Source organism: Rana temporaria, chromosome 11 (genome assembly GCF_905171775.1).
Source record: "Rana temporaria chromosome 11, aRanTem1.1, whole genome shotgun sequence".
In the NCBI taxonomy this organism is placed as follows: domain Eukaryota; kingdom Metazoa; phylum Chordata; class Amphibia; order Anura; family Ranidae; genus Rana; species Rana temporaria.
In genome coordinates, this window is record NC_053499.1 from 66,372,364 (window position 1) to 66,444,452 (window position 72,089).

Consider the following 72,089-nt stretch of genomic DNA (forward strand, 5'->3'; position numbering starts at 1 on the left):
CTACGCGCCTGGCGGTCTAGAAGTCGCAAAAATAGTTCCCTCAGATCAGTCAACTCCCGCAGAGCCTCCGGGCCACCGGTATGCTTATGCCGAAGTTCAGCCGTTTAAAGAGCCTGCAGCACCCTGTTGAAGTCTGCCTGACGGGCTTTCTTCAGTCTAGATCCCTGGGAGATCAGTTCACCCCTCACTACCGCCTTGTGGCCCTCCCACACAATGCCCTTACTCATACCCTCCGTGGTGTTTTCCCGAAAATAATGGGTCAAAACTTCCTTCACTCCCGAGACAGCTACCTCGTCGTCCAGTAGGGATTCGTTTAGCCGCCACGACCAGGCCCGACGGGCATCTGGCCGTAGGGCCAACGTGGCTGACACAGGAGCATGGTCTGATATAGTAAGGTTCCCGATAGACGCAGCCTGCAATACCTCCAGAGCTAGGTGGTCTACACAGATGAGGTCTATACGGGTGTAGACGTCGTGGACCTTCGAGTAGTAACTGTAGTCTCTGTCAGCCGGGTGCAGAACACGCCAGCTATCAACCAGTCGGTGAGACTGAAGGGACCGACGGAAGTGTCTAAGGAAAGCGTGCGAATGGGAGGGCCGGTTGCGGGAGGTGTCCAGCTGTGGATCGGGGCTAACGTTAAAGTCACCACCCAGGACCAAGGCCCCTTCTCTAAAGTCCGCCAGGGCGTCCAGTGTGCTGTCGAGGAATGAGAGTTGACCCGAATTAGGGGCATAGATCGTGGCGACGGTGAGTGTCTGGCCCAAAACCGATCCCTTTAAAAAAACATATCTTCCCAGGGTGTCTAACTTGCTGTCAGTAACTTGGAAGGGGCAAGATTTGTGTATGGCAATGGCCGTGCCCTTAGACTTGGCATCCGGGGAGTTACTCAGGAACCATTGGCTGTACAAGTGAGTCGGGAGCTTGGGCAGTGACTGGGGCGTAAAATGTGTTTCCTGCAGAAGGACCACCTGCGCCCCAGACCTCTTCAGTTCCCACCACAATTTACTACGTTTACACGGGGAGCAAAGACCTCGGACATTATATGAAATTACCTTAAGTGACGCCATCAGAAGATCTGGTCGCGGAGAGGTGTTTTATCACTGGGGCGGGCGCAGCGCGGAGGACGGAGCCAGAGGCCGTTCCTGTGAGAAAAGAGCAAGCAAAAGAGAAAGAATAGAAAGATAAAAAAGAGAGACAGCAGTTATCAGAGAAACAAATACACAGAACATACGCTTGCAGGGGGGTAAAAAACCCCTGCCAAAACAACAAGGGGATGAGTCCCGGGTTCAACCCTCCAAGGGAGGGGTCTCCGGGGGGCCCATTCCCATTTCCAAATAGGAAAATATACCTAATAAGGTATGGCCTACGGGGGGAACGTGGACCTACACGAGAGGGCAGGGTGCAAGGGTCAGTCCCCGCACACCACCGCTTTGCTAACATAGAACATTCAATTAGGAGAGGCAATCCGCTCAGTAAAATGCGATTATAAAAAGAAAAAACCATATAAAGAAAAACAATGAGTCAGGGTTAAGCTAACACCGTGAGAACACACGGACTCGGATGCCAGGGGAATCATCTGACGGGACAGGGCCCGATCAGGACCAGTCTCCAGGGTCGGGGATAGGGAGTCCAGGACCGACACTCGGCATCAACAGTGGCCCCATACCCTACTGCAGGCCTTACCAAGGCGCACTGCGCCGCTATGACTGAGGCTTCCCACCCACAACCAGACATCCCCGCAAAGTCCAGACATAAAAGGGGGGGCTCACAGGTAGCAGTTAGTGAGGGCAAGGGGGGAGTGCAAATAGCCACTAAAGAGTAGCAGAAAGGGGCATATAGTGTCAGACCCATCAATGCCCCGGGGAGTCCGGACCCCCAAGTGGGTTAGCAGAGGGGCGTCTACGGTCGCGCCTGCGGCTCCTGCGGTTGACCGACATCCAGGGCTGAGGAGGCTGCAAATGGGGGTGCTCAGACACTTCCCTCCAGTCAGGAAAGTCCACCGGGTCCAATCCCAGCATATCCAAAAAATGCAGGAGATCATCCTTGTTGCGCAGTGTGGCCTGCCGGCCATCTTTGGATGCTTGGAGATAGAAGGGGAACCCCCAGCGATAGGTCAGGCCTGCTTTTTGCATAGCTTCTAGCAGCGGGCGGAGGGCTCTACGCTGCATAAGTGTGCGCCGCGAAATATCCTGATAAAAGGAAAGTTTAGCCCCGTCAAAGTCAAAGTATTGCTTCCCTCGCATCTTCTGCATAATTCTGTCCTTCAGGGTATACTTGTGGAGCTTGCAAATTACGTCTCTGGGATTATCCACATCCTGAGAAGGGGGTCTAAGGGCCCTGTGGGCGCGGTCGATCTCAATGGGAGCTGTGGCAGGTAGGCCCAGTATCTCCCTGAATACATCTTCCAGCGTGGGGACAATGTCTTTGGGGGCAGTCGCCTCTGGCAGGCCGCGTATGCGAATATTAGCCCTCCTGCTGCGATTTTCAAAATCATCAAGCTGGCAGAGTAATGCTTCAATTTTTTGGTCCTGGGCACTGCATCTGTCCTGTAACATGGAGATTACTGGCAAGGCCTCCTCCAGCCTCTGTTCCACTGACTCCATTCTGGCCCCCAAATGATTAGTATCTGCCTTTAGCTGTGCTATGTCTGCAGTAAAGGCCTTCTCCACCCTGGCAGTAAATTTTTCTAAATCAGCATGTGTGGGGAGAGACCAAATATGGCGCTTCAGATCCCCATCATTCAGGACGTCTGCCATGTCAGGGCCCTGTCCATGGGAGGTGGAGGATCCCGGGGAGGGAGGGGGAGCAGTGTCACTCACCAGCTCCGGAGAGGAGATCTGGGTGTCTGCCAACTCCTGCTGCTGCTGCTGCTGGAACGCAGCCTTCTGTGCCGCTTTGGATGTCTTTGCTGCTTTAGGCGTCGGCGCCATCTTGGAGGCTTCTGGGCCCGGTCCCCGGGCTCCGCCGAAGAAAGCGTCCAGCTGCTCCTGTCGGGTCCCCTCCGGTCTCGCCTGCTGTGAGAGTGCCCGCCGTCCCTGGGACATCGTGTGAGCTGATTGGGGAGCGGATCACCCCTCTGTGCTGCGATTAAGGCTGCGGTGTGCGAGGAGCTGAGGCAATGCACGTCCTCACTCCTCCATAGCCAAGCCACGCCCCCCCTTTTGGTGGTATTTGATCATCTCTGCGGTTTTTATTTTTTGCGCTATAAACAAAAAAAAAAAACAATATTTTTTACTTTTTGTTATGATAATATCCCAATTTTTGAAAATAAAACTATTTTTTCCTCATTTTAGGCCAATACGTAGTCTTTTACAGATTTTTGTAAAAAAAAAATCGCAATAAGTGTATATTGATTGGTTTGCGCAAAAGTTATAGCGCCTACAAAATAGGGGATAGATTTATGATTTTTTTTTTTTTTACTAGTAATGGCGGCGATCTGCATTTTTTTTGTCAGGCCTGCGATATTGCGGCGGACATATCGGACACTTTTGACACTATTTTGGGACCATTCACATTTATACAGCGATTAGTGCTATAAAAATGCACTGATTACTGTATACATGTGACTGGCAGGGAAGGGGTTAACACTAGGGGGTGAGGAAGGGGTTAAATGTATTCCCTGGGTGTGATTATTACTGTGGGGGGGGGGGGGGGCTGACTGGGGGAGGTGATCGATGCTGTGTCTCTATGTACAAGGGACACAGCATCGGTCTGATCTCTCCCTGACAGGACGTGGAGCTCTGTGTTTACACACAGAGCTCCACGTCCCTGCTGTCACTGCTGATCGATACCACCAGGCACGCGTATCGGCATCTCAGTGATGCGCCGGGCACAGTTTTCCCCCGCTGTGCACCCCCAGCGGCGCGTGTGGGGAATGCACATAAAAGGACATCCAGGGACATCCACCCGGCAGTTGATAGCCGCGCTGTGGACGTCATTCATCTACAGCGTGGGTCTCAAGTGGTTTAAAGGACTTTTGTGGACCTTTAGATAGCTATTTAAAATAATACAGCCTGTCCCTGCTCCAAACACAGCACCCTTTCCCTACACTGACAAACAGCAGAATGTAAGATGGCCGCCAGATCAGGTCTATTTATAAGGTAGGGGGTATGTCCATTTGCTAAAATGTCTCAATTGACTGTCCTGCACCCCCTGATGGATGTGTCATAGGTCAAAGTTCTTACCCATGTAACATTGCGGACCGCCGCGAACATCACCAGATGTCCGACGGTTTGGTGAACCGGCAGGCCATCTCTACTCTCACGTTCCATCAAAATAACTTACCCCAGGATCCCGAATAAGTATACACAGCCACAGTTTGTCCTATTGTTGTTGTTGTAACGGTTTTCAGCCAAATGACCAGACCAGTGGTGATTTGCAATTTCTACTTTACTTAACAATTCAACACAAATTGTGCAGGAGATCATGTGAACACGGGTATACAGTACAAAACATTAATATGAACTGTAAAGGGAAAGTATATAACAACTATACTGCAGCTCTACTAATGTCCACCAGGTGGCAGCAGCGTGTTCTGAGTTCAATCTACAGATAGAATAGAGGGCTAAAGGATCTCACATGTCCAAGATAGTAATCATTCATTCAGCGGACTGTGAGCTGAGTGGACCTCCTGCTGGCACAGATTTCCCACTGGCACTGCTTGCTACTTGCTTCAGTCAGGGGGTTCTGGTGGCTGGAAATAGGGCCAACCCACTTCATGGACAGCTTCCCCAAATGGACTGTAACATAGTCCTCTCCAGTGACTGGGTCTTGGAAAGATGCTGCGTGCTCTTGTGCTCACTGCTGGTGGCCTGCACACCAGGCTTAAAGGGGTTGTATAGGAAAAAAAAAAAATCATAATAAGCATCCTTTACCTGCAGACATTCCTCTTTTCACTTCCTCATTGTTCATTTTTGCTCAGAAGTTGCTCTTTTTCTTCTCTGTTCTGTTCACTTCCTGCTTGTCTGATTTTACTGACCACCATGATGGGAGGGTTTACTGCGGTGGTCAGTAAGGTGCTCACCCCCTCCTGGGAACTACATCTGTGTGGCAGGACGCTCTCTATGTGTTAGAGACGTCAAGGAGGTGTGAATTACTGGGCGTGCCACAATTCATACTGGGAAATTTAGTTCTTACGTGAACGAGTGATGCAAACCAGGAAGTGAATGAGAGAACAGAAACTAGAATGTTGGAGGTGATATAGATGAAGGAATTGAATAGGTATTTTCTCGTTTTTTAACAGAATCATTACACTATTCTGTCTGTCTACCTTGCAGACATTAATTTTAAGCAAAAAAATGTTTTCCTTTAGTGACCCTTTAACAGGGGAGGACCCAGCACCTGGGAACAGCTCACTTGCCCAGTCACTGCTGTCCCATCAGGCCGGATCTCTCTGAGCCCCGGAAGCTGGGTGGAGCTGACATTTATATCCCCTGGGCATGTCCAGGAGCTCAGAGGATTGTGGGGAGTTGAGTTAAAGGGACTTACACCAGAATCTGGACAAAGAGGCATCCCACTACACCCCACCCCACTTGAACTTGCGATTCCAGGCAAATTGTGCCTCTGAGAGCAACTTAAGGGTTGAGGTTCAGGCTCTTCTTCAGGAGAAGGCAAAGGTACATCTTCACTTTCAGGCATCTCGGTGGACAGTGGGTCAGAGGGCTGCACAATAGGGGCAGGAGTCTGGGCTGGGCAATCATTGGGCTGCATGGAATTGTCTGTATCTGTAACCTTTCCTGGGACATTTGGAGGTAGCAGTGAGGGACCGGGAAATAGCCACCACTGATTCTCTGCTGGGGCTGCCACTGGTGGCTCCGAAACCTGTTCTTTCGGCTCTCTAGATAAGCTCTCAGGAACCTCTACGTAATTTCTAATAGGTTTAAGGAGCCTGCAGTATATGCGGTGTCGGCCTGTCTTGTGTACTTTCCTTCAGGACGTCATAGACTGACACTCCTGGAATGGGTTGCTGTAGCACAACTCCGGGCACTTCCTCCCATGGAGTTTGTAGCTTGCCTTGCTGATGTGCACCTTTGCACCTGATCAAGACCCTGTCTCCAGGTTTCAGGTCATAGACCTCCATTCCTGACTCTTCTTGTTCCACCCAAGTTTGATCCTTTACAAACTGTTGGAATTCAGGCAGGCGTCACCTCCACTCTCAAATCCAGGTGGCTGTAGTATGGACCAAACATCACATGGTAAGGAGAGCTACCTGTCGCTGAGTGCACAGTACGATTATACTTCCAAACCACTTCAGCCAAGTAATGGGTCCATCTGATTCGTTTCTCACGGGCCAGTCCTCTCAACAGTTGTATCAGGGTACGATTAAACCTCTCGCAGGCTCCGTTATATTGTGGGTGATATGGGGTCGTATGCGTATTCTTGACACCTACGGAGCGGCACCACTCCTGCAAGAACTCACTTTCAAAGCAGGGCCCTAGATCTGAATGTATCCTCTGAGGGCAACCATAAGAGAGACAGAAGTGTTTCCACACTGCCTGAGCTGCAGTTTTTGCAGTCTGGTCACGAGTTGGTACCGCTACTGCAAACTTGGTAAAGTGGTCCACCATAACAAGGACATGGCAATGTCCATCTTCATGTCGAGGGTGAGGAAAACAACTGTCAATACTTCCAATAGGGCCGAAGTGTTCCAAGTCATGGGAGGCACCTGGACCTCAGTCCCATTTGCCATGGAGCATACCACACAGTGCCGACATACCTGATAAACCAACTGGAACAGCCCCACACACATGGCTTGCCTTTTGAAACAGGGCGAATGTCTTGTGGACACCCCGATGTCCTCCTTCCACATGGATCCTTTCTGCCACTGGTTGAGCTCTGGCCCGTGACAGTACGACCTGCCAGGTTACCGAAGAGTCATGGGGGAACATTATTCTGTGATAAAATATGCCATTTCTCAAGAGGAGGCGTGACCATTAGTTCAACAGTTTTTGTGTTTCTGGTAGCCGTTGTGATCTTTCCTTTCCACTGAGCCATCACCGTAACTGCATTGCCTCTATTACTGGGGCAATCACAGGGTCATCCTTCTGTGTTTCTGCCCAGTTATAATCTTCCAATACCTGGATTAGGTCCAACCGCGGTCTACTCTTAGGTCTAGTCCCCATTAAGGGTGGAATTTCTTCTTCTTTGGTCTCTTCATCCACATCTCGCTGTAGTTGTGCTGAAGGGTACCGTGATAGGGCATCGGCCACATGGTTACCCTTTCCCGGTGGTAATGCAGGGAAAAGTCAAACTTTGCCAGACGTGCTGCCCATCTTTGTTCCAGAGCACCAAGTTTGGATGTCTGGAGAATGATGTACTAAGGGGTTGTTGTCCACAGGGCCGGCGCAACCACCAGGCGGACCAAGCGGCCGCTTGGGGCGGGCAGGTCCGCAGCCTGGGATGGGGCGGAAAGATGACCTTTTTTTTTTTTTTTTTTCATTTTTTTTTTTTTTTGTCCGGAGTTGCCGCCGGCGCCCGGTGTCCCGCTCCAGGGCTCAAGTCCTGCGGGAACGGCGTCTGTAGAGGAGAAGGGAGGGAGAAAAAGTTTCACTGGCCCCGCCCCCTCCCCCGGCGAGCTGTTGCAGAAGAACAATAACATCCAGGGCCGATCCTGGACGGGGTGCACTGGGACCCGCAGCAGCTTCCCCTGGTTGTTATCAGGGCTAGGTGCACGCTGGTCAGCTAGAGCGCATAACAACAAGGGCTCCGTGATCTCGTTATTGCCCGCCACTGACCCGCCCTCCGGCACGCCCGCTGCAGTTTCCAGATCCCCGCCCGGCGCCTGCTGTATCCAGTACGAGGGAAGAGAAAGTAAGTTATGTCCACCCCACCTCCTCCACATGTCCCCCCCTGTGCCCACCCACAACACCTTCGTGCAGCCAATCCTGTGCCTGGAAGGGAGTGTGGGCGGGAGATTTCAAAGCAGCCAGACCAGTGACACTGTCCTAATGTCGCTGCTGCTGCTGCCTGTGCTTCCAAATAGAATGCAGCCTGGGTGAGCGATCTCTCCCCTCTCTCTCTTCCCTAAATGCTCCATAATCCTCCAGCCTCCCACATGCCATAATCCTCCAGCCATAATCCTCCAGCCTTCCACATGCCATAATCCTCCAGCCTTCCACATGCCATAATCTTCCAGCCTTCCACATGCCATAATCTTCCAGCCTTCCACACACCATAATCCTCCAGCCTCCCACATGCCATAATCCCCCAGCCATAATCCTCCAGCCTTCCACATGCCATAATCCTCCAGCCTTCCACATGCCATAATCTTCCAGCCTTCCACACACCATAATCCTCCAGCCTTCCACATGCCATAATCCTCCAGCCATAATCTTCCAGCCTTCCACACGCCATATCCTTCCAGCCTGCCACGCGCCAAAATCTTCTAGCCTTCCACGCGCCAAAATCTTCCAGACTTCCACGCGCCATAATCTTCCAGTCTTCCACACGCCATATCCTTCCAGCCTTCCACGCGCCATATCCTTCCAGCCTTCCACGCGCCATATCCTTCCAGCCTTCCATGTGCCATATCCTTCCAGCCTTCCACACGCCATATCCTTCCAGCCTTCCACACGCCATATCCTTCCACACACCATATCCTTCCACGCGCTATAATCCTCCAGCCTTCCACGCTCCATAATCCTCCAGCCTTCCACGCACCATACTCTTCCATGCGGCATAGTTTTCCTGCCTTCCATGCACCATAGTCTTCCTGCCTTTCACACGCCATAGTCTCCCTGCCTTTCATGTACCATAGTGATCCTATATTCCTGCCATGTCCAATAGTGACAAAATAAGGTTTTGCCTAGGGTGTCAAAAATACTTGCACCAGCCCTGTTTGCCCCTCCTTGGGGTGAAGGCATCTCCACATGGTGAGTGGGCAGCCCCGCAGAATGAGGCTGCGTCCACGTGGAAGGTGAACACTGAGGGCAGCTGGGAGCCCAGGAGAGAGAAGAGCTTCACAGCCTCCTTGACCCCCAAGGTGGTGCACAGAAGCATCCCCGGAGTCTCAAAGCCTGGACTCTGTCTCCTCCAACATCCTCTCTGCATCAGCAGTGTGTCCAGGAAGACAAGATCGAGCAAGCTGCCAGGGAGCTGCTGGAAGAAGCAGCAGAACACCTCCCGGATCAAGAAGGTACAGGGCATCATGCACAGACAGAGACTTTCTTACAGATAAAGACTGGGATGGGGACAGGGCTAGTGGTCTCTCTGTCAGTCCCCCCTCTCTCAGCCGCCCTCTCTGTCCACTACTCTCTCTCAGCCCCTCCCTTTCTCTTAGCTCCACCTCACTTTCTCAGGCCCCTCTATGTCCACCACCCTCTTTCTGAGCCCCTCTCCCTCAGCCCCGCATTTCTCTCTCAGCCCCACCTCTCTCACTCAGCCCTCCTTTCTGTACTCTACCCTCTCTCTCATCCCCTCTGTCGCTCAACCCCACATCTCTCTCAGCCCCACCTCTTTCACTCAGCCCCACCTCTTTCACTCAGCCCCACCTCTTTCACTCAGCCCCCCTCTCTGTCCACTACCCTCTCGCTGAGCCCCTCTCTTTCTCTCTTTCAGCCGGTCTCTGTCCAATACCCTCTCTCAGCCCCACATCTCTCTCAGCCCCACATCTCTGTCCACTACTCTCTCTGAGCCCCTCTCTCTCTCTGTCCACTACCCTCTTTCCGAGCCCCTCTTTCTCAGCCCCTCCATCTCTCTCAGCCCCTCCATCTCACTCAGCCCCACATCTCTCACTCAGCCCCCACATCTCTCTCACTCAGCCCCCACATCTCTCTCACTCAGCCCCCACATCTCTCTCAGCCCCCTCTCTGTCCACTACCCACTCTGAGCCCCTCTCTCTCTGTCTCTCTCTTTCTCTCAGCCCCACTCTGTCCACTACCCTCTCTCTGAGCCCTCTCTCAGCCCCCTCTGTTTGGTGGGCACTAGTAGGCTGCATTTGGTGGGCACTAATAAGGCTGCATTTGGTGGGCACTGGTAGGCTACATTTGGTGGGCACTGGTAGGCTACATTTGATTGGCACTGGTAGGCTACATTTGATTGGCACTGGTAGGCTACATTTGATGGGCACTGGTAGGCTGCATTTGATGGGCACTGGTAGGCTGCATTTGATGGGCACTGGTAGGCTGCATTTGATGGGCACTGGTAGGCTGCATTTGATGGGCACTGGTAGGCTGCATTTGATGGGCACTGGTAGGCTGCATTTGATGGGCACTAAGTAAGGCTGCATTTGGTGGGCACCACCTCTCACTCAGCCCCACATCTCTCTCACTCAGCCCCACATCTCTCTCAGCCCCCTCTCTGAGCCCCTCTCTCTCAGCTCCCCTCTCTCTCAGCTCTCCTCTCTGTCCGCTTCCCTCTCTCTAAACCCTCTCTCTCAGCCCCCCTCTCTGTTTGGTGGGCACTGGTCGGCTGCATTTGGTGGGCACTGATAAGGATGCATTTGGTGGGCACTGATAAGGATGCATTTGGTGGGCACTGGTAGGCTGCATTAATCTCTTGTATCATTTCCGCAGTCTCTGACCATCTCCTATACTATGTCTGGGGTTTCTTTTTTTAAACAGACTTTCTAACAGAGGCCCTCTTTGTGTCCATTAGAGAGACTCCCCTCCAGGTCCAATTAGAGTACTCTGCTTCTCTTCCTGTATTTTGTTTATTGTTAAGAGATTGTGGGAGGATCCCAGGGTATAGCTGACTCCTTAGCGGAGCATCTTTGTGTTTGAGTTGTTGCCATAGAAACATTTGTAAAGGGGGAGGAGTTAGTAAGGTGACCACACCCTTGTAGGGGCTCTAGAAATTTTTCTGCACCCAGGCGCATGTGACCCTAGAATCGGCCCTGATAACATCATTAGCATGTGACAAGCCCGTGTCTCTGCTGCCTGACTAGTAACTCGACCCAGCAGGAGATCGTGGCCAGCACTAGCTAAGCTTCTCTTCCTTCCCTGCTGAAGGGAGCATGCTGGCTGCTTGTAATTTTTTTTTGTGATGGACGCTGATGAGCTGACCAGCCAATCTGCATGCACCTAGCCCTATCATGTGCATGCAGATTGGCTGGTCAGCTCATCAGCGTCCATCACAAAAAAAAATTACAAGCAGCCAGCATGCTCCCTTCAGCAGGGAAGGAAGAGAAGCTTAGCTAGTGCTGGCCACGATCTCCTGCTGGGTCGAGTTACTAGTCAGGCAGCAGAGACTCGGGCTTGTCACATGCTAATGATGTTATTGTATAAATACCAGGAAGCAGCATGGATGGAGGGTAACAGAAATTGTGTGTGTTACTGTGCCCCCCCCCCTGCAGACTTTATTTAAACTCCTGTTTAAAGGGAAACCTGTCTGAGGTTGACAGGCTGACATTGAGAAAATGGATGAGGATGACTCTGGGTGGATATGAGAGTTACATTGTGGAGATCCTCTTCACAATGTAACTCTCATCCCCACAGAGTCATCCTCATCCATCTTCACAATGCAACACAATCATCTTCATCCCCACCCAGCACCATCCATCCCTCTCTAACGCATCCCCTGCACCATCCATCCCTTTCCACAACACATCCCCACCCACACCCAGCACCATCCATCCCTCTCCACAACGCATCACCACAACGCATCACCACCCACGTCAAGCACCATCCATCCCACTCCACAATGCATCCCCACCCACCCCTCTCCACAACGCATCCCCACCCACGCCTAGCACCATCCACCCTCTCCACAACACATGGCTGTGGAGGAGGCGGGTACAGAGAGAGGTGGCTGTGGAGGAGGCGGGTACCACCCACCCCTCTCCACAACGCATCACCACCCACGCCAAGCACCATCCATCCCACTCCACAATGCATCCCCACCCACCCCTCTCCACAACGCATCCCCACCCACGCCTAGCACCATCCACCCTCTCCACAACACATGGCTGTGGAGGAGGCGGGTACAGAGAGAGGTGGCTGTGGAGGAGGGGGGTACAGAGAGGTGGCTGTGGAGGAGGGGGGTACAGAGAGGTGGCTGTGGAGGAGGGGGGGTACAGAGAGGTGGCTGTAGAGGAGGGGGGTACAGAGAGGTGGCTGTAGAGGAGGGGGTACAGAGAGGTGGCTGTAGAGGAGGGGGGTACAGAGAGGTGGCTGTAGAGGAGGGGGGTACAGAGAGGTGGCGGTAGAGGAGGGGGCACAGAGAAGTAGCTTTACAGCCCTCTCTGTACCCCCCCTCCTCCACAACCACCTCTCTGTACCCCCCTCCTCCACAACCACCTCTCTGTACCCCCCTCCTTAAAATGACTAAGATTGTATTTTTTTTCTTTTTTAATAATTATGAGGTGGCACTGGTGGGCAGTAATGAGGTGGCACTGATGGACACTAATGGGCTGAACTGGTAGGCAGTGATGAGGTTGCACTGACAGGCTGAACTGGTGGACACTAATGAGGTGGCACTGTTGGACACTGATAGGCTGCACTTTACCTCTCCACCCTAAACAATAACCTCCTCCCCAACCTAGATTTTCTGAGATAATGAAAAAAAATAAAAAATATCGGCCGCAAAAATCGGCCTAAAATATCGGCCATCGGCCGCCCCAATTTTGAAATATCGGCATCGGTATCGGCCAGAGAAAAACCCATATCGGTCTACCTCTAGTCTGCACTGTAGGGGTGTCTGCATTGTAGGGGTGGGAGTCTGCACTATAGGGGTGTCTGCACTGTGGGGGTCTGCACTGTAGGGGTGTCTGTACTGTGGGAGTCTGCACTATAGGGGGGTCTGTACTGTAGGGGTGTCTGTACTGTGGGGGTCTGCACTATAGGGGTGGGGGTCTGCACTGTAGGGGTGTCTGTACTGTGTCGGGTTGGGGTCTGCACTGTAAGGGTTTCTGTACTGTGGGGGGCTGCACTATAGGGGTGTCTGTACTGTGGGGTATGGGGGTCTGCACTGTAGGGGTGTCTGTACTGTGGGGGTCTGCACTGTAGGGGTGTCTGTACTGTGTCAGGTGGGGGTCTGCACTGTAAGGGTGTCTGTACTGTGGGGGTCTGCACTATAGGGGTGTCTGTACTGTGGGGGTCTGCACTGTTGGGGGGTCTGAACTGTTGGGGGGTGTCTGTGTAATGGGGTCCAGAGGTGCAGGGTGCTATGTAATGTAAAGGGGTCCAGTGGTGTATGGTGCTGTGTAATATAAAGGGGTCCAGTATGTTTTACATTTAGTAGTATGGTGTATATTATACTAAGAATTTCTGGTGTGGCGTGGTTACAAAAGCACAAATTAGTGTGTTTTTTTATATAAAAAAATTATTGAAAGAAACATTTTTGCAAGGGAGGTGGGTGGTCGTTGGGGGGGCGCCAAAATGGAGCTTCGCTTGTGTAGGCAGAAATCCTTGCACCGGCCCTGGTTGTCCATCCAGACTTTGAACTTAGACCCTGTGAGGTACTCTGCGAAAAGTTCTGTGACAGCCCACACCAGCGCTAACAGTTCCAGTTTTAAGGAGCTGTAGTTTGCAGGGTTTCTATCAGGTACTATCAGGTAGTAACAAAAGTACACTTACCAAGGCCAAGATGCTGAGGGTGGCTCCCTTTGCGACCCGGCGTGGTCCGCCCCCTGAATTGGGGACAGGGGAGCAGACGCACCAGGAGGCACCGGTACCGATGGGAAGGTGGAGGTTCGGTGCGTGAAACAGGAACAACCAGGCAGTAGTCCACTTGGAAATGGCTGAAGATATGGCAGGGAATTCCAGGAGGTCCGGGAAGCAGGATTGATAGGAAACAGGGAAATCCAGAAAACAGGCTGTGGTCAAGGAAGTTCAGATAAACAGGGTAGTCCAAAGTTCAAGCCAAAAGGTCAAGGGCAGGTGAGATCAGAATAGTCCAATAGGCAAGCCGAGGTCAAGGTAGGAGAAGGCAGCAATCCGGTAGAGTATAGCCAAGGTCAGGTAAACAGGAACAAGATCAGATAAGGTTTTTCCAGGATCCAGGAAACACTCCAAACAAGCGCTGTGACAAACCAGCAACTAGCCACAGGAAAGGGAGAGGTTTAAATAGCCCGCTCAGGGCTCTGATTGGCTGGACGGAGCTACAGATCTTGCGCGCCCGTGCGCGCGCACCTGCACGCGCCCGCGCGCGCCAACACCACGCACGCGCGCGCCAACACCACGCACGCGCGCGCGCGGCGCAAACAGCCGTGATTGCACCGTTCTGGAAGGCAGGTAAGAGTTAGTGCCCTGACAGTGCCCCCTCCCTAGGGGCGGACTCCGGACGCCTAAACTGTCCATCAGTTCTGGATGGTCCCGGTGAAAAATTCGGATCAGGCGAGGAGCATGTAAATTTCTAGAAGGTTCCCATGAGGTGTCTTCAGGCGGGTAACCCTTCCACTTGACAAGGTACTGGAGTTGTCTCCCTCTCTTCCGGCAACCTAAAATAGATTCGACCTCAAATTCTTTTTCACCTTCAATCTCCACTGGAGGAGGTGGAAGTTCCTCCCTTCCTGGAAAAGAGTCTGGAATAACGGGTTTGAGCAGAGATGCGTGGAATACGGGGTGGATCTTGTATGACCCCGGTAATGTTAGTTCAAAAGCCACAGGATTGATCACTCTTTTAATTTCGAATGGGCCTATGAATCTGGGACCTAATTTCCGAGAAGGAATGGGTAACCTAAGGTTCGTGGCTGATAGCCATACCTTCTCCCCGACTTTAAAAACTGGACACTCCTTCTTTCCCTTATCATAGGATCTTTTGTAATTTTCCTGGGCCTGTTGCATGTTTTTTTGAAGTCTTTGAAAATTTTGTTGTAAAGCAACTATATGTTCTTGGACAGCAGGTACAGGAATCTCGGGAATTGAATTTGGAAGAAAAGTTGGATGGTAACCATAGTTAGCCCAAAATGGAGTTTGGTTAGTGGATGAATGTAGAGAATTGTTATACGCAAATTCTGCGGATGGTAGCAAAGACGACCAGTCATCTTGCGACGAGGAGCAGAAGCAACGGAGATACTGTTCCAACGTCTGGTTGGTCCTCTCTGTCTGACCATTGGACTGCGGGTGGTAAGCTGATGAAAGGCAGATTTTAATCTCCAGAGATTTACAAAGTTCCTTCCAAAACTTAGATGTAAACTGCACACCTCTATCCGAAACAATGCTTTTGGGTGTTCCGTGGAGCTTCACGATCTCCTTGAAGAAAACTTTAGCGGTTTCTGCTGCAGAGGGTGTGCCAATCATAGGTAGAAAATGTGCAAATTTGGACAGCCGGTCGACCACTACTAGGATTGTAGTAAAGCCTCCAGAAGGTGGTAAGTCTACAATAAAATCCATAGAGATGTCCGCCCAGGGGCGTTCAGGAACAGGAAGAGGTCTGAGTAAACCCCAGGATTTGGCGTTTGGGCCCTTGTAACGCTGACACCGAGAGCACGAAGTTACATAGTCTTTACAGTCCGACCTCCACTTTGGCCACCAGAAGGAGCGGCTAACTAGTTCTGCGGTTTTCCGAGCTCCAAAATGGCCTGCTAGTTTATGGTCATGGAATATGCTCAGTACTAGTTGTCTCGTTTGTTCGGGTACAAAAATTTTGCCTCGAGACCATAGTAAACCGTCCCGTCTTTCAAGAGAGAGTGAGGGTATGTTGGTAATTTGAGTGGAAGCCGTCTTTAAAGAGGAAAGTAGATCCAACTGAGAAATCAGAAAGAAATTTTGGGACGTCAAGATGGTACTGGGTTCTGACTGATCAGGGGTTTCAGTGAACATCCTGGATAGGGCGTCAGCTTTTCCATTCTTAGATCCTGGTCTGAAGGTTATGTGAAAGTTGAAGCGGGCAAAGAACAAGGCCCAACGGGCTTGCCTAGGTCTCAGACGTTTGGCAGATCGCAGGTATTCCAAATTCTTATGGTCTGTGAAGATCAAGATGGGGTGAAGAGCACCCTCCAAGAGGTACCTCCACTCTTCTAGAGCGAACTTAATGGCCAATAGTTCCCGGTCCCCAACATCGTAATTTCTTTCCGAGAGATTTAGTTTTCGTGAGGCGTAAGCTACGGGGTGCAGTAAGGATTTGGGTCCTTGCCTTTGTGACAGGATAGCACCGATGGCTGTCTCCGAAGCGTCGACTTCCAGGATAAAGGGCAAGCTTGGATCTGGATGCCTAAGGATAGGGGCTGAAGAAAACAAGATTTTTAACTTTTTGAATGCTTCTTGAGCTTCCCGGGACCAATGAAAGCGAAAACCTTGGTGAGTTAGACGAGTGATAGGGGCCACAATGGATGAAAAACCAACAATGAATCTTCGGTAAAAGTTGGCAAAGCCAATAAAACGCTGTACCCCTTTTTTGTCAACTGGCGCTGGCCAATCCTGAACTGCTTTGACCTTTTGCGGATCCATGGATATACCATCGGTTGAAATGATGAACCCCAAAAACTGTATTGTAGTCTTCTCAAATTCGCATTTTTCCGCTTTAAGATAAAGCTTGTGTTCTCTGAGGATTGTCAGGACCTTCTTAACGTGGGTGCGATGTAGTTCGAGTGATACCGAAAAAATGAGGATGTCGTCCAAGTAGACGACTAGAAAATCATCCAGATATTGACGAAAAATGTCATTTACCAGATGTTGAAAAGTGGCAGGAGCGTTGCAGAGGCCGAATGGCATTACCAGGTATTCAAAGTGCCCGAACCTTGATCTAAAAGCGGTCTTCCATTCGTCCCCATGCCTGATCCGGATAAGGTTGTAGGCCCCACGGAGATCGAGCTTAGAGAAAATCCGGGCTGATCGGAAGCGTTGAAAAAGTTCCGGAATGAGGGGCAAAGGATACCTATTTTTGACGTGATTTTATTTAGCTCCCTGTAATCGATACAGGGCCTGAGGGAACCATCTTTTTTTTCAACAAAAAAGATTCCAGCCCCAGCTGGGGAAGATGAAGGGCGGATGAATTTCTTTCCTAAATTTTCATCGATATAGGCCTTTAGAGCCACCAATTCAGTCTCTGAGAGTGGGAAGATTCGACCAAAAGGGATTTTAGAACCGGGGAGTAAATCAACGGGACAATCGTATGGTCGATGTGGGGGAAGGCGGTCAGCCTGTTGTTTATTGAACACATCCTTAAAGTCCGAGTATGCAGCAGGAACGTGTTGAAGATCCGATGGTGCAGACATCAAGGCGGAGCAGGAGGCTTTAACGGGAGGAAGACAATGCTGAGAACAGAAAGCAGAAGGGAATGTGATGTCTTTTTTGAGCCAGTCTATAGAAGGTTGATGCACTTGTAGCCAGGGTAAGCCCAAAATAATAGGGAATAAAGGGGAAGGAATGAGATCAAGGCACAGATACTCTTGATGGCCGGTGTCGGAGATGGCGTGGATGGGCAGAGTTTCCGTGGTAACTAATCCAGAGCGGGGTAGAGAGCCGTCTGCCAGATGGATCTGTAACTGAAAGTTTTTTGGCCGGTATGGGACATGCAGTTTCTGGGCTAGGGCAGAATCAAGGAAGCAGCTGCAAGCCCCGGAGTCAACGATGGCTGGCAGCCGGACCGCCCCCTGCGGGAGCTGTAGGGAAAGAAAAAGTACAACGTAAGTCTGTGGTAAGTTGGAAATATGGCAATTGAAAAAAGACGGTAGTCTTGACTTACTGGGTCTTATGGGACAGGTGCGAAGAAAATGTCCTGCAGCGCCACAATACAGGCAGAGGTTGGACTGCCGTCTACGTTGTCTCTCTTCAGGGGTGAGAGGTGCCTGGAGTAGACCGAGCTGCATTGGTTCTGGATCTGAAGACGAAGCAACAGGTGGAACTGGAGCAGGTGGAGGAGCCGGTGAGAATCTAGGCGGAACCCAATTAGGACGGGATGTCTGGAAGCGTTCCTGCCGGTGTTCTCGAAGACGTCGATCAAGCTGAGTGGCTGATTGGATTAAGGCTTCCAGAGTGGCAGGTGGGTCACCTCTGGCTAGCTCGTCCTTGAGGGATTCCGACAATCCTTGGCGAAACTGGTATTTTAGGGCAGTTTCATTCCACCCTGTATCAGCAGACCATTTACGGAAGTCAGCGACGTAGTCCTCTACGGGTCTCCTCCCCTGGGTTAGTTGATGGAGAGTAAGTTCTGCGGTAGCTGAACGGAGAGGATCATCGTATAACTTGGATAAGTGTTCAAAGAAAGTGTCCATGGTGTCTAATATCGGGCTCCCTTGTTCCAACAAACTATGGGCCAAAGCTTGTGGTTCATCTGCAAGGAGGGAGATCACGAAACCAACCTTTACAGCTTCTGAACAAAAAGTCCTAGGTTGAAGAGTCAGATATAGGGAGCAAGCGTTCTTAAATGCCCGAAACTTCTTTCGGTCGCCAGCGAATCGCTCCGGGGTAGGCACACGTGGTTCAGGATGAGTTACCAGCACTGGAGAAGCAGAAGAGGGTTGAGAAGAAGTAGGGCCTGTAGCTAATGTTGCGGAGGTAGTCGAGGATCCGGGGGTGACATTCATCTGTTGTAAGCGACCGTCTATATGCAGATAACCTTCTTGAAGTTTCTGTACCGCTTCGGTGAGGGCTGAGACTTGTTGGCATAGCGTCTCAAAAGGCGAGCGCACCCTGTCGGCCTCGGACATCTGGCTGGTTTGTACTATCAGGTACTATCAGGTAGTAACAAAAGTACACTTACCAAGGCCAAGATGCTGAGGGTGGCTCCCTTTGCGACCCGGCGCGGTCCGCCCCCTGAATTGGGGACAGGGGAGCAGACGCACCAGGAGGCACTGGTACCGATGGGAAGGTGGAGGTTCGGTGCGTGAAACAGGAACAACCAGGCAGTAGTCCACTTGGAAATGGCTGAAGATATGGCAGGGAATTCCAGGAGGTCCGGGAAGCAGGATTGATAGGAAACAGGGAAATCCAGAAAACAGGCTGTGGTCAAGGAAGTTCAGATAAACAGGGTAGTCCAAAGTTCAAGCCAAAAGGTCAAGGGCAGGTGAGATCAGAATAGTCCAATAGGCAAGCCGAGGTCAAGGTAGGAAAAGGCAGCAATCCGGTAGAGTATAGCCAAGGTCAGGTAAACAGGAACAAGATCAGATAAGGTTTTTCCAGGATCCAGGAAACACTCCAAACAAGCGCTGTGACAAACCAGCAACTAGCCACAGGAAAGGGAGAGGTTTAAATAGCCCGCTCAGGGCTCTGATTGGCTGGACGGAGCTACAGATCTTGCGCGCCAACACCACGCACGCGCGCGCGCGGCGCAAACAGCCGCGATTGCACCGTTCTGGAAGGCAGGTAAGAGTTAGTGCCCTGACAGTTTCTCTCGGTTGAATGAAGGCTGTGACTGGCATAAGCAATAACCCGTTCCTTACCATTTCGCATTTGTGAGAGCACGGCCCCCAGCCCCTGGTTACTGGCATCAGTTTTTAACCGAAAGGGAAGGGGGTAATCAGCAAAGGCCAATACAGGGGCTGACACTAACCGTTTCTTTAAGAAATCAAATGCTTCTTGTTGTTCCAGTCCCCATTCCACCCTCGTGTGACCTCCTTTCTGGTCTACTCCATGTAGTAATTTCTGGATTGGAGTAGCATGATGAAACGTCGATAGTGCCAAGCTTGATGAAACGTCGATAGTGCCAAGCTAACCCTAGGAAGGCTCTAACAACAGTCAAGGTCGATGGTGCCTTCCATTCTTGTATTACCTTGATTTTCTCTGGGTTGGGGAGCACACCTTGTTTTGAAATGACATGTCCCAAATATTCAATGTCACTTTTGAACAGGTGACATTTTTTGGGCTTAAGCTTCAGCCCATACTGATGTAGCTGGGCTAGAACAGCATGGAGGTGGGCAAGGTGTTCCTCAAAGGTGGCATAGAACACCACTATATCATCAAGATAAATCAGGATGCTATCCAAGTTTATATCACCAAGACAATGCTCCATTGTCCTTTGGAAGGTAGCAGGTGCATTGTTCAGCCCAAAAGGCATTCACTTAAACTGCCATAGTCCCATAGAGGTGATGAAAGCAGTTTTTGGTCGATCTGCTTTGGCCACAGGGATCTGCCAATACTCACTGGCGAGATCAAGTGTGGAAAAGAACCTGGCTTTCCCTAGAGCAGTTAGGGACTCTTCAATTCACTGCAGGGGATAGGAGTCTCTTGTAGTGACAGCATTCAACCGTCTATAATCTCCACAGAAGCGGAGGGTGCCGTCCTTTTTCCGCACTAATACAATGGGAGCTGCCCATGGGCTCTTGCTGTCTTCAATTACACCTTGCTGCATCATCTGTTCCAACATCTGCTTGACTTCCTGATAAAGGTGAGGGGGTATGCTTCTGTAGCGATCCCGGATGGATGGATTTCCTTCTGTTGAGATCTCATGTTCAATTCTGTTGCTACAGCCCAGGTCAAAATCCCCCCTTAAAAACACCTCTGACCACTTGGAATACGTTTTGTGGACAAGTATCAGTAGTCACAGGCACCTCACCCCAATGATAAGAAAAAATGAGAAGAGGGGGGAAAAAAAATCAGGTAACAAAGGAAATCAGTAGAACAAACTGGTCCCATATGCCCCACTCGAATTTATCGGAGACACAAAAATCTGCTCTCAGCTCCTTACAGACCAATGACACAATTGTCATAAAGCCTTCTGACAAAGGCGGCAATATTGTCATTCAAGATAAATCAAGCTATAAATTGATGGTATATAAAATCTTAAATAACAAAGATTGGTATAAAAAAGTAAGTGAGACACATCTTAGAAATACCATATTGCGATACCAAAACCTAATCAATTCAGCTTATCATCAGGGCCTCATTGTGAAATCTACATGGGAATTTTTGAATGTGATGCATCCTAGGACACCGACGCTGTATGCGTTGCCCAAAATTCACAAAAATTCGACTAATCCACCGGGCAGACCGATTGTTTCGGGTAACGGATCCTTAACTGAAAAAGCCAGTCAACTCATCGACGAGTATCTTCGTCCTTGGGTTGAAAATCTGGCTTCGCATTTACAGGATACTACCGATCTTCTGAAAACATTGGATGGGATTAATATCCCCAAGGATTCGTGGCTGGTAGCCTTGGATGTGGAGGCCCTCTACAACTCCATCCCCCATTCATTGGGGTTGAGGGTTGTAGAGGGCTTCATCTTGGAAAATTCCGAAGCTTCCCCGGCATACAATAAATTCATTTTGGATTTGTTGGACTTTATCTTATCCAATAATATTTTTCTTTTTGATGGCTCCCACTACCTCCAAGTACAAGGCGTAGCTATGGGGACTACGTGCGCCCCTTCCTACGCGAACTTGTACTTGGGGGGGGTGGGAGCAAAATTTGCTACGCACGGATGATGTGCATTCATTTTTTGAGCACATCCCCCTGTGGCGTCGTTTTATAGACGATGTTTTTTTCATTTGGACGGGCCCCAAGGTTGATCTTTTATCCTTCTTGAAAAGTTTGGAGAGCAATGAATATAATCTTAAGTTTACCTCTGAGATGAGCCAACTGTCTATAACGTTTTTAGACATTCAGATTTCAATAGACAATGTAGGAATGATTGAGACATCCTTATTCCGTAAACCATCGGCAGGCAATGCACTTTTGCATGCCTCTAGCTCACATCCGAGATCTCTTATCTCTAATATTCCTTATGGACAATATTTGCGACTACGTCGCAATTGTAGTACTGAATCTAACTTTGAGCATGAGGCAAAGTTATTGCAAACCAGATTCCAAGAGAGAGGATATAGCAAAAAGGGCCTCAAAAAGGCATACCTCAGGGCAAAGCAAAACCAAAGAAGTTCCTTGCTCCATGACCAAAAAACTTCCAAACCCGATCCGGGCATACGATTGATCACACGCTTTTCTGGCCACCACCAGAAGGTGCGTTCCATCCTTCAGAAATATTGGTGTCTTTTACTCAGCGATGAAGCTGTGTCTAGACATTTACAGGACTATCCACAGATTACCTTTAGGAAATCTAGATCGCTGCGGGACCGGCTGGTCCGCAGCCATTTTTCCTTAGGTAACACACGCGTGTGTGGACCCAGGGGCTCTAGACCATGCCACAAATGCCCATTTTGTTGCTACATTCACGCTTCCACCATCGTGAATCTTCCAAATGGACAAATATTGAAACCCACTTTCTCCGTAACATGCCAATCTATTGGCATAGTATATTTGATGCAATGCGAATGTGGGGCTTTTTACGTGGGAAAAAACAAGCGTCCATTTTTTCATATGATCAGGGACCATGTTACCTTGATTGCTAAGAAAAAGATGGAAACCCCGATAAGCCGCCACTCAGGCATTCACCACCAATTCAACAGTCATAAAATGAAATTCTCTGCCTTGGAATACATCACCCCCGGTGAGAGAGGGTGCGACTATGATAAAATACTGCTCCAAAGGGAGGTAAAGTGGATTTACTCTTTGTCCGCTTTTATTGCTCCAGGGTTAAATGAAGCTTTGAGCTTCAAGCCTTTCTTATAGGGCTGTCTTTCATTTTCACTTCTATTATATCATTATTGTTAAAATTCACAATTCATATATCACATATATATATATGTTTCTGATTTCATAGCAATATTTATCAACATCATTGTATATTGATACTCATATGTATCTTCTATAAAATTTCATTTTCTTTTTATATTTATTTTTATTTATTTCTCATCTACTTATTAATTACAATTAATTTCTTTTTCTTCATTTTATTTTTATTTTTATTTTTATTATTTATATTTAATTTTATTTTTATTTTATTTTATTTTATTTTCATTTTATTTATTTTGTTTTTTGTTTTCTGTTTTTCTTCTTCTTTTTCTTTTTATTGAAATCCAAAAATCACTTAGGATATTTCCAGATGTAATAATCACTGTATGTTTATCATACTGTAACTTCTTATGCAATTATGTATGGATCGTCTCTCCAAATAAAACTTTGTGTTTAATGATTGTTGGATCTGCTTGCTCATGGATCTCATAAAACAGAGTGCTATTTACAAATATTAATTAAGAACACTATATGTCAAAACAACTTGCTTTTTCTACTTTCAAGTAGTAACAATATATCATACTGTTTTATTATTTATATTTATTTTTATTTTCATTGTATTACTTCTATTCATAATGACGGCACACCAAGGAATGTTTTTCCCTCATGCCTCTGGGCGCAGGATGGATTCAGGAGAGCCATACGGACACGTAGGGAGCTGCAGGGGTTAAGAGGGTTTATCACTCCCCTTTCATTATTGTTTCCCCTCAGATCCCTTTCTTTTAGACCAATTACGCCAGCACATCCATTCCCAGCTTGAGTTTTGTGTGTTTTTTCAGCGCTTCCGCACTGTCTATTCCATCTGCCTTCCAGCTATCTTGTACTGGAAACCTTTCCAGCCTCCAAAATGGCGCCGATCGTTTTTGGACCGCCCACAGAGACCTTTTCCTTGGTCTCATGTGTGCTGTCATTACTTTTGGCTACATTGGGATCAGCTGAGTTTGTCAGCTGGGTGGATTGTTTTCCTTCTGCTGACACCCAGGTCACGTGTCTGCACCGCGGCGCTTTGATTGGTCAATCATCGCCGTGGTGGCAGATTTAAAGCCCAAGCGCTGTGTTAGGCGCTCCAGCTGAGACCAGACCTAATTAATGCAAGGAAAGACTGCTGCATGCACAGCTATCTAGGTGGCTCTGCCTTTTCATCTTTGGACTTTGTCCTAATCAGGTATTTACCTTACAAGCTTTTTGGCTTTGTGCTTACACACTGTGAGCATTAGGGATTTGTTTGTTCTGTGCATTTTTTGGCACTGAACTATCCCTATTTACTTATAATATACTTTTTTATTTCTCCCCTTTTTTCTTAACAGAGCGGATGCCGCTTTTTGATCAGGTTATTTGAGGGGCTGTGAGAGTGTCTTCCTTCCCCTTTATCCTCTTTCAATCCATATCTATGGCAAACATTAGACTGTCTCTACTGACAATAGGCATTTTTGCTTACTATTGACAGGTATATATATTATATATATTGTCCATTATAACAAGTTTTTGGAGTGTATATTCTCTTTACCCATTGTTGCATAATACAACTGAGAGTAGTTTGCATATGTGTTTCCACATGTGCTTTCCTGATTTTTCAGATTAATTATATCAATGGCTTAAAATCCTGCTGTGGTTCTCCTGAACTATTCTGTTTTTCCCTGAGGACTCTGGTTCCTTCCTGTATGGTCTGCTGTCTTTTGTTGTTTTACCTCTTTGGTAAGTAAATATTATTGTTTTTACTTTTGGCCCCTGTTTATATGTAGTTGAGATCCTTGAGCATGCATTATCTACAATAACTGATGTATTCATGATCAATATTTTTCTTTTCCCTTTTTTGACATTATTTACCAAAATGTATTGATATACAAATGATTGTTTTCAACAGTCATTTAATTATATGTCTTGTTGGTTTTTTCTTCTGATATTTAGCATTGTATGTCTGAAAGCTCCTGAAGAAACTCGTCGGAGTGAAACATGTAGAGCTGACTTAAACAATGCTTCGTCTTGATATCACGTATTTAATCGAGATGTATTTCAAATTTATCGTATTTATGGCATACTAATTATTTGTGTAATAAATTATATTTTCTAATTTTATAATCAAATTTTGTCTGATTATCTATTTGCACCGTTCAAAAGCCCCGGGGTCCTTTTGGTTACCCCCTTTTTTTCCCCCCTCTTCTCATTTTTTCACCTCTGACCACTTATCCAGCAGCTGCCTTACTGCTTCTACCTGAGTGGGTGTGAGTTCCTCAGTGGACAGCTGAAGAAGTAGAAGTATCTGTTCTCCTACCCATGCTGGGTCTGCTCCTGCTGACCATTTGGCAACATTCACTTTAGCTACATAGCGTCATCCATGGAATTTCTGGAGCTCTATGTGGTATCCACATAGGAGAAATAACACATATAATCAGGGCCAGTTCCACCACTGGTGTCCCCGGGGCAGGTGAATAGGAATCGTCTTGCTGTTCCGCATCCTAACACTGTGCCTTGACGAACTACTGTGAGAGTTCTAGCAACAAATGGGGACATATCTGAGGGTAAGGGTTCCACTAGCACTGGGACACCCTGCAGTCTATGGCATGATCCAACATTCATGGGAAGTACAAGATCTTTGCAGGGAGGTATTACAATCTCTGTCCCAAAGGGAACCCTCACAACACCAGCCTTTTCACTAATGTTTGCTATACTTGCGTCAGAGTCCTTTAGTGCTGCCAAGGTAAGGAGCATCTTTCTAACTTCCTTAGGTGGTCCCAGGTGTGCAGGACATTGTTTTAACAGCTCAGGCCTCAGCCCCTGGATGATATTCATGCCCAATATCACCTGCGGCTGTCCTTTTCCGGAAGCTTGTGTAACTACAACACCTTTTTGGCCGACCTCTTGGCCATTGAAATACCTGTGTACCACAGGGCAATCAACCACCATGTCCTCCGTGTGTGACGGGGGAGTCGTTTTGCTGGACTGCCCCACTGCTTGATCTAGCGGGGCGCTCTAAACTTAAGTGCTCCCTCGGTATTTGATCAGGATAGTCCCTCAAGCAATGTCCCTTTTGTCAGCAGCCCCAACATGGAGAGGGTGACCTCTCCCATTTTGATCGTCTGTGGGACGGTTTCTCCATGAAGGGGTGTGCTCCCTTGGCCCACTTGAATTGTCTCGCTCACGTCTCAGCATGGCAAGTTCTGTCTGGATCTGGGCCATGCCCTCTGTCAGCTTGTGGATGGCCACCTCCCACGGAGCTGTGTGTTCTGTTTGTGGTGATTTACATGACTTATCACCTGTGTTGGCCATGAGGGCGTCTGTACTGGCACACCTGGGCTTCCGAATATAGGATAGCTGCTTCTAGAATTATGTGGAATTTTAAGTTTGGGTTACTTCTGTCATTTTCTTGTAACTTTTCCCTGACTTTGTCAGACAGAAGCCCATCCACAAACTGATCCTTCAGCCACCCATCTGTATCACTCCAGCCAGCACTTCCTGCTCGCCTCATCTCCTTGCGGCGGATCTTGGCTGCTATATCCTGCAGTTCCAGGGCATACTGCGGAATGTACCAGGCTGGATTTTTGGGATGGTTGCTGAAACACTGTGCAGGTTCTTTTTTCCAGCAATATTTAGCCTATTCACAACAGGTGCTGTTGGATTGCATTGCACTCTGGTCAGCACAAGGCAACTACGTGCAGGACTCCAGTATCCATGCTCAAAAAGAAACAAAACTTTTCTCCTGCTCTTACAACTCTGCCCCTATCTATGTTGCCTTCTGATGGTGTGCAGTCCTCCTCCATGCTGATGACTGCTGCCGATGCAATCCAGTCCCCCTCCATGCTGATGACTGTTACCTATGCGATACAGTCCTCCTCCATGCTGATGACTGCTGCCAATGCAATCCAGTCCCCCTCCATGCTGATGACTGCTGCTGATGCAATCCAGTCCCCCTCCATGCTGATGACTGCTGCTGATGTGATCCAATCCCCCTCCATGCTGATGACTGCTACTGATGCGATCCACTCCCCCTCTATGTTGATGACAGCTGCCGATGTGATCCATTCCTCCTCCATGTTAATGCCGATTACCAATGTCCATTCCTCCTCTATGTTGCTGCCTGCCAATGTCCATGCCTTCTCCATGCTGCCGCCTGCTGATGGTGTCCATACCCCTCCATGCTGCCACCTGCTGATGGTGTCCATGCCCCCTCCATGCTGCTGCCTGCTGATGGTGTCCATGCCCCCTCCATGCTGCCGCCTACTGATGTTGTAAATGCCCCCTCCATGCTGCCACCTGCCGATGGTTTCCATGCCCCTTCATGTTGCCACCTGCTGATGGTGTCTATGCCCCCTCCATGCTGCCACCTGCAGATGGTGTCCATTCCTCAACCATGCTGCTGCCTGCTGCGGGTGACTTGCCAAGCTTGCTGCTGCCCCGCTGGACTATGCTGGTTCCCGGCCTGCCGCTGCCCCACTGGATTATGCTGGTTCCTGGGCTGCTACTCAGTCTGAAATCTTGCTATCACACTACATCCAAGCACTAGACAGAAAACACTCTGGGCCAGATTCACAAAGAGTTACGCCGGTGTATCAGTAGATACACCAACGTAACTCGCAATCTAAGCCCGTCACATGTTTAAGTGTATGCTAAAACTGAGATACACTTAAACCTACCTAAGATACGACGGCCTGCGCCGTCGTATCTTAGGGTGCAATTTTTCCGCTGGCCGCTAGGTGGCGCTTCCATTGAGTTTGGCGTAAAATATGCAAATTAGTAGATACGCCAATTCACGAACGTACGCTTGCCCGTCGCAGTAAAGATACGCTGTTTCCGTAAGAGCTATGCCGGCGTAAAGATAAAGCTGCCACCTAGGTGGCGTATCCTATGTTAAGTATGGCCGTCATTCCTGCATCAAAATTTCAAAATTTTACGTCGTTTGCGTAATTCGTCCGTGAATGGAGCTGGACGCCATTTACGTCCACGTTAAAACCAATGACGTCCTTGCGATGTCATTTAGAGCAATGCACGCCGGGATTTTTTAGGGACGGCGCATGCGCAGTTCGTCCGGCGCGGGGACCGCTTCATTTAAATGAAACACGCCCCCTACCTGCCAAATTTGAATTCCGCCGGGTGTTTTACGCTACGCCGCCGCAACTTTACAGGCAAGTGCTTTGTGAATAAAGCACTTGCCTCAAAAACTTGCTGCGGCGTAGCGTAAATCAAATACGTTACGCCCGCCCAAAAGTACGCCCATCTACGTGAATCTGGCCCTCTGTCTCCAGACCACTAACAACCTTCAAAATGCTATGCATTAGGAAATACCCACTATGTCACCTTATATCATCCTTGCACTCCCTCCTATTCACAGACACACCCCCTGACTCAGGCCGGGCTTGCCCAGCATGGGGAAAAAGACCTCCCCCTCTCCCCTGATGATTGGGAACAAATACACATAAACATAAACAAGGGCTAAATTAATGTCACTACTCAGGAAAATGGATAGAAAGTCCAAACTCGTTGATAATGAACCCTCAACCAATTACAAAAATTCTGCCCAGATATTCCTGAGATCTGTTGGAGATACCAATCTTTAACCTCCCTGGCGGTAAACCCAAACGTGACTCGGGTTTGGTTTTTCATGTTAGGATCGGTAACCCCGAGTCACGCTCGGGGTGGACGTGCAGAGTGTGCAGCGGCGCGGCTTACCTTCTCGCTGGATCCACAGGCAAGTTACTCACCTTGTCCCTGGATCCAGCGATGCCACCCCGCTGTGTGAGCGAGCGGGTCCTCCTCGCTCGATTCACAGTCTCCGTGTGCCGCCGATCTCCGTTCCCTGCGACGTTACGACGCACGGGAGCGGAGAACGGCGCCAAATTCAAAAAAGTAAACAAACACTTTACATACAGTATACTGTAATCTTATAGATTACAGTACTGTATGTAAAAAATACACACCCCCCTTATCCCTAGTGGTCTGCCCAGTGTCCTGCATGTTCTTTTATAAAAATAAAAAATGTCATTTCTGCCTAAAAACTGTAGATTGTCCAAAAGTGTCCCTTTATGTCAAAAATGGTTTTAGATCAGCTAGAAAACAGCGATAATAAATTATAATCACTTGCAGAAATGTGCGATAGCGATTTGTGGGGAAATTCGTCATAAAAAAAAAAACAGGAGTTTAAAACTGGAGTCTTCATTATTTATTTATTTATTAATTTTTTTCAATCACTGACCCAGAACAAGCTTGCAGCTAGTAAAGTTGGAACTCTTGATATATAGATTCAGCGATGCAGCAGACGCTCTCACCTTAGTCTGCTCACCCCAGGGATAGTGAGAGCAGGACGCTCTCAAACGAGTCGTCTCTCCCCGGGGATAGTGCAGCCAGGCAGGGTCCTCCCAGCTCTCGGCTGCTGCAGACAAAGCACAAACAACCAGGACTCCCATAGTTTAACACAGGGGTACATATCCCCCCAAGGGCAATTGATCCAGGGTTGCACCGATCGCCCGTTGAGGGGTCAGGAAGGAATTTTTTTCCCCGGTCGATGCAGATTGGCACAGCACGCCTGGGGTTTTTCGCCTTCCTCTGGACCAATCGGGAGAGAAGACTCAACGAGTCTTCCGCCCATCACCATATAAGACCCCCCAATCAACATTACTTCCCTGCGTTTTTTTCTGCGACCATGGGTTACCTAAAATACTCTGCAGAAACCATCCGGGAACTAAAACCATTTGCCTCTATACTCTCAGTTGTCACCAAAAAAGCTCTAAGGAATGAGCGACTGTTGATAATCAATCGACGATCAACAGTCAAAAACTACGCGCAGGTACCCCAGCCCAAGCGCATAATATGCGATTTGGTCAACACAAGATCGGCAGTAAAACGTCGACAAGAAATCTATGATTTCATCCTTCAACACGATCTAGACTGCCTCTTCATCACAGAAAGCTGGCTGACAGCCGACTGCAACACCATTCTAACAGAATTGGTGCCAGCAAATTATCGCATTCAAATGCAAAACAGAGTGGGGCAAAGAGGGGGGGGGCCTGGCGGTGATCCACAAGACTCACCTCTCGATCACCAAACCAGTCCTTCAAAACTCGCCTCCTTTCATGGAAACCCTCACTCTGCAGCTGCAAACAAATCCCCAAGATGCGGTCCATATGCTACTTTGCTATAGACCACCAGGCCCAAAAACGCACCTTCTCACGTCGTTGACGGAATTAATCTCCACATATACCCTAAACATCAAACACCTTTTGGTGCTTGGGGATTTCAACCTCTGGGCCAACTCCTCGCTGGACCCCATAGCCGACGCCTGCATAGACCATCTGGAAGGATTAGGTCTGCAGCAACTAATACAAGGCCCCACTCATGCCTCAGGCCATACGCTCGATCTTATTTTCAAACAAGATTTGGAAATTGACGTCCTGGAAAATAAGCCGCAACCATGGACCGATCACCATGCCAATAAATTCACAATCACCAATAACGCCAGCCCAAAAAAAACTACAAAACCGGTGACAACTCACTGGACTAGATCTCAGAAGAAGCTCCAATGGGAACTCTTCAAAACAACACTAGGGAACAAAATAAAAACAACCCAACAAAAACAAACAGCCACAGAAACACTTGACGCCATCAACAAGGCGCTACTACAGTCAGCTGACTTAGTAGCACCAAAACGCAAAACTTGCATCCGGAAAAACAACTCCAGCTGGTTTAATGACCAGCTGACGTTGCTAAAGCAAGAGCGTAGAAGAGCAGAAGCTGCGTGGAAAAGGTGCTCTTCAGATAAAAAACACACCATTTACAAGATAATAACAAAGAAATATCATAAAGAGATCTTCACGGCCAAAAAAAATCATTTCTCCAACATCATCGCAAATGCCCGTAACAGCCCCCGAGAACTCTTCAAGCTGGTCACTCAGACTATGAATCCTGCTTGTTTAGAGGCCCCCAATTCTGATTCACAAGAATTTTGCAACGAATTATCGGATTATTTCATTAATAAAATTGAAAAAATCTGTGAAAGTATTCAGCAAAATGGAACCATCACCAACTCCCCCCCAAATCACAAACCTAATACCCACATAAATCTGCCGCAATCACCAAAATTCACTCTAAAACCCATTTCCATCGATGTCACTAAAAATATCATTGGGACTCTGCGTAATAGCACAGCACCTAATGATATCATCCCCACTAAACTGCTGAAAGAAAGTGCCGATATACTGGCACCAGCTATCGCGCAGCTCATAAACCAATCATTCAAGGAGGGCATGGTGCCCACCTTGCTGAAACAAGGTACAATAAAACCAATTCTAAAAAAAACTACCCTCGACCCCAAAGACCCAAACAACCAGAGGCCCATAACAGCTCTAAATGTCTTCTCCAAGGTAATGGAAAAAGCAGTTGTACAACAGCTGCAACTGCATTTAGACACCCATAAATTACTCGAACCATTTCAATCAGGCTTCCGTCCGGGTCACGGAACAGAAACGGCGCTGCTCAAAATATGGGATGACGCTCTAGAGGCCGCAGACGATGGAGAATCTTGTCTCCTGATACTGCTGGACCTAAGCACGGCTTTTGACACTGTAGACCACAGACTACTACTGGCTAGGCTAGCTGAAGTAGCCGGAGTCGCTGAAGGTGTTTTACCCTGGTTCTCCTCCTTCTTGGAAAACCGATCACAAATAGTGAAACTGGGGTCTTTCACTTCTGAAAAACGTACGGTGTCATGCGGAGTGCCTCAGGGATCTCCCTTATCGCCCGTATTGTTCAATATATATCTTCGCCCTCTCTTTGAAATCATCAGTAACCAGAAGTTACTTTACCACTCCTATGCAGACGACACACAACTGTATTTCCGCATCTGCAACAAAAATGATCATTCTCTTGGACTAGAGAAATGCCTCACTCTAATAGATAACTGGATGACAAACAGTTATCTTAAACTCAACGGTTCGAAAACAGAACTTCTCCTGTTTCACGCTAACCGGAAAATTCACCCCACGTCAACATGGATTCCACCGCCCATTCTGGGTAAAACCATCTCCCCTAGCACCAAAGTCAAAAGTCTCTGAGTCATTTTCGATACCTACATGACAATGGATGCAAAAATAGGGTCAGTAGTCAGCGGATCCCACCATCTGCTGCGCCTACTACGCAGACTCACGCCCTTTATCCCGAAAGAGGACATTGCAGTCGTGGTGGGAACAATCATCAATTCCAGACTCGACTACGCAAATGCCCTCTATCTAGGCCCCCCCAAATCACTCGTCTGCAAGTCGTTCAAAATATGTCCGCTCGACTAGTGACTGGGAAAAAACCATGGGAATCAATCTCACCTTCACTGAGATCCCTTCATTGGTTGCCAGTAAGAGACAGAATCACTTTCAAGGCACTCTGTCTAATACATAAGTGTATTCAAGGCAACGCCCCCTATATCTATGCAAAAAAATAAAAGCCCATAACCCCAATCGCATTCTGCGATCCACCGATCAAAACCTCCTCCAGATACCCAAAGCCAGATACAAGTCCAAAGGAGATCGAAGATTTGCAGTCCAAGGACCCTGCCTGTGGAATGCACTACCAACCACCACCGCTTTACAAGTCTCTCACTCACTCACTCACTCACGTCGCACGACCACGCAAATGTCAGTTAAAGCGACGCAGTGCTGGAAGCTGAAATTTCGCCTGGAAAACGAATGGGGGTTTATGTGCCCAGTAAGCAAGTGGTTAAAGAAGAAAGTAACTGAAACTGCTTTCATTTGGGCAAATTGACTCTTCACATTGGAAAGAGGTTAAGCCAGGATCTGACATCCTCATTTACGAGAAGCATGAAAAATAATGTTGCATACATACCTTTTCCAACTACTTCTCACTCAACTCCAATAACACAAGATTAATGTATGGCTTCTCTTCCGCCACCATTAAAAGATCAATAACTGTTCATGACCATCAACTAAATCTGAAAGCAAAGCTTGCAATGAATATGTCAAACATGTCAATGTGTGCATTATATAATAACTTTATCCCCTGAACTGAAACTGTCCATCACTATCCAAAGAAGTGAACGCACATATAATCTGTTTTAAACTCTTAGCATCATAAAATTAAATTTTCTAATGAATGCCATCAATTCTTTTATGCATGCATAATTTATATTAATTGATAGACTTGTCTCAGATGGATACCTTTTGGAAGAAAAATGAACCTATTAGTGTAAGTTTCAGCCAAATCAAGGCTGACAAAGCATGGTCCATTGTAAACTTATCACAAGCTTTTTTAATTGTCATAAGCATTCTAAATTGATTATTCTTGCATTAGCATTAGACATTTCATTTATCAATGCATTGCTGTAAAGCAAGTGTGTCTAATGGGGTTGATATCTGCATTAAATACTTGTTGATAGTTCATTTTTTCATAGTAGCTAGAGGGGTTAGTATTTAACTAAGTGAATAACAAGAAACCAAATGGCATATGTAAATGTATTATGCCAAAAGATTACATGTGAAATGAAATACATTTATCACAGTTGAGTGCACTGTACAAAGTATAGAGAAACAGCATACATTTAAACATGTGTACATGAAGTTACTATGCATAAAAATACCACTGTTAAAATGTTCATTTACATTTGATATACAGTAGAACAGAAGAAACAGCTGGCAATGCAGACATTTCAAACTACTTCCAAACTACTTTTAATATTATTACAGCACAACAGTGGATACACCTCTTGGGTCAAACATATGGTCTGCAGGAGCAATGCAAAATCAAAGACTGGGCTAAAATCACATTTCCAGGCCAGGATTGGCAATCAAAGTTGTGTTTTTTTACTGACAAAAATCCAAGCATTTACAGTGACTCAAATTTTGTACGGACATATAACCAAAATTGTTGAATCAATCAATCCATGCAATATACTGTGAAAATAAATGTGAAAATATAATAATGAAAGTTGCCGCTTTCACTTTAAGTGATTTCACTACCATATATAAACAATATAATGTACCAAGAAACAGTGCTGTGCTACTTAAAACCATGCATAATCTGTAATATCAATGTATTTAAATGTTGCATTATTGAATAAATACAATAATAATGATACTCAAATCCATAAGTGTACACATCTAAAATATCTAAAACGAAAGTGAAAAATATTTGATTTAAGAGGATCCTGCCATAAATCAATTCACAAAACAATGCAAACAAGGATGAGTGCTGGGGAAATGATGGCACCTGGCGTGCTGTAGATCACAGTCCTCCTTTGAATAAATAACTCCTTCCAAGAACCCTGATTGTCTTGCCCAATAGAGTGGTTATATGTAAAAGAAAGGTAACATCTAGTGCTCTCCGTTTGCAAAAGAAAATCGTTGCAACAACAGTTCGCTAAAGATAGGAGATTCGACATGACGGTGACAATAGCGATCTGTGTCTATCGAACCTGCGGTCCAATGTGCCTAACCTAACTTTATTAGTCCATGATTATTCCACATAGAGAGAAAAGATTTGACATTATAGAGACAATAGTAAAAGAGCTGTAAGTGGTCGCTGCTGGAATGGATAGGGGAAGTAAAATGATGAAGATGATGAATGTTATTGACTGATTGTAACCAAAGAGGAGGAGCAGTAAAATAGTTTGACATGAAGATTCGACGAAGCAGCTAAAAACATACAATCGGACATTTACGGTCAAATTCTCCGCCCATAGGCTATTAAAGAAGTCTAATGTTGTTTGACTAGTAATAATAATTAATAATTATAATTATTACTAGTCAATAGACATGGGCGCCGTCAATAAATTTGTTTTGTTTAGTTAAATTCCGTATTAGCCATTATTTCGTATATTTTGTAATTCATGTCCAAAATTCTATTTGGATTCATACGAAATATGAATTTTCGTTAGATTAGTTAACTTTTTGAAACATTTTGAACGTTTGTTATGATGAATTTAAAAAGCAAACCCAGGAAGTCAGCATTGCGTGGGGTCCCCCCAAAGATCCATACCAGACCCTTTATCTGAGCACGCAACCTGGCAGGCTGCAGGAAAAGGGGGGGGGCGAGAGAACGCTACCCCCATCCTGAACGGTACCAGGCCACATGCCCTCAACATGGGGAGGATGCTTTGGGGTCTGTGAGCCCTTAATGCACCTTGTCCCCATGTTGATGGGGACAAGGGCCTCATCCCCACAACCCTTGCCTGGTGGTTGTGGGGGTCTGCGGACAGGGGGCTTATCGGAATCTGGAAGCCCCCTTTAACAAAGGGGACCCCCAGATCCCGCCCCCTATGTAAATTGTTAAAAACAGACACAGCTTTATAAGTCCTTTATTAAAAATTTAAAAATGTAAAAAAAAAAAAAGATTCCAGCGATGTCTCGATCTCCACTCCAGCAATGGAATCCATTCTTAGTATCCAGCTATGGGAGATCTCCACGCTCCAGTGATGTATCCAGCAGGGAAAACGCAAGCGATCCTTACCCCACCGGAGACACCCTGGGAATGACCGCGGCGCCAGCCTGACAGCTCTTATGTGAACCCGCCCCCATCTGACACAAGGGGAAAGCTAGGCTTTCATATTGACATGGATGGGTGGTTTCTGTTGCATCAGAGGGGGGCGGGGTCACCCATCCACATCACTGGGAAAGCCTGGCGTTTCCCTTGGGTCAGAGGGGGCAGGGTTGTGTGACGGGTGGCCCCTGCCCTCAGCTACATAAGAGCTGTCAGGCTGGTGCAGTGGTCATTCCTGGGGTGTCTCCAGTGGAGTAAGGATCGTGTGGGTGTTCCTCGCTGGATACATTGCTGGAGCATGGAGATCACCCATCACTGGATACCAAGAATGGATTCCATCGCTGGAGTGGAGATCGAGACATCACTGCAATCTTTTTTTTTAATCAATGACTTTTCTCTGTATCGCCGGGAGCCGACAATTTATTATAGCCGCAAGTACTTTTAAATATATTTTTTTCTTCAGAAATTACACTTTGTGCAGGGACAATTCTAAGCACGAAAAACATGCACTACCTTACATGCATGCTTTAGACACACCCCAGGTACGAAATTTAAAGGAATATTTCACTTTTATTGTTTCACTTTTAAGCATTATTAAAATCACTGCTCCCGATAAAACGGCCGTTTTTTTTTACTTTTTTTGCATTGATACATGTCCCCTGGTCCACAAACACTTTTTAGAACTTGAAAATTAACCTTTAAAATTAGCACTTTAGAATTCTCCCATAGACTTTTACAGGGTGTTCCGCGACTTTTCGAAATTTGCCGCGAACACCCGAAATTGTTCACAGTTCGCCGAACTGGCGAACAGGCAATGTTTGAGTCAAACTCATGTTCAACTCAAACTCAAAGCTCATCCCAACTGTAGATTACATCTATTACATGAAACTAAAGTTGAAGCTGATTTTGTTCATGGAAGTTAAATACAACCAGGCTAAGGGCCAGTTCACGCCATAGAAATACAATCTGGATACGTTTTTGACGCATTTTTGATGTGTACCAGTGCGCTTTTGGTACGTTTTTTATGCAGTCCAGTGCTTTATTTCACCCACTTTTTTTTTAACCTTAAATAATGACAATTGTGTTCAAGTGCGTTTTTGGTGCATTTAGGTGTGTTCTGGTGCATTCCATGCATTTTTTTATGTGTTTTACAGCATTCCAGTACAGTCCAGTGCAGGTAAAATGCAGCATGTTCTACTTTTTTTTTTACTGGAGCTGGAAGGCACTAGAACTGAAAGCACTGGTGTGAACTATGCCATTGAAAACCATATAACCTACTTTACATGCGTTTTTGATGCAGAAAAAAAAACGCACTGGACTGCATGCGGTGTGAACTGGCCCTAATAGTTATCTTGAAAGGATAAAAAAACAAAAATAGCAACTAATCAACATTCACCTTTCACTCTTCTGCCTATTCTAACCAAAACGGAAGATGAAGTCTAAATGGATATGGGTTACTACACTATGCACATTATTACCACTTGTTGCAATGTGTAATTTCATAACCGTGTCAGTTATATTAATAAATATGTATTTAAGGAGAGAAATTAGATTTTCTAAAATGTTAGTAGGAACAGAATCAGGGATGATTCTGGGATGTTGCAACAAACATGGATTTTTGATGAAGATAAAAATTGAGTTTGGTTCCTTTGCTGAAAAACTAATTGATCTGTCACTGAAGCCTACCCTAAATGTACTCTCATTTATCATAGATCAGATTGCTTTGCAGTCAATATCTGGATTGCACTTCTGCCACAAGCAGTTTCAGAACAGCCTGATTTCCCAATAATGCTGCTAATTTTTGTAGACAGAATTGTTTGAACGGTTTAATTGCACTTTGCAAGGAAACAATACTGTCATAGCAAGATGTTCTATGCTGGAGGTTTGCAATCTTACATAAGCAGAACAACAATGCTTTTGGTGAATCACAGATGCACATAATATCAACCTGACAAGTTTCAATGATTATGTGTTGCATTTGTTTATTCTCAAAAGATCAAACATTTCATAACAAAATATTACCTCTATTGTGTCATGTACACACTGACTGATAATGGCTACTAGAGGGACCTCTTACTGGTTCTTACAACTATTATGCCCTGTACACACGAGCGGTTCTGCCATCGAATAAAAAAGCAATGGTTTTCCAGACGGAATTCCGCTCAAGCTTGTCTTGCGTACACACTGTCACACCAAATTCTGCCAGTCAAATGCGAAGTGACGTACAACGGGTACGACAGCACTATAAAGGTGAAGTTCCATTCCAACGGCGCCACCTTTTGGGCTGCTTTTGCTGATCTTGTGTTAGTAAAAGTTTGGTGAGAGACGATTCGCGCTTTTCAGTCTCCGTGCTTTTCAGATATATTTATGCTGTTCTGGTTGAAACGTGTTTTCATTGTGTTCTTGTCTGCTCGTTTCTGATTTTCAGGTCATTCTTCATAGGCCTTGCTGTTCTTCAGTGCGTTCTGTTAGTTCATTCTGACCAGCCGACCGTTTTCTAGCTATGTTGAGGGTACGTTCTCGACATCGAGTTCATGCTTTGCATAGGCTTGGTGTTGTGGTTCTTGCTTTAACCCAAGCTCAGTCCATGAACAGGGTGGGGAGGAGTTTGGGGACGAAGAATTGGTTGCTCCAGCGTGACCAATTATCGCATATATGCCTTTGCTGCGGGAGATCCATGAGAATAATCCTGATGACTTCAGGAATTATCACTGAATGACGGACCCCATTTTTCACCGTTTGTTGGCTTTGCTATCCCCTTATATCACGAAGCAGGACACCTGAATTACGGCAAGCCATCACTCCCGAGCAGAGGCTAGTTGCCATGTTGCGATACTTTCCGACTGGGAGAAGTCTGCAGGACCTCAAGTTCTCAACAGGCATCTCCCCCCAGGCTCTGGGGATCATTATCCCAGAGACCTGTTCTGCCATCGTCCAAGTCCTGCAGAAGGACTATATTAAAGTACGTTTTCTCCTATAACATCACATTCTATGCATTTAATGTATGCTAATGTATTGTATTTCTTTCTTCATTTCCTAATTACCATGATTGTAATATGCTGTGAATGTCCCCTTTATCCTCATGCATGCTGTAAGCTTTAAATGCTTCTTTTTATGCCTACATGCATATTTGCCTTAACTAACCTCTCCAGCATGTTTTCCAGGGCCCATATACATCTAACCAAGTCACTTACCAATGTATTTTGTTAGCTCCATTGTAGTGCTTTACCCTTCCCCTTACAATTTCTACCAATGTTTTTTTTTTTTTTTGAGGGCCCAAACTCATTTTTACAATGGACCATCAGAGGGGGTGAGGAATCTGATAAGTGGGCCTTATATTTTTGTCTTTAAATACTCCTTCAAATAAATGTTTTATACTGATGTTGGCCAATAATGTTTTTGGATAATCTGCTTGCAATGTCATGTGCAAAAGTACAATTGTTTTTTTATTCTGGTTTGACTCCACAGTTTCCTTCAACACCACAGGAATGGCAGACTGTGGCATGCAATTTTGCAGAGTGGTGGGACTTTCCTAACTGTGGAGGGGCTATAGATGGGAAGCATGTCCACATCATGCCACCACCCCATTCAGGATCTTACTATTATAACTATAAGGAGTTTAATAGTATAGTATAGATGGCGGTGGTGTTGGCACAATATGAGTTTCTCTATGTGGATGTGGGGAAGAATAAACGGATGGAGGATGGAGGAGTCTTCGCCCAGTTTTCCCGATGTCTCCAGAGGGGTGTCCTGGCATTGCCACCTGATGAAGACAACGTGAAAGCACTCCCATTTGTGTTCATCACAAATGAAGCATTTGGTCTGGGAGACTGATGAGGCCATACCCCCAGAGGACCCTCACCCCTGAGAAGAGGGTTTTTAACCACTTAATCACTGCCTCATAGCCGAAATACAGCTACAAGGCGGTTCCTTAACTCTGGGAGGGCGTCCATAGACGTCCTCCGAGAATCGCGCTCCCGCGCGTCCAGAGGACCGGTGCATCACGGATCGCGGTAAATTGCCGCTGGTAGCGGCCGTTTACCACGTGATCGCTCCGTCCAATGACGGAGCGATCACATGTAAACAAACCAGCGTCATTTGATGATGCTGGTTCCTCCCTCCTCTCTCTGTACCAATCGGTACAGTGTGAGAGGGGGGAGTGCGGGTGTCAGCAGCGCTGTGGCTGGATCTGTGACTATTGCAGTCACAGATTCATTTATGCCTGCTCAGCCATCCCTGCAACCCTCGCCCAATACTCTACAATACACTCTGCAATACCCCCTTCAATACACTCTGCAATACCCCCTGCAATACCCCCTGCGCTAATACTCTGCAATACCCCCTGCGCCAGTACTCTGCAATACCTCCTGCGCTAATACTCTGCAATACCCCCTGCACCAGTACTCTGCAATACCCCCTGCGCCAGTACTCTGCAATACCCCCTGCAATACCCCCTGCGCTAATACTCTGCAATACCCCCTGCGCCAGTACTCTGCAATACCCCCTGCGCTAATACTCTGCAATACCCCCTGCGCTAATACTCTGCAATACCCCCTGCGCCAGTACTCTGCAATACCCCCTGCGCCAGTACTCTGCAATACCCCCTGCGCCAATACTCTGCAATACCCCCTGCGCCAATACCCTGCAATTCCCCCACACAATACTCTGCAATACCCCCTGCGCCAATACTCTGCAATACCCCCTGCGCCAATTCTCTGCAATACCCCCCTGCGCCAATACTCTGCAATAGCCTCGCACCAATACTCTGCAATACCCCCTGCGCCAATCCTCTGCAATACCCCCTGCGCCAATCCTCTGCAATAGCCTCGCACCAATACTCTGCAATACCCTCGCACCAATACTCTGCAATACCCCCGCACCAATACTCTGCAATACCCCCACACAATACTCTGCAATACCCCTGCACAATACTTTGCAGTACCCCCGCACCAATACTCTGCAATACCCCCGCACCAATACTCTGCAATACCCCCGCACCGATACTCTGCAATACCCCCTGCACAATTCTCTGCAATACCCCCGCACAATACTCTGCAATACCCCCGCACAATACTCTGCAATACCCGGAAAATACTCTGGAAAAAAATGCGTTTTAGCCACTTCCTGCCCGCCGGCCGTCATATGACTCTGTGCAGGGATATCTGAATGATGCCTGCAGCTACAGGCATCATTCAGATATCCTCTTTTTCAGTCGGCGATTCCCTACACTTTAAGAATGGTCATGGTGGCTGTTCCACCTCTTGATTGTTCTTACAGGAGGCGAAAGGGGATGTCCCCCCTCCCTTCTCCCTTCCGACTCACTGCTACGATCGAAGCCAGGATTGTTTTTTTTTTCCAGGCTTCCCAACCTACAGGTGAGATGTGGGGTCTTATTGACCCCATATCTCACTGTAAAGAGGACCTGTCATGCTATATTCCTATTACAAGGGATGTTTACATTCCTTGTAATAGGAATAAAAGCGATCAAAACATTTTTTTATGGGAAAAACGTGTCAAACTAAAATAAATAAAGTAAAATGAACAATAAAAAATAAAAATAAATTTAAAGCGCCCCTGTTCCCGTGTGCTCATATACAGAAGCGACCGCACTCGTAAGTCCCGCCCACATATGAAAACGGTGTTTAAACCACACATGTGAGGTATCGCTGCGAACGTTAGAGTGAGAGCAATTATTTTGGCCCTAGACCTCTTCTCCAAATAAAAAGATGTAACCAGTAAAAATATTTAAAGCATCACCTATGGGCATTTTTAAGTAGCAAAGTTTGGCGCCATTCCACAAGCGTGTGCAATTTTGAAGGGTGACATGTTGGGTATCTATTGACTCGGCGTAACTTCATCTTTCATATTATGCAAAAACATTGGGCTAACTTTAATGTTTTTTTTTAAAGCACAAAACCGTTTTATTTCCAAAAAAAACACGTTCGAAAAATTGCTGCGAAAATACTGTGCGCGATAAAAAGTTGCAACGAACCACCATTGTATTCTCTAGGGTCTTTGCTAAAAAAGCATATATAATGTTTTGGGGTTCTACAGTACCTGCCGCCGAGAATGTGTTTTTAGCATGACGGAATCGCGCTGATTCTCGGCGACAGGGTGCCGACATCTCGCACTCGCTGGAATAGTAAAAGCACATTCCAGCAAGCGCGTCATAGAAGCGACGAGAGATCCGACTTGGATTCCCGCCAATTCTACACGTGTGCGGCGTTTGTTATGAATCCTGAGGGGGAACTCCCCGCTGGATTTTAAATAAAAATCCGGCATGGAGCATACCGGGCCCTTAGGTCTGGTATGGGTTGTAAGGAGACCCCCCCTACGCCGAAAAAAACCCTTTTGTCGTGTTTATTAACTTTAAAATTGTTCCTCCGGGTGAATGGGTAGGGGTACGATGTACCCCATATCCATTCACTTAGGGTGGGGGGCCGGTATCTGGGGGCCTCCTTATTAAACGGGGCTCCCAGATTCCGATAAGCCTCCCCCCCCCTTCCCCCGACAACCAACGGCCAGGGTTGTCGGGAAGGGGCCCTGTCCTCATCAACATGGGGACAGGGTGCTCTGGGGTGGGGGGGGGCTGCAGTGCACCCCCCTGCCCCAGAGCACCCAACCCCCCCATGTTGAGGGCATGCAGCCTGGTACGGCTCAGGGGGGGGGCGCTCGCTCGTCCCCACTCCTTTCCTGGCCGGCCAGGTAGCATGCTTTGGATATGGGTCTGGTATGGATTGTAGGGGGACCCCCTACGCCGTTTTTTCGGCGTAGGGGGGTCTCCTTACAACCCATACCAGACCTAAGGGCCTGGTATGCTCCTGAGGGGGGAACCCATGCCGGATTTTTATTTAAAATCCGGCGGGGAGTTCCCCCTCAGGATTCATAACAAACGCCGCACACGTGTAGAATTGGCGGGAATCCAAGTCGGATCTCCCGTCGCTTCTATGACGGCTTTGTGTCCATCGCGGCAAGCCAGCTCGGCGCTGGCTCCCGCGATGGGGCTCGTAGGTGGTCAATCTCGCCGAGAAAGGGAGCGAGATTGACACAATATCGCGGTCACCTACTGTATGTAATTTTCTAGCAAATAAATGATGATTTTTCCATGTAGGAGAGGAATGTCAGAATTGGTCTGGGTGTTCCAGAACGCCTGATGGTGCTCCCTGCATGTTGAGCCTCTGTATGTGACCACGCTGTGTAAAAGTCTCACACATGTGGTATCGCCATACTCGGGAGGAATAGCAGAATGTGTTTTGGGGTGTAATTTGTGGTATGCATATGCTGTGCGTGAGAAATAACCTTATAATATGAACATTTTGTGAAAAAAAAAATTGATTTTGCAAAGAATTGTGGGAAAAAATTACAACTTCAAAAAACTCACCATGCCTCTTTCTAAATACCTTGGAATGTCTTCTTTCCAAAAAGGGTATTTTTTTTACCAAAGATATGTAGCAGTATACATTTTAGGACAAATTTATGAAGAAAATTTACTTTTTTGCTAAATGTTATAATAGAAATGAGGAAAAATTCATTTTTTTTAAAAAATTGTGTTCTTTTTTCATTTATAGCGAAAAAAATAAAAACCACAGAGGTAATCAAATACCACCAAAAGAAAGCCCTATTTGTGTGAAAAAAAAGACAAAAATGTAATATGGTTACAGTGTTGTATGACTGAGTTATTGTCATTCAAAATGTGAGAGCACCGAAAGCTGAAAATTGGTCTGGTCATTAAGGGGGTTTACGTGCCTGGTGGTCAAGTGGTTAATTACCGGCTGGCCAGAGCCAGAAAAGTGGTCCAAAATGCCTTTGGGATAATGGCCAGCCGGTTCCGCCTTTTCCTGACAGCTATAAATATGGTGGAGTATAAACTCAACCACATTGTGCTTGCTTACTGAATACTGTATAACTTTCTACGCAAAAATGCACCAAATGATGTGGCCTCAGTTGGTCCTGAAGCCAGGCTTCCAGACAGTACCATGACGGCCCTGCTAGCTGGCCATCCTGGCCTGCCCCTCCAAAGCGCCCGTGATGATCGCCAAAAATATCTAGAATATTTTATGTGTAGGGCGGCCATTGCTATACCAGAAAATATATGATATTTTTTTTTAATAAAAAAATGTTTATATCTAAAATCATCTTGAATTTGATTTATTGCTTCTGTTTCTTTTAGCTTTCTCCTAGGCTCTCCTAGTGCACTTGTTGTGCCAAGTGGTTTTTCCATTATTAAATAACCCCCATTGTCACTGTAAACACCAAATTACTACAAACAATGGCATTGAGCATTGAAACAAGAAGCCACACATATTTGAGTATAAAAACTTTTACTCTGTGCACATTCACATGTGCGTTATACATGTTTTTGCATAAACAGGCATGTTTCAAAACATAACAACTCTGAAACTTACAAAGTTCAACATTGAAAAACTGAAGGCAATATCAGACATTATAGTGTGTCCAAACTGTCTTGATCTTGCCTTCATCAGATGGAGTGATGTCACCCCTGAAAAAGCAAAATTTTGATGATGCACAAAAATTGAAATGCAAAATGGGGATTTCCCTCCTGATCTCATGCCTAATGTCAACATGTGATATCTTCCATCATGGGGGATCAATGGATGTGTTTTGGGGGTGCAACCCCTTCCTTTCACCTACTTGAGTTGCGACGTGTACAAAACGTGTACATTGATATATATTGTGATGGGAGATAGCACATGTTGACACACTGTGTGCATCTTCAAAATTTGGTTTTTTAAATGTAGAAAAATATGTGCAAATAGGGCAAAACAAAACAAAAGGGGGGAATTTTGTGGTTATTTAGACTTGCATACATCAATCATGTTCTTAAATTGTTGATCTAGAACATTGAGATTATTCATCATGATGTCTAGTTCCCAACTACACACCATAATCTCCTGGATTCGTTTTGGGCACTAGCACTTTTTTCTACAACATGCACATCACCTAAAAAAAAAAAACTACATGTTTTTTGATCATGCATCAAGGGACACAGAGCCTTAATTACTTAATGAGTTATGTAGCCACCACAGGTGATTGGACACTGGAAAACTCAATTAAAATTGAGTTTCTCCCCTATATAACCCCTCCCAAATGGAGAATACCTCAGTTTTTTCGCCAGTGTCTAAGGTGGTTGGTCACGTTCAACACGTGCTAAGAAGAAAAATGCTCTTTTGATGGTCTGGCTGTGGAAACCTAGGAGCTATAACCGGATCCATTCCTCAGGCTGATATCAAAGGCCTAAGATGGTTGGTACCCGGGCCTTGTGTAAAAAAGAAATAAGGTTTGCCTGTAATGTCCCTCTGCAGAGGTCTGGGCTCTGGAATCCAGACTTTGGTGTACTAATACATCTGTGGCATGAAACGTTTCTGGCAGAGTCTTCTACATGTTCAGGTATGAGGTTTTTTCCTAATAAAACCCTAGGTAAACCTGAAGGTTGGCACAACTTGCCCACCGTGAAAGCTGGAACTACTTTTAGTAGCTTTCCTGCGGTGTGAATAAGGTAAGGAGATGATCATTTTATTTATGTATTATCTTCTTTTGAGTAGGATGTCTTTCCTAGTTCTCACCACTGGAGGGAGTAAGTGCAAAAGTGGTGTTTTCTTACATAGCCTTCCAGGATACATGCTCAGTGAAGTCGGTCAAATATAACATCACTCACCTCCTTCCGCTGCAGGCTCTGCCACAATACGGATACAGGGGTCCATGATGATGCCCTCCAGTAATCTGTCCCCCTCTTCCTTATCTCCTGGGCACCGCCATGACAGTGGTGCGTGCGGGAGCGTGCTTTTGCTGTCTGAATGAGGCAAGGATAGGGGGAGGGCCAAGTGGTTGCTCGGTGTCAGGTTTGCAGTGATCTGATATTTTGTGTATTGTAAGACTATAGCACAACAGTGATTGCATTTGTATTTGTGGATAGTACCTTTGCTTTGCAGTAAGAACTATGGGCCAGATTCTCGTACAATTGCGGCGGCGCAACGTAACCCATTTACGTTACACCGCCGCAAGTTTTCAGTGTAAGTGCCTGATCCACAAAGCACTTACCTGTAAACTTGCGGCCGTGTATCGTAAACACAAATGGGGCGTGTACCATTTAAATTAGGCACGCTCCCGCGCTGGACGTTCTGCGCATGCTCCGGTCGTAATTTTCCTGACCTGCTTTGCGCGAAATTACGGCGGCGCAACGTGTTTGTGAATCGCGACGTGCGTAACGTACTTACGCCGAAAAAAAAATTCAAAATTGACGCGGGAACGACGGCCATACTTTAACATGGTGGAGTAATTTTACACCATGTTAATAGCACACCTAACTTTGCGACGGGAAAAAAAGACTTGCGCCGATGTAACGAACGCGAAAACCTTCGTGGATCGCCGTAACTGCTAATTTGCATACCTGACACTGAAAAACTACGCAAACTCCACCCAGCGGCGGCCGAGGTACTGCATCCTAAGATCAAACGGTGTAAGTCAATTACACCTGTCGGATCTTAGGGCTATCTATGCGGGAACTGATTCTATGAATCAGCCGCATAGATACGACAAGAGATACGACTGTGTATCAGGAGATACGCCGTCGTATCTATTCTGTGAATCTGGCCCTATGTCCCCAAGAAGAGGGTCTAGGGCCAGCAAAAGGGGCACCAGAAAATTCCTGCGTACGTCTAAGGATTCTCAGCTTGCCTGCAGTTTAACATCCCCCTCTGTCAGCCTAATAGCAGCCTCACATGACTAGTGTAGTCCAGATATGACACAATAACCTTCGACCGTTGAGACCCCATGTACTCCACCCCTTAATTGTCCCCCACTTACTATATAGTAAAGAGACCACACCTTTGCTTTGGAGTAAACTGGCCACAACAGCCTATTTTATTAAAACATAAATTGCAATAAAAACTCCAACTTAAATGAAACAGTAAATATCCAACATCAATGACATACAATAAACCCCCACTCTGTTGGTCCTTTCTGGCAGCACACCCATTCTCCACCATTTTACCATATACCAGATGAACAATGCACTGCGAGCAAACATTAAACTTTTAGGCCTCCAGTCCGTGTAGTACGCTCGGAGACAACCCCCGCCCGCAGTGCAAACGTTACAGTATCCCAACTAACCTTTCGCTGGGATACACTTAAGGGGCCCATCATATTGATGAGCCCCCCACCCCCGTTTTCACACGTTTTCTACTGCCACCATAAAGGACCAACAGAACTAACCGCCAACCCAGCTGTCGTGACGACCGTCCAACACCGTACCTGCAAAAGAAAAAACACCGGCAACAACTGGTAATGCAATAAGGGAGGGAGGGTGGGAAAAGCTGCTTCCTCGTTGCTCTCCTGACTGCAAGTGCCCGCCTGGCCCCGCCCCACCCTTTTATAGGGTAACTCCCCTGCTACTCCCAGCCAATCCTGCCGCTCCTCTGAACTTGATCCTTCTAACTCCCCCGCCCCTCTCTGCACCAATCCTGCTCTTCCTACCTCCAACCCCCTTTGCTTAACCCTTCCTGTGTCACTAGACACTCTGTCATGCCCGGCCCTCTGCTATTCTTTGCTGTCTTTTGCTCCGGGCCTCCCTGGATGAGCCCCTGTCTGGTTTTGCAGCTTCTCCTATGGCAACTCCTGTATACATCACTGAGGACACTTTAAAAGTTGATTTGGATGGCTTAGAAGGAAGGATTGCTAATATTGATGAAACCTCCTTGAGAGATAGCAGAACATGGGGTAGATCCCTTTCATCTGCTCTGGCTCTCTTTTCAGATGAGCCTTCTGAGGGTGAAAAATCCCTCTCTGGAGATGAGGATCATGTGCAGTCTGAGGACTCAGTCGGTAAAGATGCAGGTGCAATATTATGCAGAGATGGTGCATGCCACTTACAAATTGCCCCCTGTTGAAGCTTCTAGGCCCTCTGTTTCCTCTTTGGGATCCTGGAAATCCCCGCAGGCTGCATGCGCCTTTCCAGTTCATCCCTTGCTGGATAAGCTGATATATGATGACTGGGTTCACCCAGATAAACAGTTTTCTCCTCCAAGGCAATTTCCCCTCCTTTATTCTATGGAGGAAGGTTTCACTAAGAAATGAGGGATACCTGCTATTGGTGCAGCTATTTCTTATGCAAACAAAAACCTGACCTGTCCTTTATACAACACGCAGGGTTTTAAGGATTCAACTGATAAAAAGCTGGAGTCCCAATTAAAAGCCTCCTCTTTCATGGCTGGGGCTGTAGTACATCCTGCAGTTGCAGCCATTGGTGTATATCAGTTTCTCAAGGAACAAATGAAGCAGATGATTAACCTCCTCCTTACAGAGGAGATTGAGGTTTATGAGGACCTTGCTAAGGCCTTGTGCTTTGCGATTGATGTGATTATGAACTCTGTTCAACAAGCATCTCGCTTGAATCTCCTGCAGGTACACATGCGCAGGTCCCTTTGGTTAAAACATTGGGAGGCCAAGGCTTCTTGCAAGAAATACTTGGCAGCAACCCCCTTTGGGGGAGAACACCTGTTTGGGGACAAGCTGGATAAATACATCCAAAAGATTACCGGAGGCAAGTCTACTCTAATGCTGGTTAAGAAGAAGAGTAATGCCGCGTACACACCATCACTTTATGTGATGAAAAAAAACGACACTTTCTGTGAAGTAAAAAGTGACGTTTTTGAAACTTCAATTTTCAAAGACGAAGTTGCCTACACACCATCGTTTTCTCACAATGATCTTGCAAAGTGAGGTTACGTTCCACCACGTTTTACCATTGAAGCTTGCTTCCTAAGTAGCTTCTGGGCATGCGTGGATGAAAAAACGTCTTAGAAAACGACGTTTTTTGCTACACACGGTCAATTTCTGTGAAGTAAAAAGTGCACTTTTGAAAAACGACACATAAAATTGAAGCATGCTTCAATTTTTTTTGGTCGTATTTTTACAAGACATAAAACGACGTTTTCCCCCACACACAGTCAATTAAAGTGACGTTTTTAAAAACGTCATTTTTTTTCATCACATAAAGTGATGGTGTGTACGCGGCATTAGCGTCCCTCTCCCTCTCCAGACAGTGGCGACGGCCTCCCCAGTCCAACACTAGGGGAAAGCCCAGAGCCAAGCCCAAGGGCAAAAAATAACTTAGGGTTCAAAGTCTAAACAGATCCCCAAAACTTTCCTGGCTGAACGAAGTTCAGGACAAGTGGGTCATCGCCGCAGTGTCCTCAGGCTACAAGCTACAATTCAAAGAGCATCCGCCACCCCGTTTTCTGAAATCAGGAGTTGCCAAAGATCCAGAAAAAAGAAGGCCTCTACTGCTGGACTTGGAACACCTGTTGTCCCAAGGAGTAATCTTGGAGCTACCTCCAGAGGATCAGGAGTCAGGATTCTATTCAAACCTGTTTACGGTTCCAAAACCAAATGGGGATGTCAGACCTATCCTAGATCTGAAAAGTCTGAATCAGTTCCTGAACATTCGCTCCTTCCGCATTGGAGTCTGTCCGTTCAGTTGTTTCCACCCTTCAGGGAGGAGAATTCCTGGCATCAATAGACATCAGAGATGCATATCTACATGTGCCAATATTTCTCGCTCACCAAGGTTTGCGGTGGATCAGCGCCACTTTCAGTTTGTAGCCCTTCCTTTTGGGCTGGCTACAGCACCTTGAGTGTTCACAAAAATACTGTCCCCGGCCTTAGCAAGGCTAAGGGCACAAGGCATAGCAGTAACAGCCTACCTGGATGATCTGTTGATCATAGATCAGTCCGCCCCACGCTTGGGCCACAATTTGCACAGCACAGGGGAGTACCTAGGCTGGTTTCTCAATCTGAAGAAATCTTCCTTGCAGCCTCAAAAAAGGCTAGAGTACTTGGGCATGATTATAGACACGTTCCTAAGCAAGGTATTACTTCCCAAGCCGAAGGCAAAAGCCATAGGAGACTTGGTCCAAGTGGTAAAGGCAAAAAGAAGGCCTTCCATCCGTCTATGCATGAGATTATTGGGAAATATGGTAGTCTCATTTGAGACTGTCCCTTAAGCCCATTTTCACTCAAGACCGTTACAGGGCAGAATTCTGTCAGCTTGGAACAAAGATGTTCAGGCCCTGGATCTTCCTATGATCTTATCTCCAGGGGTTCGCCAGAGCCTCAATTGGTGGTTGCTCCCCCAAAATCTGTCAGGAAAATAATTTACTCCGGTTACCTGGAAAGTGGTGACCATAGACACCAGCCTTCTGGGCTGGGGGGCAGTGCTAGAAGAAGCATCTGCCCAGGGGAAGTGATCCTGGCCGAAAAGCTCCTACCCATTAACATTCTGGAGATTCGGGCAATTCATTTGGCCCTCAAAGTTTGGTCTTACAGACTGCAAGGCTGACCTGTTTGGGTTCAGTCGAACAATGCTATGGCCGTGGCCGATATCAATCACCAAGGAGGCACCAGAAGTCTGGATGCCCAAAAAGAAGTGAATCACATCTTGGTCTGGGCAGAAAGGCATATTCCTCGTCTATCAGCGGTCTTCATTCCAGGGGTATAAAATTGTTAGGCAGATTTTTTAAGCCGCCAGCAACTGAGTCCAGGAGAATGGTCTCTACACCCCAACATGTTTCAAATCATATGTCAGAAATGGGGAACTCCAAATGTGGACCTGTTGGCTTCCAGGTTCAACGCAAAGCTGGACAGCTTTGTGTCAAGAAAAAGAGATCCCTCTGCTCAAGGGTCAGATGCCCTGACAATCTCATGTGATCAGTATTCCCTGATTTATGCGTTCCCTCCAGTTCCACTTCTCCCGCGATTTCTTCAGAGAGTCAAGAAGGAAGGAAAGTCAGTGTTTTTGCCCCCCCCCCCCCCCCGGCTTGGCCCAGGAGACCCTGGTACGCAGAAGTCGTAAAGATGGCAGTAGGAAGACCTTGGGTTCTTCCATTACGCCCAGACCTACTCTTGCAGGGTTCAATATTCCATCCTGCCTTACAAAGTCTAAATTTGATGGTTTGGCTGTTGAGACCCACATTCTGAGGAAACTTGGGCTCTCAGGGCCAGTCCTATCCACTCTAGTTAATGCTAGGAAGCCGGCCTATAGGCTCATCTACTACAGAATCTGGAGTGTATATGTTTCCTGGTGTGAACCCAGAAAGTGGCATCCTAGGAAGTTTGCCATTAATAAGATTCTTGCCTTTCTTCAGTTGGGCTTAAATATGAAGTTGGCCTTGAGCACTATCAAGGGCCAAATCTCAGCTTTGTCAGTATTTTTTCAAAAACTGCTTGCCTCTCATTCCCTAGTCAGAGCCTTTGTTAAAGGTGCACTGCGGTTGAATCCGCCGGTTAAGTATCCTGTATGCCCATGGGATTTGAATTTGGTGTTATCTGTTTTACAGAAGCTACCTTTTGAATCTTTACACCAGGTTTCTCTAAGTCTGTTGACACAGAAACAGTTTTTTCTTGTAGCCGTATCCTCAGCAAGGAGGGTATCGGAATTGGCGGTTCTTTCGTGTAAAGAACGTATATGATTATTCATGAAGACAGGGTGGTGCTGCGTTCTCACCCAACTTCCTTACCTAAGGTGGTTTCAGGTTTTCATCTGAATCAAGATATAGTCCTACCGTCTTTTTTTCCAGATCCGCAGTCTGCAGAGGAAGAGAGTTTACACTCTCTAGATGTTGTTAGAGCGGTAAAGGTTTATCTGCAAGCTATGGCTCAGATAAGGAAGACTGATTGTCTATTCATTCTGCAACAAGGCCCAAAGAAGGGACAGGCAGTGTCAAAATCCACTCTTGCAAGGTGGATTCGACAAGTCATTATTCAGGCCTATTGCCGCGTACACAGGATCATTTTTCGGGTTCTAAAAAATTATGGTTTTTTTTATATCATTAAAAATGACCGTGTGTGGGCTTCAGAGCATTTTTCGGGTTCTATCTAGCATTTTTTAATTACGTTTTAAACTATGTCGTTTTTCGGGTTGTAAAAAATGGTCGTGTGTGGGCTTTAACTACGTGAAAAATCCGCGCATGCTCAGAAGCAAGTTATGAGACGGGAGCGCTCGTTCTGGTAAAACTACTGTTCGTAATGGAGTAAGCACATTCATCAAGCTGTAACAGACAGAAAAGCGTGAATCGTCTTTTACTAACACAAAATCAGCTAAAGCAGCCCCAAGGGTGGCACCATCCGCATGGAACTTCCCCTTTATAGTGCCGTTGTATGTGTTGTACGTCACCGTGCTTTGCTAGAGCATTTTTTTTTCACGATCATGTGTAGGCAAGGCCATTTTAATGATCAATTTGAAAAAAACATTGTTTTTTCTAGAGTCTGAAAAACATCATTTTTTAGAACCCGAAAATCGTGTGTACGCGGCATGTGATTTCTAAAAAGAAGATCCCTCCTTTTTAGGTGAAAGCACACTCGACTAGAGCAGTTGGTGCTTAATGGGCAGTGCATCACCAGGCCTCCATGGCTCAGATCTGCAAGGCTGCTACTTGGTTTTCAGTCCATACATTTACTAAATTCTACCAGGTAGATGTAAAGGTTATGAGGATGCCGCCTTCGGTCGTAGTGTGCTGCAGGCAGCAGTTTAGATCCTCTGGCTTGATAGCAGTCTTATTCTGATCTGTGTCTCCCTCCCCTCAAATTTTAGCATTGCTATGGGACATCCCATTAAGTACATAAGGCTCTGTGTCCCGTGATGTATGATCAAGAAAATAGTATTTTTTAATACAGCTTACCTGTAAAATCCTTTTCTTGGGAATACATCATGGGACACAGAGCTCCCACCTCTCTTCGGAGTTTAACATGGAACACTTATTACTTTGCTACAAAACTGAGGTACTCTCCATTTGGGATGGGTTATATAGGGGAGGAACTCAATTTTAATTGGGTTTGCCAGTGTCCAATCACCTGTGGTGACTACATAACCCATTAAGTAACTAAGGCTCTGTGTCCCGTGATGTTTTCCCAAGAAAATAATTTTACAGGTAAGCTGTATTAAAAAATCCTATTGTTATAAATATGCAGACCTACATCTCATACCTAAATCTGTGGAGTCAGACACTGACCTGTTGTGGTGACAATTTCTACCACTTCATCCACCTCTTCTTCCTCCACATCTTGAGGTTGGGGTTCTCTCTAGTCCCCTTCTGTGTGGGGTTCCTAGTGTCCTCAGATGTCCAGAGTCTTCTCTCTCCTATGAGAATTAAACAAAAGGTATACTTAGCACACAGATACTTCACGCCAAAAATAGGAATATGAAACATTGCTTGGAAGTGTGGTCCAATTGTCTGTTTTGGCAGAGTTTCAAGATGAAGACATGATTTTTCCCTTACCAAAGCTGGAATACTTACCTTTTTTGGACAAGTTTCGCACATGGAGACACCCCAAGTATCCACTGGAGCACCTGTGTGGGACACCCTAAAAAGGTTGTTCTGGTGTCCCGCCCTAGTGCTCCTGAGTCCAGATGTGTAAACAGCTGCTGAGTGTCCTCTCCTTTACACTGAATCAAGTTTTCATTTCATTCTAGTTCCAAACACATCTAGACAACAATGTCATAAACTTCTTTTAATACAAATAGGCATGATCGAATGTAGTTAACCCTGTATCTGCCCATTGTATGTAGTAGGAGAACAATGTTTACTACGACCAATTACTGTGCCCACTAACCTGAAAGTTGCCATTTTAACCACTTAAGGCCCCTTCACGCCGATATACGTCGGCAGAATGGCACGGCTGGGCACATCCACGTACATGTACGTGGCTCTTTAAGCCCAGCCGTGGGGTCGCGCGCTCGCGACCCGGTCCGAAGCTCTGTGGCCGGGACCATGGGACCCCCGTTCTTCACTGTGGCTCCATCATCGATCGTGTGATCCCTTTTATAGGGATACACAATCGATGATGTCACACCTACAGCCACACCCCCCTACAGTTAGAAACACATATTAGGTCATACATAACCCCTCAAGCGCCCCCTGTGGTTAACTCCCAAACTGCAACTGTCGTTTTCACAGTAAACAATGCATTTTTTGCTGTGAAAATGACAATGGTCCCAAAAATGTGTCAAAATTGTCCGAAGTGTCCGCCATAATGTCGCAGTCACAAAAAAAATTGATGATCACTGCCATTAGTAGTAAACAAAAAAAATAATAAAAATGCAATAAAACTATCCCCTATTTTGTAGACGCTATAAATTTTGCACAAACCAACCGATAAACACTTATTGCGATTTTTTTTACCAAAAATAGGTAGAAGAATACGTATCGGCCTAAACTGAGGAAAAAATATGTTTTTGATATATTTTTGGGGGATAATTATTATAGCAAAAAGTAAAGAATATTGAATTTTTTTCAAAATTGACGCTCTATTTTTGTTTATAGCGCAAAAATAAAAACCGCAGAGGTGATCAAATACCACCAAAAGAAAGCTCTATTTGTGGGAAAAAAAGGACGCCAATTTTGTTTGTGAGCCACCTTGCACGACCGCGCAATTGTCTGTTAAAGCGACGCAGTGCCGAATTGCAAAACTTGGCCGGGTCCTTTAGCTGCGTTTTGGTCCAGGTCTGAAGTGGTTAAACTGACGAACAGTAAAGAAAAGCACATGGAGCAACATGCAAGTAATAATAATAATAGGAACACAGGACAAATATTTACTTTTTAGAAGTATTTTTTTGATCCTTTATGACCCTCAATTTTAGGTCTGACCAGTGTTTCCTCAATTGCTCCTTGGATGGTCGTACCCCGAAATTCCTGTGCAGACACCCTACAACTTTACTCATGATTTTGGCCTTTCTCACATTAGAGCTGGTGTACGGCCCATGCTTTCCATCATAGTCAGTCCTCCTTAAGATGTCCACCATCGCCGCCATCTCTGCAAATGACATATTTGAGGCCATATATATCTCCTCCTGGATCGGGACGTTTCTGGCTCCGGGATTTCCTCGTCATTAGTGGAATTATCAGCCACCTGCTGTGTCTCCGCCATATTCCTCTCCCATTGCGCGCCGAAAAAGAAGGGACGGGGAAAATACTAGAAAGAACGTCAGGGGCGGGCGACATGTGCGGAGTTTCACGCATGCACAGTGTATATAAAGCAAGACCGAAGGTAACATTTTAACTAGGGTCATCAGTGGCCTATACTTCTAGAGTGAGCCCTATATTGGGATAAGATAAGGAGAGTTTAGACTGATTTTAGTATTCCTGTCTTGTGTTTTGTCTTACAGAAATAATGAATGCTTTTAAGAACCCAGAATTCTTAAGTGAGTTCCTTGACAGGTACAGGGATCTGCCTGTTTGGTGGGAAATCAAAAATCCCCTCCATAAAATTAAAATCACAAGGAAGGCAGCGCTGGAGAAACTACTGCAATTAAAGACGCAGGTCCCCGACGCAGACATCGACTTTGTGGACAAGAAAATTGGGAAATTGAGGGGCACATACAGGAAGGAGCATAATAAAGTCCTGGAATCACAGAAGTCAGGAGCAGCAGCAGAGGATGTGCATGTACCCAGTCTGTGGTACTACAATAAAATGTGTTTTATGGACAACCAGCTTGAAGTGAGGCCATCACCTTTTACTATTCCCTACAGCCTTCCCTCCAGCCTTCCATCCACCCCAGCTGAGGCTTTCGAGAACCAACTTGAGCCTTCCATCCTGGAAGAAGTGAATGCACCCAGCTGGAGCCAGGAATAGTATTTTTTTAAAGATTTATTGTCCTAAAATTAATTATGTAAAATAAATGTTAATATTGATAACAAATTAAAGTTTGAACAAACAGTGCTTGACATATCAATAGTCTTTTCCATTTATTAACATTCTATTTGCAACAGTCATGGGCTGAAAATTGTGTGTGTATATGAACCTAAAACAATGTCCCTTTTTTATACACAGGAAGAGCACAGCCAGGATGAGGGTCTTGAAAGTGGCAGGCAGAAAGAGGCAGGGGGAAGTGTCAGCCAGGAGGTGGCTGGGTCCAGTGTCAGCCAGGAGGTGGCCAGGCCCAGTGTCAGCCAGGAGGTGACTGGGCCCAGTGGCCTCACCCAATCCCAGGCACCTCCCCTCCACCTTCCAAAAAAGGCCCAGGAAGGGGAGGAATGTGGAGGAGGCAGCACTTGCCCTCATTCAGGATGCACATGCGACACTCAGAGACCCCCCACAGCTCAAGAGGGCTATGCCTGCCTAGTCACTGCCAAAATGCAGGAAATGGAGAAGGGCCAACGCCTCCTCTGTGAGTCCCTGATTTTCAAGAGCCTAAATAAGGGGTTGATGGGCCAACTAACACAAAATACTGACCTTTATGAGTTCACCCATCCTCCTTTCTCCTCCACCTCCTCCTCCTTCTCCTCCTCCTGCCACAAGTCCACTTCCAGAGCCACAGCCTCCAAGGAAGCGTGCAGATAAGGCTGCAGAGAAGGCTGCAGGGAAGGCTGCAGGAAAGACTACAGAGAAGGCTGCAGGGAAGGGTGCAGGGAAGGCTGCAATGAAGTCAAGAAAGTGATGCCCTGGGTTCAGTCTGGTCTGACAGAAGACGCAGACTGTTGTGGTACCACAGACTGGGGGCATGTATGTTATCTGCTGCTTTTCCTGATCTCTGGGGAGTCCAGGACCAGATTGTGAACCCTATTGTATGAACTCTCAATTTTGATGTCTGCACTGGGGTCCAAAGGCTTTGCAAATTGCAGCAGTTTCTCCAGTGTTGCCTTCCTCTTTATTTTGTTATGAGCCAGAATAAATGGAATTTCTATTTTTACAGTAAATACTTGCCCATGTGTTTTTCCTCTTAAAGGACAGTTTGTTTGTGAGTAGGCAGGTACATTTCAAAAATACAATGTCAAATTAACAAGGGACACCAACCAACCTCCTTGAGGTAAAAAAAATACGAGATAATAATGATATTGTGGTAACTTGACACACCAAAATAAAAAACAAAAATATGGAGATCACTAGAAAATATTTTTAAAATAATCCAAAAAAACAGGAGATCTTGAATAAAATGTATTAAAAAAAGACAATAAAAATAATTATAAACATTATTATGGAGATCTGGCTTTAAAAACCAAAAAGAATATTCATGAGATCATGAAAAATAATAAAGAAATAAGTTTGTCAGAACTCTGTGAATATCAGCAGAAAAACAACTTCATTTTTCTAGCATTATAAAGAAGATAAACGACGCAATAATTTGCAGTGTGACAAATGTGCTATCTACATTACGGACACTAGTTTTACCAGAACGAGTGCTCTAGTCTCATACTTTATTCTAAACATGCATGTTTTTTGCGTGTTGAAATTGCATACAGACGAACGGTTTTCCCGCTAGGATTTTTTCTTGACGGGAAAAAAGAGATCTTGCTCTCTTTTTTCCCCGCAGTTTTCCTTTTGGAAAAAGTCTGATGGAGCATACACACGGTCGGGATTCCCGGCCAAGAGCTCTCATCTGACTTTTTCCAACGGGAAATCCGGTCATGTGTACGTGGCATAAGGATATTAGCCACACAAGAAGTTAATTGTTTTTTTTATGTAATCAGGCAATTTCTTAGACTTGAATCATAAGAAAGAGAATTAAAGCATAGTTAATGTGTAACACTAAATAGTAGGAACCAGGGAATGCAATATCAATGTAATGAGAAAGTAATATCCAATTCATTCTAAGTGTAACCATTTTACATAATTCCTCAGAAGTGTCCAAATTTTTCATTTTCCTGCACCTTTCTGTTGTCTTTACCCAGATTGTAACTTCTGATTTTCCACTGCTTTTCACCTTATCTTGGGAGCATGAAATTAAAAAGCAAAAGTGATCTTTCATTGAACTAGCCTACTATACAAAGGTATCTTGAAAGTGACAGGTGCACTTTTACTAAATTCACCCTAATTTGAGCCACAGATGTCTCAATGAATCTGAGAAAAATAATGTTGCACAATGTAATCAGTCCATTAGAAAATTGTATCTTTTGAAGATTATCACTGAGAAAATATCAAATCCCAATAACATAAAACATCTGACTATATATAGGTTAAGCAAGGCTACCAGACAGTTAGTCACTGGACATTCAAGTTACTGCCAGAAAGGTATTTTCAGGAATGTCACTGGTCAATACAGTCACAGACAATGATACCAGGAGCCAATAAATAAACTAAATATCAGCATTCAGTAAATGTAATTTATTTGAAACCAGTGGTCAGTAAACTCAATGGGGCAGAACCACAGAGATCTGCACCCGCGCAGCGTATCAGAGATACGCTACGCCGCCGTACCTTACCTGGATTTAAATCGAATCCTGGAAGAATTTGCGCCGTAAGTTACGGCGGCATAGTGTATCTCTGGTGGCGGAATTCAAATCGGCGATTAGGGGGCGTGTTTCATTTAAATGAAGCGCGTCCCCGCGCCGAATGAACTGCGCATGCTCCGTTTCTAAATTTCCCACCATGCATTGCGCTAAATGACGTCGCAACTACGTAATTTTTTTTAACTTAGATGTGAATTACGTTCATCCCGAATCACGGACGACTTACGCAAAAATAAATTTCTAAATAAACGCGGGAACGACGGCCATACTTAACATGGCATGTCTAACTATACACGACGAAATACCAGCTTTAACTATACGCCGGAAAAAGCCGACTAGAGACGCCAGAAAAAAAAATGCACCGGCCGCTCGTATGTTCGTGGATCGTCGGAAATAGCTAATTTGCATACAACGTGAACGCCACCCAGCGGACACCGAAGTATTGCATCTTAGATCCGAAGGCGTACAAGGATGTACACCTGTCGGATCTAACCCAGATGTCGTCGTATCTTGGTTTGAGGATTCAAACCAAAGATTAGACGCGGGTAATTTGAAAGTACGCCGGCGTATCAGTAGATACGCCGGCGTACTCGCTCTGTGGATCTGCCCCAATGTTTCTAAAATCCACTGCCTAGTAGTCATAAATTTGTAATTATTATCATTTCTTTTGAGGTGTGATTGATTCATGTGTTCCATTATACATGCATTTCCCATTAGATAATTCACATTTAGCAGGATGTGGTGACACATTTCATTTTTGAGCATATTGAGCTTGATTTTAGTTAGTGTTTTTGTTAGTGTTTATTTTTATCAGTGTAAGATATCATTGAGACTATAGACATTTTTGATTCATAAATTAGTAAAACTCATCTACTTTCAGAGGAGCCCAGGGTGCTGCTTTTTCCGATTTCTGCATCATGCTATCTGTAGAGCTGCGCATCTTCACTGGTCTCACATTTCGACTATGATTAACCTGTCAACGATTCAATTTGATTACGGGATGCTTCACAATGCATCACAATTACTGCCCATGGTTTTCATCCAAACATTTCAAGCAATCAGAAGAACTCAATTTTTTAATTGTATCTGGTCTTAAAAAAAGACACTCCCTGCATGTTGCAAAGTCTGAACACAGCAGACAAGTATTTATTTAGTACATGGACTGATCGTCTTTAGAGGAAACACTATGGGGGTTATTTACGAAAGGCAAATCCACTGTGCACTACAAGTGCACTTGATATTGCACTGAAAGTGCACTTGGAAGTGCGATCGCTGTAAATCTGAGGAGTAGATCTGAAATGAAGTGAAGCTCTGCTGATTTTCCTTGCATGCCCCCCTCGGATCTACAGCGACTGCACTTCCAAGTGCACTTTCAGTGCATTTTCAAGTGCACTTGTAGTGCAAAGTGAATTTTCCTTTAGTAAATAACCCCCTATGTCACGTATACATGTACTGAGTTTACCCTGTGTAGATGAACACTATATCATATATACATGTATAGATAAAGGGGAGGATGTCACCTGTGTAGAGGGAACACTACAGGGGTTATTTACGAAAGGCAAATCCACTTTACACTACAAGTGCACTGCAAGTGCACTTGCAAGAGCACTTGCAAGAGCACTTGCAAGAGCACTTGGAAGCTTGCAAGCTGTTTTTTATTTTCCTTGCATGTCCCCCTCTGATCTAAATCGACTGCACTTCCAAGTGCACTTTTAGAGCACTTTAAAGTGCACTTGCAGTGCAAAGTGGATTTGCCTTTCGTAAATAACCCCCTATGTCTTGTATACATGTATAGATAGAAGGGAGGATGTCACCTGTGTAGAGATGGGGCACAATGTCATGTATTGATAGAGGGGAGGATGTCACCTGATTCCCCCATGCCTTGTACAGTAGAAAGGTAAGTTCTGGTGTGTCTCCTCCTCCATCCCATGTCCTCCTCCTCCATCCCATGTCTTTCTCCTCCATCCAATGTCCTGTATTCCATGTCCTTCTCCTCCATCCCATGTCCACCATTGCATTTTGGTAGTTTGATTTTCTGTTTTCAATTTGTGTTATTTATTCTATGTTGTATTTTAATAGTATGGATGTTTTATTAAAGTATCGTTTTTATTTGTTTTATTTGTACTAATTGCTGTTATTTGTATTGTGTCATTGTGCTTTCCATCTGTTCATTATTGTGATCTTGTGCTGTCTCTGCTGAATGTTACTATTTTGAAATAAATTCCCTTTGGGATTATTAAAGCATTCTGCATCTGAATCTGAATGAATCTAAACCCTCTTCACTCCCAGCACAGCTTGACAGATGTTACCAGCCTATGGTCTGCTTTCTAGAGCTTTGTATTGCCTGTGGACACCTTTAGAAGTAAGTTTTAACAACTTTTTGTGGTATTTTCGAATATAATTACTGCACGTATTCTATACTATATATGATTCCATAAAAAAAAAATATATATAGCAAATAAAAAACACAGTATATCATATACCATTGCTACACAAGTTATTTTATATTGTAATTTAATGTTTTTATTGTGTGTTTTTTTAATTACACTTAGCAGTTCTAAACCAGACTATTAACTGATGAACTTTCAATTGACCCTTTACCTTTCACTGAAATTATACTTTATGGGGGGGCGTGGAAACCGCTGAGCAAGATGACCGCATAATAGAACAGGTCCTTTGTACGCCAGGAATCAACCCGCTTTCCAGAGCCTTTAAAGCTCAGGCAGAAACTCCCTCTGGTAATCTCTCTGACTTTCCAGCTGTCTACAATGCCTACACCTGCCATTACTGCATTCCCCACTCTAGGAAAGCCAGGCTTAGACACAACCCTTAGTCTCGGTTCACACTGGGGTGGCTTCAAAGTCAACCGACTCTGAAGCCGCCCCGCACAGTGCAACTTCAGTGCTGCTTGCAGACGACTTTTGTAATAGATGTCATTGAAAGCCACTCTGAAGTAGCCCCCAAGTAGTACAGGTACCTTTTTCTAAGTTGGAGCGACTTGAGTTGCTCCGATTAGAACGGTTCCATTGCACTGAATGGAGCGCGACTTTTCAGGTGGCTAAGTCATCTGACAGGAAGCCCCAGGGTGACCTGAGCCTTAAGGACATGTTACTTACTCTGCAATCAGACCTGCATACACAAAGTGATGGCTGACGTTCAAGATCTGGGGGACAGAGTGTGGTACGTAGAAGACAAGATAAGGGGAATGTACTTCTTCCTTTAATACATTGGTGGACACCCATGAGGCCCAGAGAGATGACCTGTCATGGATCAAAAAAAAAAAACTTGACACCTGGAAGATAGGTCTAGATGCAACAATTTGAAAATTCACGGCATCCCAGAAATGGTCCATTCCTCACAGCTAGCACATTTTGTCCACAAGCTCTTCCGGGCTGTGATACTTTCACTTACCTCTGCAGACCTCACAATAGATAGGGTCTACTGGGTTCACAAACTGTCTTTTTTACTGTAGCACCCACTAGTGTGTGCTAGATGTAGTGTATAGAATAAGCAAACCATAATCTGACTCATATTGTACATTTGTGAGTTTGGATTTTGGTCAGGGTTATTAGAATACAGGGCTGGATAACTCATCCTGGCAGCACTCTGGTGTCTGGAAGGTTGGAGAACCTTCTAGAATTAGAGCAGGAGGGTTAGGAGGAACTCCTGTGAACAAGTCCCTTTTGTGACGAAACGTCAGGAGGCGGCGCTCTGACGTCACTGCATTGTACGTGTGAGGACCCGGAAGACACGGGCACATGCTCCAAACAGGCCGGCCGGCTGTTATCCTATGCTTTTAAAATTCAAGATTGCTGTAAGTGCACAATCTGTTTTTTTATCTATTTAATCTTAAACGTTTTTACGCTATGAGCTCTCCCTGATTCCTTTCCATATTCCGGAGTATCTGTACCTGGTGATCATTTGGGGGATTGACTCAGTACTTATTCTAATACAACTGGATGGAGGCTTGAACACGTTCCTGCTGTGGTTATTGGATGTCTGTACAGTTATGCTGTTTCTGATCTCATAGAGATCTTATGCCCCGTACACACCATCACTTTATGTGATGAAAAAAAATGACGTTTTTAAAAACGTCACTTTAATTGACTGTGTGTGGGGGAAAACGTCGTTTTATGTCTTGTAAAAAACGACCAAAAAAAATTGAAGCATGCTTCAATTTTATGTGTCGTTTTTCAAAAGTGCACTTTTTACTTCACAGAAATTGACCGTGTGTAGCAAAAAACGTCGTTTTCTAAGACGTTTTTTCATCCACGCATGCCCAGAAGCTACTTATGAAGCAAGCTTCAATGGTAAAACGTGGTGGAACGTAACCTCACTTTGCAAGATCATTGTGAGAAAACGATGGTGTGTAGGCAACTTCGTCTTTGAAAATTGAAGTTTCAAAAACGTCATTTTTTACTTCACAGAAAGTGTCGTTTTTTTTCATCACATAAAGTGATGGTGTGTACGCGGCATTAGACTCTGGTAAGGGTCTGTGTTTCTTGTTGGTGGAGGTCTCCTGTTCGTCAATCACAACATATGTGGATTTGTTTCACACTTGGGACTTATTTCTTACTGTTGTGCCTTGAATGGACTGTATATATATATATATTTTTTTTTTCACTTCTCCTTTTTTTTGCAATTATTTTGTTCTGGACTGTTTTGATGCACTGAACATATATTTTCATCAGAATTGTGCTCACGTCACTTAGTGGCCAACTATTCACTGTGTATAATTTAGCGTGACTCCTTTCTTTTTATTTAGGAGGAACTGTCATGCATATTTATGATGTCTCAGCCAATCCTCAGTAGTGGGCTAACAGAGGAATGAGTTCAGCTCATGGGCCATGCCAGCTGGGCAATCCCTGGCCCTGAGTGGTACCCCCTAGTCCGGGGGGTGATCTGCTCTGGGCCCGGGGCTTGGGTGCTGCAGAGATCCTGCCAAAGACATACGGGAGGAATATTTTCTGGAGGCATGGGAGCAAGGAAAGGACAGAGCGAGTAGTTAAACACTGGTGGGGACTAACAAAGCGTGGAGACTGCCACATGTAGCCAGTCTCCAGTTAAGACAGCAGTGGGCTTAAGTTTTCAGTCCTTTCCTTGAGAGATCTGCTGAGAACCAGCCGGGTGGACTGGTAATGAGGCAGCTGCAGCCAAGTGGGCTGGCAGGGCCTGAAGAAGTGGTACTGGGATCAGTGACAACAAAGGAAACAGGAGGGAAAGTTACATGCTGTGCCCCCTCATGTGTGCTACTGTTGAGGGACTGGGACTTCATGTCTGTAGTGGGCCATTACTTACTGACAATGAGACTGTCAAATTCCCCCAGGAGTGTAGCAGCAGAGGCTGAGCAAGAGTATGCAGGAGGAAAGTGAAGAGGAGACTATATATAGCGGTATAAAGGAAATTGTCCCATAAGTTTGCTCAAGTCAAGTGAGTATCCCATAACTTCCCATCCATATCCAAGTTGTTAACACCCAATAAACAACAAAAACAAAGCTACAGACTGCTTTCTAACTGCCTGTGTGCCTGTAAGGCCGTGTACACACGATCGGTCAAAACCGATGAAAACGGACTGAAGGACCTTTTCATCCGTCCAAACCGATCGTGTGTGGGGCCCATCGGTCAGTTAACCTTCGGTCAAAAAAATTAGAACTTGCTTTAAAATTTAACCGATGGACGCCTAACCGATAGGTCAAAACCGATCGTTAGTATGGAAAACCATCGGTCAAAAACCTGCGCATGCTCAGAATCAAGTCGACGCATGCTTGGAAGCATTGAATTTCGTTTTTTTCAGCACGTCGTGTTTTATGTCACCGCGTTCTGACACGATCGTTTTTTTAACTGATGGTGTGTACGCACGACGAACCATCAGTCAGCTTCATCGGTTAACCGATGACAACGGTCCTTCGGACCGTTCTCATCGGATGGACTGATCGTGTGTACGCGGCCTGAGGATTCAGAGTGCCTGGCTGTGCAGGAGTGGGGGATGCCTGTTCATCTGTATCTCCTACGTGGGGTGTGCTGAACTACCTCCAAATGTACTGCATAATGTCCTTTTACGTATACATTTCTATAAGGTGAAAGAGAAGCTGCAAGAGGCATTCCACAAGAAAGATCATCTTCCTGAATTGGCTGCAACTCTCCAAATGCTTCCAGCTCTATCCTCACACATGCTACATAATCACAAATATCTCAACACCATTACTAAAGCTTTGAGGAACCGTACTATCAGCTACAAATGTCAATACCCTTCCACCCTGCTCATTACGCATTAGGGATCCAGCTCCTCCATTACAACCATGGAAGAAGGCCTCCACTTGTTCAGTACTTGGGGCATCTTGTCAAACCACCCATCTTCTTCTACTGCACTGGTATCCTCTTCAATGATTTTGGAGGACTGGCAAGTAGTCTATCATAAGTATTCCACTAAAAATCAACAGTGATGGCTCTAGAACATGATTTCACTCTCTGTAATATGTTTCCACACACCAGATTCCAAGTTACTGGAGTACAAAAGTAGTTGCACTTTTTCACCTCTGATTTAACTGAAATGTGTCTGCGCTTGGTTCAAATAGGAACCTTTTTTTTTCTCCTGTTTTGCTAAACCCATGGGACCACTGGTTGAATATTGACTTGTTTTGTTTACTTTGCCAAGTTTGATTATTGTTTTTCTTTTACTCGCCAGACTAACTCTTTTGGTATCCACTCAATAAGACTTTGCTAGCCCTTTCCGCTGCTCTACCTTTGCTCCTCTGAGACAGAATACTAACCCACACAAGCCACTTCACTTTCCTGGTTGCTGACTGGTCAAGATCACATATGAGTATTCATATCTTTTACTTCTTACCTAGTTATGATGGTGCTTAAAATAGTGTCTATTAATGCACGAGGCCTTAACCACCCTGCTATCAAATCTTGATATGTGATATTAATAATAGGCCTTATACATTGGTTCCAATTCCCATTAACTACACTATGATCTTCTCTCTCCTGTTTAATAAGCTAAAGCAGGTGTTGAGGCTATTAGGGAGAGAGTTAACCACGTGGAGAGTAAAATGGGGGACTTTGCAGTAGATCACAACAAAGTAATTGATGCTCATGACTAGGAGGAAGAGCTAAAAGCCATGAATCTTAAAATGGCAGATCTATAAGACCGTGCACGCAAAAATAATGTGAAGTTCAGGGTGATTTCTGTACAAGTCCCCTCACCAGACCTCAGGTGCTATGTACAACAAATGATCAAAGAACACTTTTACCTGACATGAGGTGATCATTGACCGAGCACATTGGCTTCCTAAACCCCCAAACTTACCAGATAATGTCCCTTTAATTCTATCATGTCAAAACAAACCTGATGCAATATGTGAAGAAGAACTCTCCTCTCTTGGACACCTATACTGGTATCACATTCTTCTTAGACTTATTTCAGCACAGCATCCTTGCCCACAAACAGCTGGTATCCATGATCAAATTGTTGCATTATCACAAAGTGACATACAGGTGGGAATTCCCAGCCAAATTGCTGATCACATGGGAAAAACATTCCTACACTGTAGCCTCTGTGTCGGAAGGGCTCATACTGGCCAAAAAATGGGGCATTTTACCTGAAGATAATGGTGTCCATTCTGCTAAATCCCCCACAAACCACTATGAAATTGGAGTGTTGTGCCTCTCTCGCACACAACTTGCTGTGTTCACTTGTTTGAAGCTTTCACATTGTATAATATTAACATCCTGATGGTACTTAAGATAATGTTTCTATATTTATATGGCTTGAATGACCCTTTTAAAGGAAAGGCTATGTGGCAAGAAACTATATGTCTACATAGGGACATGATTTGCCCTCAAGAAACTCACTTAAAATCTTGCAATACCGCTAAATGCACAAACAGATCATAACCTCATATTTTTAATTGTCATAAGAAACTCGATGCCTTTCTGTCTTTTTGATGTCTCTTTAGACCCACATGGTCGTTTCATTATCTCTGTGTCCTCAATAAAATCACTAAGGCCCCGTACACACGGTCGGACCAAACCGATGAGACTGGCCCGTCGGACCATTTTTCATCGGTTCACCTCTGAAGTGGCCATACGGCCTGATATGTGTACACACCATCAGTCCAAAATCCGATCGGGTCAGAACGCGGTGACGTCAAACACACGACGTGCTGAATAAAACAAAGTTCAATGCTTCCAAGCATGCGTCGACTTGATTCTGAGCATGTGCGGGTTTTGAACCGATGCTTTTCTGTACTAACCATCGGTTTGGTCCGATTGGGGCAGCGGTCCATCGGTTTGGATTTGAAGCATGTTTAGAAATTTTGGACTGAAGGAAACCAGACCGATAGCCTATACACACGGTCGGTTTAGTCTGATGACAATAAACTTTGGTTCATTCTCATCGGACCAAACCGACCGTGTCTACGGGGCCTTACACTATCATAAGCCTTTATGCCCACAATGTAGAGCAAGCCACACTGTCCAAATTTGGCTTTCATGGTTTTGTTCAATTGTCCATCTTAGCCTTGTATTCCAATCCATCTGCCAATATGTTCCCGTCGAATGTACAGTATTTCTAATAACTTTGAAATAACTAACGCCACTCGTCAGTCATTCCCCCTGTCTCCCTTACTTTTTTCTCTATTGATGGAACCCCTAATAAGAGCAGACCCTAACATTGCTGGTATAGTTTGCAGTCAACTATGTACAAAAAATAGTATTTTTTTGCCAATGATGTGGTTCTTACCCTCACCAATCTGGCTTCTTCCCTGGTAGCAGTACAAAAGGTCTTAGATAAATTTAGTGCTGTTTTTTTTTTTTTTACAAATTAAATGAGTACAAATCTTCTAATATGCCTATAGGGCTGAATCCTTCAACATTAGCATCCTTGAAGACCTTTAAATATTCTCACTGTGTGCAAGATTGGAATACTCACCTCAGGCTGATTCATAGGAGCTCCTTTAAGCTATTTAGAATGTACTCTGATGCCTTGCCTTTGTGTTGGTGCCAGTATGGTGACATGGGGAATTAATTGCATACTATGTGGGGATGTTAATGCTTGCAAAGCTTCTGGAGAGATGTGTTCTCATTATTAGCTAATGTAACAGGTATTATCATCTCCCCTTCTCCAGAATTGGCACTATTAAACCTAAAGATGGATTGTGTCCCCATTCAGTTTCATAGTGTACTCTCACATCCTGTATGACACTCGTTTAACAATCACTGGTAAATGGAAATCAAACTTAGCCCCAATATCTCAGAGGTGATTCTCAGTCAAGAGTTAATAACTCTTATCTACATGAAAAACATTTTGCCCAAAGAATGCAGGGACGTCCTGCATTCTCTAATAGATGGATACAGATATCCCCTAATCTTTTCTGATACTCGTTGAGTGGATTTTCTGTTTCAGTGCTAAGCTTTATAAGGTTCAGTGATGCAAGCTCTGTTGTTTTGTTATTTTACTTGTTGTTTTGTGTTTTGTTATGTTGTACTTTCTTTGTGTGCATCAATGATTTGTCTGGATCTGTCTACAATTGTTTCACATTACTTGTTCTCAGTGGAACCTTCTAATATTTTTTTGGTGTAACGCACTGAAGTATTAATAAAAACTATTTGAAAGAAAAGGACTTCACTTTTTTCTCACTGAGGCACCACTCTTAGGCCTCATTTAAAAAAATGGGCTGTTAAGCTAGTACAGACGCCAGGAAAAAGGCGGCGTTAAAAACGCAATGTTATCCGCGTTTTGCATAGAATTCAATGCGCGTTTAGCCGCGTTTCCCTGTCTCAATTCAAAATCAATGTTCCCTATGGAAGCCCATTGATTTGAATAGAAGCTGCACCAGAAGTTGGATTAAGATGATCCGACTCGCAGTGCGACTTGTGTGCAGAGAATCTTAAAGGGGGAACCCCGTCAAAATGTAATTTTTTTTTATTTGCGTGAGGTTGCCCCCAAGATGATACCAGACCCTTCGGTCGGGTATGGATCTTGAGGGAAACCCCCATGCCCCCAAAAAATGGCGTGGGGGTCCCCCAATATCCGTACCAGACTCTAATCCGAGCATGCAGCCCAGAAGGTCAGGAAAGGGCAACATGGGGACAAGGTGCTTTTGGGTGGGGGGTGCAGGGTCCCCCTGCCCCAAAGCACCAACCCCCCATGTTAAGGGCATGTGGCCTCGTATGGTCCAGGAGGGGGGCGCTCATTCACCCCCCTTTCCTGACCTGCCGGGCTGCGTGCTCGAATAAGGGTCTGGTATGGATATTGGGTTTCCCCTTAAGATCCATACCAGACCGAAGGGTCTGGTATCATCTTGGGGGGGAATCTCACACAAATGTATTTTTTTACATTCTTTTTATTGTATTGTAACAATGTGAATAGTATCATTCTTATAACCTTTGTTATGCTTTATGAAAACATAATAAAATATTCAAACAGAAAAATGCTCTTAAAAGCGGCTGTAAAAATGTCCGTGGGCATGAGGCCTTACTTTCGCAATAATCTCTTTGCTGTTGATAAATGGTGTAACGGTCACCACCGTTTACGACCTTCCATCCACGACAACAGCTCATCTGACACACAGACAGACCAGCAGGCATCCCATTTTCCCAGAATCAAGACGAGACACGCAGCTCTGTACTTGTTCCAAATGTAATGATACTTTAATGATTTCTCTCAGTCTTTTTATATAGTACAACAGGTCACAGAATTTACAGGAACAATCAAACTGCCCCCCCCCCCCAATCACACACTAAGGCTAATTACTAAACATTCCTCAATTACTAACAACAAAAGCCTTCACCCACTCCGTCTCTGCATACCGCTTGACACCTCTGAGCATCAATAGATTGTAGACAGGGTTATCACACATAAGCAGTCTTTAGTATGCATAATTAGAGTTCTGGGAGCAGACCTGGGATTAACACCTGTCCGTTACAACACCTTTACACAAGGACAATGGAATGTCCTCCAAGCCCTGATGCAATTAGCATGTCACTAGACTAATCATAGAAATGAGTCATAGAATATTGACTGGTTGGGGTCACAATTAACCAACATCTTGTAGTCTCTCAAGATCCTGCAATATGAACTGTCCGTGATGTCAAATCTCATGTAATCCATGAATTACGATTCACTTGCCACTCCATGCCCAAAGGGCACAGAGTGGACTCAGACCCAAGAGTTATCAGTGACGCTGACATAGGAGTATCCCCCATCCTCACAAAGTCTTTGGGTGTCACGGGTCATTCCGTTACAAATGGCTTCTGCAGCAAGTATCCTCCTCCACTATATTAGATAATATGTGGTCTGACTATGAGTCTATTACTATTACACTAGCAGAAAAGGACACTTGATCAGCCTTATTCAAATAGAATCAGGGCAAAATGGCACCTGTATTGTGAACCAAGCCTCACTTTGGTTCAGCTGACATGTGACCTGCCAGCCAAGCCTCACTTTAGTTCTGCTGATGTGTGACCTGTCAGGCACATGATCAGCCTTATTCAACTAGAGACGGGGCAAAATGGCGCCCTTAGTGTGAACCAAGCCTCACTTTGGTTCAGCTGACATGTGACCTGTCAAAAAGTTGGTCCGCATCACGGGCACCATTTTATTTGTACATTAGGATTCTATACTTTTTAGAGACAGGCGTGGAATGCACGCTAGATGCCATTTGGATACCATTTCCTGTGGGGGATACCACACCCACATGATTGAACAATTGCTTATGAATGCCACTATATATACACACAGTTTGTGGGGGGCTAGCCCATACCCCAGTGATTGTGCACTGTCATTCATATGTTTGTATTATTACACATGTCACTAGTTACTTAGAATATAATGAGTTTTTATTTTGAAATAAAAGAAAAGAGTCAGAGTACAGAATACAACCAGGGTACATGAGTACCGCACACAGACACATAGTCAAAACCTGACAATACATACTCTGAAAATAAGCAACTTTTTATCTTATAACAAAAGATAGCACAGGGCACATCACACCTAGGATATTGCCCGCTACTAACTGATACTAAGAAGAAAATTAGAGAAAAGGCAAAGAGAGAAAAAAAAAAGAGAAAAAAAAAAGGGAAGAAAGAGGGAGAAGAAAGAGAAAGAGAGAGAGAGAGAGAGAGAGAGAAAAAGGGGAAAAGGGAAGGGGAGGGAATAGGGGGGAAAGCTGACACTGTGCAAAATGGCCCATCTTAAATTACCAGGGAGAGTGGAAAGGAAAGGACCAGAGTCACAACGGCAATCTCATCTCATCTCTAATTGCAAGTATTGGTCCGAATGCCTAAACGCCACCCAAGGTGACCACATCAGATTAAATTATTTAGTCGATTCCCTGGCGATAGCTACAGTTTCCTCCATTTGATAAATATTTTCTATGGCACTAAGCCATTCGGGAATAGAAGGAGTATCCCTCGATTTCCAGTGTCTGGGGATCAAAACTTTTGCTGCATTCAGCAGATGTCTAGTGAGTGATTTTTTATAATGCTGCCATGAGCAGTCTGCAATATGTAGTAGGCAACATGCAGAAGTGAGAGAGATTGTAGTATCCGCAATGACCCTGATCAACTCGACCACCTTATCCCAAAAGGGTCTCAGACGAGGGCACTCCCACCAAAAATGGATAGTAGTGCCCTGGTCTTGCTCACATCTCCAGTAAAGATCTGATATCAACGGGTACCATTTTTTAATCTTATCCGGCGTGGCATACCATTGTGTTAATAGCTTATAAGATGTTTCCTGTATCTTCCTGCCAATGGAACACTTATGGGCGAAAACACAGGCACGTTTCCACTGCTTCTCAGTAATCCTTATTTTCAGGGCCTTCTCCCATTGTACTCATATTCCAGATGCTATACCCCCCCTGTCTAGTTGAAGCCATGAGTACGCCAGTGAGGTGGCTCTAGATACCGGAGCTCCAGCCAGGCAGGTTTGTTCGAAAGTAGACAATTTCTTTCACCGCTCCAGGTGAGTCTCATAGGTCATCAAGGGTAGTTTGAACCACCAGGGTGCCGGCAATGCTGATTGTAGCAAAAAAAACGAAAAGAACTCTGGACAGCCGCACTCCAAAATGACTTAAAATAAAGTTGGTCTTTTAATGTAAAAAGTACATACAGGCACTGCAAACAACAGGTACAGAATGGCCGACGCGTTTCACGCTGCAATTCAGCGCTTAGTCATGGCAGGCCATGACTAAGCGCTGAATTGCAGCGTGAAACGCGTCGGCCATTCTGTACCTGTTGTTTGCAGTGCCTGTATGTACTTTTTACATTAAAAGACCAACTTTATTTTAAGTCATTTTGGAGTGCGGCTGTCCAGAGTTCTTTTCGTTTTTTTGTTCGAAAGTAGTTAACGATCTAAAGAACAGTTTTTTTGTCTGGGAGACCTGTATGTAATTATGCAGCTGGCGGTAGGTCCAAAATGAAAGTGGATTCTGAGAGTCCAGTTCTCGTTTTAAGGACTCAAAATGTTTTAGTGTATTATTTTCTACACAATGTGTCATTAAAAGGGGTGTTAAATGGTCAGTGGGTGCAGAAAAGTGCAGATCCATCCCGGGCAAAAAATCTGGGTTTCGGATAATGGGGGTAAGCGGGCCGGGAGACGAGGACAATTTATGATACTTCATGATCGTGTGAAGAACTCTAAGCGTAGTCCCCACCAAAGGGTGCTGCCGCAGAGCCTCGACCCATGGGATCCAGGGTAGGAATCTAAGATGAAATGTGGAGGACGTTTCCTCCAGTGTGACCCAATCTTTCTGTCCCCTGTGACAATTCCAGTCCAAAATTCTAGCTATATGTATCCCGGAATGATAAAGTTTAAAATCAGGTAGACCTATACCCCCTTCTTCCTTAGGTTTTGTAAGTGTATCCAGCTTTATCCTAGGTTTTTGTCCCTTCCAAATAAACATGCGTATAATAGATTGGAGTCGTTTAAAGAAAAAACCTGGGAGTGGAATGGGTAGGGTATGGAAGTGATATAAAATTCTCAGTAAAATTACCATCTTCAGGATAGCAGCTCTGCCAAACCAGGAGAAGGGTCTAGAGATCCAACCTTTAAGATCTACTTGAATTTTGTTTAACAAAGGGGTAAAATGAATGTTATAAATGTCCCTAAATCTGGCCGCAAGTTTTATTCCTAGATAGGTGATAGATGAGGTTACCCACTTAAACAAGCTGGAGCCACGTGCGCTTTTTAGGGTGTCAGTGGGCAATGTGAGATTAAGAGCTTCTGACTTAGAATAATTTATTTTCTTTGTAATTGTTTTTATTAATTAAAGTCATGTCACATACAGAGGTAGGCAAATACACAGTTCTCGATTACAAATCTCATATAACATTGGTTTGTGGAAATAATGTTACATAATAAACTGTCATGTCTTAGTACAAAATAAGGGAAAATTTGCATGTCGGGGGCCGCGCATCCTACTACACAATGTGGAGCCACGGTCCCCCATACAGGAGTATATCTATATGATCTGTACATTACAACTGGCATTTGCATTCCACTACGCCATTGCACATACCTCTATATCTGTAGATGGGTGACAGCCGCCCATTCCAGGCCTCCGCCACAGGAAGACGGGTCCCGGGTGGGTACCAGTCCCCCGCCTCACATTCTGTAATAACACAAAAACTGCTAAAGGAGTCCAACAGGACTCAACATACGGAAGTACTGAATAAAGGAAATAACACAAAACAGAATACAAAACAAAATGTTGAGGTAAAACGGAATAAAAATAAAATATTACTAGCTCATATGAATGCTAGTTCTTACACCAAGTGAGATCTGCCATTGTTTAATGGAAAGTTAAGGATGAGGAAAACTCGTTACACGGGATATTTAGTGCTCCAAGGTAACCATTGGTCTTTGAAAGATTGGAACTGGTTCGATTGAATAGCAAAATACTTTTCATAAGAGTATTGGGTAGATACCCT